The sequence below is a fragment of the Protopterus annectens genome, chromosome 7.part0 (assembly GCF_019279795.1).
Source record: "Protopterus annectens isolate FY-2018-M chromosome 7.part0, PAN1.0, whole genome shotgun sequence".
In the NCBI taxonomy this organism is placed as follows: domain Eukaryota; kingdom Metazoa; phylum Chordata; order Ceratodontiformes; family Protopteridae; genus Protopterus; species Protopterus annectens.
Window position 1 is genome coordinate 1,056,283,011 of NC_056739.1, and position 72,089 is coordinate 1,056,355,099.

Here is a 72,089-nt window from a genome sequence, read left to right on the forward strand (position 1 = left end):
TGGATTGACATCTGCCTTCAGCTGTTCCCAATTCATATGGTAAATACCACTATTTGAATGTATACTGTTCTAATGAATATACTCGTACGACTGTACTTTCTAAAACATAAGGCAAATAAACTTAGTGGTCTCATGACTGCTTGCAAAATTGTACACTATTAAACCCCTCTCCCCTGAAGAGATGTGTCAATTTTAACAGGTTGTGCTCCATACTGACACTCTGTTCATTTCTTTTGAAAGCATGCAGAAAGATGGTGATTCTAAGGGGTCCTGCCCCTCTTTTTTTTGACAGATGGTAAAACATTATGTGATATGTTTGCTAAAATAAAGTACACACTCTAGAACTCCTGGAACTCATCCTGTTATGTACTGAAAAAAGGGTCATGACAAGGGCAGAAGGATCTATTCTTATTGCCTTTTGATTACATGTCCTCCATTACTTAGGCATGTTGTAGACTGAGAGTTGAATTTGTCGATTAGTGAAATATATTTTGAGTACTGATACTCCTACACTTGAGAAAGGGATTTGTTTTGGCATGAAAGTTAACCTAACTAGATATCCATTTAACATTTCTTCCACATGACCTTTCATTTCCATATGCAAACTTACAGTACCCAGCAATGCTGTTTTGGCATCTCCCTAACATTATTTTTATGTGGTGGGTTGCATAACAGTAACTGCAGTGTCTGTTAGGTGGAATGCTTTTGTCTCTTCTAGATTTGCTTTCATAGATGTGAATATGACGCTTGCTTATTTTAGGAAGGAGAGCATGGTGTACTCTGACAGGTTGGCTCTGTCTATACGACCGTGTATGTGTGTAATAAGCAAGCAGCACTAGTCAAGGCTGTGGCATTTTGAAAGCAGAGAATCTTGCAGTATATTTATGCTAGTTGTAAATGAGCTGTATTTCAGCCAGAACCAGCCTTTGGTTGCTGGACCTTATGACCACATCAGCAGTCACTACACCTGTAGCCAGACTGCCTGTTAGAGCATCCCAGAGACCTTTCAAAATCCAACTGTTCACCACAGCACTAGCCTGAAACAAGTTCAATTCTTGTCACCTGCCAAAGTTTCAGTTTGGAGGGTGGAAATCAGTGGCTTCTTAAGAAAAGTTCTGTCAATTTCAGTGCAGCTTCCACACATCCAAACCATTGGTCAGCTTGAGATGAGCTGACTAAAAAGTCAGGTTTGGTTGCCAAGCCCTTAAAAGCTTTCCTGCTGCCAAGAAGAGCACTCCTCTGGAGCCTTTTGAAGATTGATTGTTTGCTAATGTTGTTCCATTGCTGGACAGATAAATTCCCTTCAGGTGAAAACCTTCCATATTACTTTTTTGTTCGTGAAAATAAAGTATTTTTAAGCTAGGAACAAGGTGTTTGTCTTGACTATTCATGACTTTTATGTACGTACTACTAAACAGAAATTACTTTTTTCTCAAAAAGTTGTTTAAAATTACTTTTCTGTGGATAAACTGTTTATTTTACATTTTGGGTCTTGGGAAAGTGTTTGAAGTTCTTTTTACTGTGTTTGGTTTAGGGAAAAGGTTACAATTTTTGCTGCTTTTAAACAACCCCCATTTTTGTCTTGACTTTGGAACAAAGTACCAGTTCCTCTGTTAGACCTTGATTATTAAGCAGCCTTTCCCACCACAGCAGACTGGTAATTTGCTTCACCTATAGGTGACTGGCTCTGATGTGACCAAAGCTGATTTCTCAGACCACTCATCTTTTTCCTTCAGATCCCTGAGGTGTAGTTCATATGGACCATGGGGTAGCTGCACCCTGTACGACTGTTGGGGTTCTCCTCAGTGGACAAGTAGAAACACTCTTGTCAGTCATGGGTGAAGGGGCTGGGAATATGTTCATGTTTAGTCAAAATATGCCCATTCCTGCTGAAACTGTTGCTGACAATACGGGGTCTGTTTTTCCACAATTGTCTGTCAAAAAGAGAAACATAAAAATGTATCTTCTGCTGTGTCAGTCTGGACAAGAGTACTTTATTGGGCTAGGTTCAGGGTCTTGTGCAGGCTCTTGATCTTTCTTGTAAGGTAGTGTATGGTAAAAGAAAAAGTGAATCCTCTTTCCCTGAAGAAGTTCAAGAAATAGAATCTGCAGGCATTTGTCAAGGGACAGATGCATTTTTTTTTCATAAGGTTTCTGATTCAGATTCTGGGGAGAGTGTGGTATCTGATTCTTCCTGTGAGGGATTTTCTTTCACTGAGACTATTTCCAGAATGAACCAATGTTTTCAGTTGGAGAACACTGAGGTTTTTCAGTCCCTTAGAATTTCCAGAACCTTCCCCTGTCTCTCCAGCTGGGTTTGTCTTGAAGGATGTTTTTTGTCACAGTATGTGTTTTTCCTGACAGTTATCCTGCTTGTCCGTAAGACAGCAGATAGGTTGTATAAAGTTCCCCAGTTTTTCAAGTTTTATTACACCAAATCCAGGTTCAATCCAGCAGCTTTAGCTTTAGTAAATCCAACTGCTAGTAATTTTTTGTTGATTCTAATCCTTCTCCTTTTCCTTTTGATAAAGATGGAAACGTTTTGATAAGTTTGGGAAAAATGCATGCTTCTGCAACTTTGATTTTTTTTGTAGAATTTAAATGTCAGGCTCATGTACTGAAGTTTATCCTGAGTCATTGTGAAAGTATGAGGAATGTTTGACATCAGTTTCCTCCTCCGAGGAAAAAATCTGCAGTGTGTAGTTTAATGTCTTCTATTTCTCAAGTCACTACCCAAAATTTTAAATGTATTTATGACTCTGTAGATACCACCTCAGGGCTGAAGTCATTGGTAATGTTTTAAGGATGTTTGCCTGACTCTGTTTTCAGAACCTCCCAGAATATGTAAAAAGCTAAATTTTGAATATTGTCTTGGATAGAGATTTAGTTTTTAGACCATTAGCTGCAGAGGTTATCCAAAAACAAAATAGTGATGAGAGTGTTAAGTTGATTCAGGGAATCTCTCCGATTTTTAAGCCCTCCTTCTCTAAATTCTACAAGGGATTCTCTGCTTTGGCAAAAAAAAAGAAATGCTGGTAGGCAGACTTTTAAAAAACAGAAGGAACTGCTAGAACAAAGGAGAGTCATATAAGTCAGAACGACTATATAAAGGACCTTGGCATCCGTGATTCCCATGATACCTCTTGCAAGACTCCACATAAGAAAGCTACAATGATATCTGAAATCGCCTTGGTCCCAGCTTCGACACCCGTTATTTCAAATTCCAGATCTGGAAATTGTGAAAAGAGGAATCAGTTGGTGGAGACAAAATTTCTGAGGATCTAGGTGTCTCATTCTCACCTTCTGCTCCAAACCTGCCAGTTACAGCAGATGCCTAAGATTATATTTGTGAAGCAGTCAATGGTTATAAAAGTGCCTGGTCTTTGGGACTAAAAAGATGGACTAAAACATGCAGACATAAGAGATGTTAGCTCTCTGAACTCTCCGAATCATCTGTGGTTTCCAAGACCTAGTCAAGTGTATACAGACAATACCACAGTGATGTGGTTTGTAAAAAAGCAGGGGGAACCAGATCTTACTCCCTATGCAGCCTAGCAAGGCTAGCATGAGATATAACTTTGCAGCACAATTTCACTTTACAGGCAACTTACATTCTGTTAGAACAAAATAATGTGGCAAGCCAACTGAGCAGTACCAGAGCAGACCCTCATAAATGGAAATTGAATCATGGGGTCTTCCAAAATTTGATCCATCTCTGGGGAATTACTCGGTAGAAGTTTTTGCCTCCTGTAAACAATCAACTAGTAAAATTCTCCTTCAGGACCCCATACAAGAAGGTCTGGCTTTTCCTTTGCTTGGACAGAAATGTTCCTGTATGCTTTTCCACCATTTCCACTGATATCCAAGGTACTTCTGAAGCTTTAGAAGGACTCCTGGCCTAGGCAACAGTGGTTCTCCCTTGTTTTGGAATTGGCCAGGAACAGTTTTGACAATCTTCCTTACAGACTAGATTTGCTAACACAAGATCAGGGATACTTGATACATCCCGATCCCAAACAACTACAACTGAATGCCTGAATGATAGGTTCTTAATACATGTTAGGCCCCTGTTTACTGAGGATGTGCAGCAGGTACTTATGAAGGCGAGAAATCCTGCTACTAGAAAATTATATATCGTCAAATAGAAAAGGTTTTTTAGTCGGTGTCATCAAAACAACCAGCACCCATTCAGGTACAGTGTTTCTCTGGGTTTACAGTATGTTTGTGAGTATCCTATGGCCTGCCTTATTCCTTTACTAAGGGTCATGTGTTGGCCATTTCAGCATGTCTGTCCATAGATCTCCCTCTTTCAATGCAGTCTGATGTAAACATTTTTGAAAGGGGTTTTACAGAAAAAGCCTCCCAGAAAGGCAGTGGTTCCTCCTCAGGGTCTTAAATTTGAGAAGTTAACACTTGCCTGTTTGAACCAGTTTGGCTGCTTTGAAGTTCTTAACATGGAAAACAGTTTTGCTGATTGCTGTCATCTGTACAAGAAGAATATCTAAGCTGCAAGCTCTTATGGTGGGTCAGCCTTATCTTGTCTTCCAGAGACATAGGGTTTCCTTTAGAACTAATCCTTCTTTTATTTCTTTTATGTCTAACATGGTACCTGGTGTCCGGGTTTTCCACAAGCCAATCTATTCATCTGTGTTTTTTTTTCCAGAACCCAAAGGTGAGATAGAAAGGATTCTTCATACCTTGGATGCCCACAGTCAGTTTGGGTACTATCTTGACAGAACAAAATATTTTATAAAATCTGATCAGTTTGTTCATTTCTTGTGAAGGGAAAAAGAAAGGACAACTTGTGTCAAAGCTGACTATTTCCAAATGGTTGTCTTAGGCTATTACCTTTTGTTATACTGACCATAACAAAACTATTCCAGACAGGGTCAAGGCCCAGTCTACCAGGACCTTGGCTTTGTCTATGGCTCTTTGGAAAGGGTTGGACTCTAGAAGCATTTTAGAAGTAGCAGCTTGATCCTTTGTACATACTTTTACAAAACACTATAAAGAGGATTCCTTCTCCAGGTCTAGTACAGACTTTGCAAGGACCATTCTCCAGTGGTTCCTGGACCCTTCCCCTTCCACCTCCTGGTTCTTTTAATCTATGGTAATCTATTTATATAGCTGAGGCTACTTCAGCAGTAATCCATATGAAGAACATTAGTACAGTTGTATAAGCAAACTTACCATCATAAAAGGTGTTTGAATGAATTCTGATGCAGTAGCCACTCCCTCCTTCCATCCCCATTGTTTTTGTGTGCTTTTTATGCCAGGCCATGTATTTTTCCTTTTCCTAGCAATGTTCTCTCAGGGCTTAGTCTCCCTCTCCAGTTGGCATGAAACCTCTGAAGGACTTGGAGCCCAACCTGACATTTTAGTGAACTCATCTCAAACTGACTAATGGTTTGGGTACGTGGAAGGTGCTCTAAAGTTTTGAAAGCTGTCTGAGTGTCCTGTGCAGGATAATAACCTATGTAGCTAAGGTTACTGCAGCAGTGACCTTTCAAACATCTGCTGTTACGGTCAACTTATACAAGTGTACTTCATGTCCCATGGGATACATCAACATTCTGGTAATGTGCAACATTGCTGTAATATTACACACATTGACATTCTGGTGATGTGTAAGTCTTCATCCCATGCAAGGGCTTTATTACCATTCTGGAAATTCACAGCATTTATCGTTTATCTTTTACACATCAGTATTCTGGCATTATGCAGCTTTTACATCCTTTCATACTTATCTGCATTCTGGCAATACATGTTTTTTGTGTCCTGCATGCTATATTAATATTCCGGTGATGAAAGAGTTTTTATGGCACATTGGACACACCGGTTTTCTGATGATGCATGGATTTTACGTAATGTGGGACACACCATATTTCTGATGCTGTGACTTTTATTTCATGTGAGACATACCAGCATTCTAGTTTCATGAATTTTATGTCACACAGGACCCACCACTATTCTGGGATGCATATGATTTATGTATAGTGGTTTCTAGTTATGGACTTGTTTTGTGGCATGTAGGGTCTATCAACATTCTAGTGCCATGTTTTTTTTCTATCCCATAGAATAGATTGACATTCTGGTGATGCACAGGTTTCATGTCCTTGTAGGTCCCAGTTAGGATAGTGTTTATATTATGGGTCAGTGTGATAGTTGCATGCTTCATGGCAGTGGAAAGCAGGGGGAACCTGATGTAGACCTGTGAGCTAGTGTGTATGTGAGCCTTCTATATTTGAGGTGTACTGTCAGAGCAGGGAGACCATAAGTCTGCTGCAGTCTTGTATAGGTAAATCAAAGGTAATGACCATGAAACTAAAATTTGGTGATGGATAAAGTCAGTCATACTTTGGCCTTTTTACATTCAAACTTATTTTTTATTTACACAATCTAAGAGCTTGATTTTTCTTGCTAGACACGCTTGTCTTTTTCTCTCTCTCTTGTTCTCTTAGATTTCCCATTTGTTTTCATCATCCTTATCTGAATAAGTATATTGTTATTTTTGGTTGCACCAGATATGTTTTCTTATTCTGCTATAACTGCCAATAGGTACCACACTAAATCATTTACAGCTCCTCAGTTCTATTTCTGAGATCACTATGCTTAGGTGCATTCAGAGGTCATTCCTCCATTTTCCTGCCTGTCCTTTTATTGTGGTTGCTAAAAAAAAAAAAAATACTTTGCTAGTAGATCAATTCTTACACTTTCAGCTGTGTGGAAAACCTACTTATATGTAACATTCATCATGTTTCTTGCCTTCAGCATATACTTATGTCTTCATTTTGACTGTGCTTGTCATGATAAGATGTCAGGTTCATAGCTGAGGGTTGTTTGAGCTGACTGGCTATATGTAACTGTGAGAATTAAAAAAAAAAAAAGTTGCTTCAGGTAAGATGCGTTTCTGTTCACTTCTTTTCCTACTTTCTTCCAATTTATGTTACTGAAGTGCTTTCCATAAAGGTAGCAGCTTTGACTTTTAGAATGCATCTTAATAATTCCTCCTTTAGACTGTTTCCTTGATACTCTGCTTGAAACATTTCAACAGATGCTGTTTAAAGACAATGGTGCTAGTTTATGATTTTAACTGAGTTTTATTATGTGGCCTGTAAAATTTGTTTACCGTGTAGTGAGTACAAATTGACCAAATAGGAAAAGTAAAATACCATGCCGAGGTGTACCCAAAGAAATGTAATGAAATTAAGTTAAAATCCACCCAATATAATAAAATACACTTAAACAAGATAAGCGCTTTTGTCTCTGAAGTCTCATTGTACGTTATATAGAAATGAAAGTGCTTATTTTGTTTGTGTATTTTATTATATCGAGTGGATTTTAACTTCATTTAATTAAATTTCTTTGGGCACACCTCAGCATGGCATTTTGGTTTGTTCTTTTGGAATTAGTATGTAACAAAAGCAGCCATTTTAGACCGACATGCAATAAATTACTGACTGAAAATAACATGACCTATGGCTGTAAAAAGGTTTGATAGTAACCTTTATGGTTTACACTTGTACAACTACACATTTTCATCAGGGTGTTCAAGAATAAATGTAATAATATAAACAAATACAAAGATATATAGCTGCCTAAAAAGGCAAAGCTCTTTGTAAAAGAAAATTTAATTTAAGGAGTGATCTTTTTTGCATTTACTGAGAGATGTGCCATTTGTAATTTCTCTGTCTTTAGAGCATCAATTAAAAACACCCATATTTATATGTCAAAAACTGTAATACCTACTTTTGTCAAATGTATAACATGTAGAACTGAAAACTGAAGATGTTTGACAATATTTACAAATTCCAGCTTGTAGGTATCTATCAGACTTTGTATCCCAACATTCAAACTTTTCAGAATATGATGTTTTGTATAATTTGTTTTTAGCTTTCATAGCTGAGGTACAGTGCTGTTGTTCATCTTATTTTTAGCTGCTTGTAACTTGGTACCAGTACAGATACCATTAAATAATTTCTATGACTGCTACACACTAGGGGTAAAAAAAATATGGTCTAATGCATGTTGGCATCTGGACAAAGCCTACAATAATGGGGGGACCAAGGCCCAAAAATAGGGACAGATTTTAAATATTATTCATAATACAAGTAATCTCCATGGTATCCCCGAAGTCTCAACCCACTAAACAAGTATAATGGGTCCAAAAACAAAACAGTGTAAGAAACTTCTGTGTGTGGAAGATTTTCAATCCATATATATCTAGTTAATTGCTGTATATTAATCAGATCAGATAATGGTAGTAGAAGCAGTGAATGTAAACTCGTCCTAAGTCAAATAATAATACAAAATATATAATTTTTGTTTAAAGTCATTTTCTAGTATGAAGTTATAGTAATGGTTTTGTAGGAGAAACATTAAGTAGTAATTGTTTTTTGTTTATATTTTGTAGTTTCTTCAGATTTCCACCAATATTATCTTGGTATTGATCAAAACTGATTTAAAATTGTAGTTATGGTCTAAGACATGAAGGATGTGGTGGGCTGTAACTTTCAAAGTTGAATTTGCAATCCGTTAAAACTAGATAAAAACATTTTTTAGTGATTACTCAGTGTGTAATGTTAACGGAAAAAGCATGAGTGTTTTATAATGTAGTTTATAATTGAAAACCAAGTCCATATAACAACATTTTTTTTACTTAAAATGCAAGTGGCTACCATGGGCATCATTTTTTTCCTCAGAGATTTGAACAGGCAGCAACATATTCAATGCTGTATAGACTCCACCATCCTTCTAGTGTGAGTCATCTGATTTTTAAACACGGACTTTTTCTTGTTTTAAGTATGGGTGGGACATTTTATTTGTTAACTACTAATTTCTTGCTGAATTTTAACCAGTCCTGATTTCATACTCCGTTTTACCATGCAAAGCTATAGCAAGGGAATTTAGTACTCTGGACAGCACATCTATATGGAACCCTTGCCCTACCATTCAAAAGTGATTATAATTGCAATTGCTTTATTACAGCTTGAAACTGTCAGTCATTTTACATAAAATTTTGACAGTTAACAAGCTGCCATTAAGTGATTACAGCAGCTTTTGAATTTCCCATCATTTCTGTGTTTTAAAGGTGGTGGAACTGTCTTTTGCCAGTTTAAAAAGTTTACAAGCTCTCTATTAAACAAGTGTGACTGCTTAATTGATACCATGTAAGCTATAATTTTTTTTAATGTTTGGTGCCACCTGCAAATTTGTATCAAAGGCAGATGCCCCTTTAGCCCTACTCTTACCACCGCACCATTATCTTGCCTCCCACTTTTGAACTTCATTGTCTCATGAATCCCAGCTGAAATCTGTAGAGCAATCAACACGTCTACATTTTGGAGGTCCAGTTTTCATCACAAGCTAGTTGAGTATCTGTACTGCTACATTTAAATTGAAAAATTGGTGAGTTTACAAGAAGTAATTGTATATCTTAAAGAAGAGTTTACAGTTATTTTTAATGTTGTCATCATTTTGTGTATTTATCCCATGTGGGAATAGGCTGTTTGCTTATATGCACATACGGTAAGACACAATAAACATTAAAGAACTGAAGAAAAACTTGGTTTCCTTTTTTAATTAACTTTCTTTAAACAAGATACTAGTTCAGAAAATATGGATCACAAGGCAGCCTTATGTTGGCATATACCACAGTTGTTGGTTATGACTGTAGACTAAGCACCTCATCTAGTAATACAGTCAGTAACTGCAAACTTTATCATGGTAAAGGTATACAGACTTTCTTTACTTCATTGTTTGAACAATTAAAAATTTAGTACCATGCAACATCTAAATTTACTTGAAGCTTATTTGTAAATGCAGACAACTGTGTATAATTGAATGGTGAAATCATCAGTGTGTTGATGACAACATTTTTACTTTCCAACTGATAAGAATGAAAATAAACCATTGTAATCTGTTTATAAACTGTTTACAAATGGTCATCCAAGAATTGTAGAAAGAGGTTGATTCTGACTGCTTAGATGCTCTTCTTCAAACAACATTAAAATGACATCAAATAGAAAAGTTCCAGATGAAATGCTTGTTGCAAAGGATGTTTATTAGAAAGCAGGTGGTTCTATTTCCAAAAATATGCATATTTAATTGTAGTTGAGAGTTGCAGAGTACTATCATTGATTGATGCAGTCATTTCTTCATTTAATTCATTTGTTTTCCATTTACCTGCTTAATCCATTTTGGGGTCACAGGAGAGGCCATGCCTATCCTAGCACTCACTAGGCACAAGGCAGAGAAACTAATTTTATTTTAGGACACACACCATACACTGTCTTATTCTCAGACAGCACATGCACCTATGGGTAGCTTGAAAGACTACTAGTTTCCCTACTGCATGTATTTGGGATGTGGGAGGAAACTGGAACAATCATTAAAAACTTATATGGACAAAGGGGGGACATGCAAGCATGCCGTATAAATCAGCCTTCACTCTGTCTGGTTTGGAAGCTACTTAAGATAGCATCTACATCCTTGTATGACAGAGTCATTGGAACTTTAGTACTGATGGCTTGCAATTAAATGCTTATCTGTAACATACATTGATTATGTTACTGAAGAGCTTGGAATAAAAAGTCAATTTTTGTTGCATCAGTGGGATATGTAAAGTATATTTTAAAGCTAAGACCCAATTTAACACTCTAACAGTGTGGTTTCACTGGCACAAACGTGGGCACATACCTGCTATTAGGCATATAGCAAGCTGTTCTATCTAAAAACATATTTACAGCTTGTAGTGTTGTCCTTTAGCTTTGCTTCTTGAATTAAGGACTTCAGAAATGCATCTGATTGTTTGATAAGTATGTACCTTACTTGACATTCACTTGGAAAAATTATGCATATTAGTTTTCATTTAATATGCCGCGGTGGTACGCCGGTAGCATTGTTACCTCACAGCAAGAGGTTCTCCCGTTCAATTCTCGGCTGGGCTTGGGAGTGCCTTCTGTGTGGAGTATGCATGTCCTTCCTGTGGTTGGGTAGCGTTCAAAAGACATGCGTACGTAAATGGGTGTGCCTTCGTTGAAGGTTGGGCGTCGAGCTGGCACCTCGGTGTTTCGTAAAAATCTACTGCCAATCATTAGCGGACCGGAGTTCCGCTGCGGCAATCCCTTACCGGGAAAAGCCGAAAGACAAACAAGTTTTCATTTATTTGTTAATCGAGTAACTAAACTCATCCATTGAGAAGCCCACTGAATATTTTTTGTAGCTTTGTTGGAACATTGTGAGTGTCATGAGCCACAACATTAAATATAACTGTCAGTACAAAATATTTAAGATAAAGACATTTTAAATAGTTTGAAGGTGATACCATTAAGAAGTGAGTTAGTTGATTCAACAATATTCTGCCATGACTCTGGACAAAGATACAACAAGAACAAGGATGTAAAATAGAAGAGAATTTTAAAATTTGAGTTACTTTTTCTCTTTTTGTTTATATTGTATTTACTCTAACAGCAGAAAAAAAAAATACAGCACAGCATAACTTCAGCATTAACTCACGGCAGCTAAGAACTTTACATACCATTTATCATTTTTGAGACAGGATAAAGGGTAAAGTGCAGGGCTTAGTTCTTAGGTGTAGGTTAGAGAGAAACTGAAAAAAGAGGGACATAAAATCTTGGTAGTTAGGAAGCGGCAAGTTATATAATGTGAGCAAACGTGTGGGGAACATGGCAGTCTGTGTGAACAGTGTATTTCTCCAGACAGAAGAATAAAATACATATTTCATACTACACAAACGAAAGAGAAACACTGACACTCTTGAAGCAAGAGCTAGCATTTCTTCCAAGACCAAGCCATAAATCAGGAACAAAAAAAAAAAAAAGTATTTTCATTACATGTTGAGGCAGTCGGGCCTAACCCTCAAACAGCTATGGCAAATGCATGTGTTCCTTATAGGTTCAACTTTACTCTTATTTACATATGAGCTGTTTTCGGATATATATATGTATGTATGTGTGTATATATATATATATATATATATATATATATATATATATATATATACATATACATATACATATAAATGAAACATGTTTTATAAAGAGGATTGATGTAAAAGGGTTCATGTATGAAAATGATAATAATCAAAGATATAAAGCTGAAATCAGTAGAATAACCTCATTGTCTTTTGTGTTACTCAAATCATATTTACTTTTAATCCAGCCCCATATCTTGTATTAGTTTTCCATGATGGATGTGAAGATCCAAAGGATGCATTTAGATACTATAAACTTGACATTTTTGACTGGTTTAGTTTAACATACTTTGTTCAATTTGTTTATTTAGGGTTGTACACTGGATGGGGGTGAGTTTGCTTAACCTTTTTCATTCAAGATCTAGTTTATATGGAAAAAACAGATGCTTTTAAAAATAAAATGCATAGTCAAAATTATAGCCAAAAATTAACAGATGATAAAAATATTACAAAATGTCTGTAGAGAAATAAAAACAACTACCAAAGTTCCCTGTCATGGAAAGATTCCCTGGTATCACCTATTCTAAAACAAGATAAGGATCCTACAAATTGCTCATCATAGAGACCCATTTCACCTTTAAATATGCACTATAAGATGTTCATGTCCATTTTAGCCAACAGACTTATTTAGTAATACCTAAACTAATCAGCAACAATCAAACAGGGTTTATTCTAAACAGGCAAGTACAGGATAATATAATAAGAATTTCTACACTAGTAGATTATGCAAATAAAAAAAATGTTCTGTCATTAGCCTTGATTTAGATAAAGCTTTTGGCTCAGTTAATTGGCCTTATCTGTTTAAAGCACTTAGTTTGTAACTTCTTTGCTGAGTTAATTGTGTTAATTTCACAGTTCTACATTATCTGTGGTGCTTATGTTAAAATAGGGTCTTTTCTTCTTTCGGATTTTCTCGGTCAGGGGTCGCCACAGCGGATCATCTGTTTGCTCATGATTGGCAGTGGAATTTTACGGTGTTGAGTTGCCAGCCCGGTGCCCAATCTTCCATAGAAGGCACACATATGCAGACACTCGCAAATAGGGCCAATTTAGTGTGTCCAATCCACCTACTGCATGTCTTTGGGATGTGGGAGGAAACCAGAGCACCCGGAGGAAACCCACATGACCACAGGGAGGATATGCAGACTCAGTACAAAAGGCACCGCAGCAGAGAATCGAACTGGAGAACCTCTTGCTGTGAGGTGGCAACGCTAACTGCTGCACCACTGAAGCTATTGATAATGAAAACAAAGGCTGCTTGAAAGTATAAACCATAGTCAACATCACTTGTACCCAAGCTAGAAATGTACCTTGAATCTAGGTAAAATGTAACACATATATATTAGAACTGCACAATTGAAGAATAGAAAGTCTGTAGTGGGCTAAAAATAAGCTCAAGGCCAGGTTGTTTTTCTCAAGTGTTTTTTGTAATCCAGTCATGTCAGCAGGAAATCTAAGTAACATTTTCTATGTAACACATAGTGAGTTTTAAATCTGAACATGTCAGCAGGAAATCTAAGTAACATTTTCTGTAGAACAATACAGAAAGCTGTGTCTAACTACGTCTGCAATAGAAGCAACATTTCTGTGTAACATGGAAAGAACTGTATAAAAGTAGCATACTGCTCACTAGTAATTTAGACAAATCCTGTATCTGCATGTTTTGTCTCCTTGCTGCAAGTAATAAAGGGTGCCATACTTGAACCTTACGTGAATTGGTCTTTGAAGTTTTTTCCTTTGACAGATTGGTCCTTCAGACCGGAACCCTCACTTCACCTCGGATCAGACGGGCCAGGTGGTTGAAACCGTACGGGGAAGAAACCAAATCGGTTCTTCTTATTTGAAAAGCACTCCGACTGAATTGTCGTGCAAAAGGGGCCAGCCACTTACTGATCTGTGACTGAATGTTTTTAGATGAGGAAGACAATAACTTAGTAATAGCATCGGCCCCTCCACCTCCCTTACCAGAATATGAAGCAAGTGAACAGGTTAGTCCACCCCCACGATATCCTGTTGTCACTGAAAATAGAGACATTGTAAAAATAAAACCGTATATTAGAGATCCCATCAGGACCAGGTCTCAAACACGGGCAGGTAACTCAAATGAAGGCATTGTTATATCAAATGGTTAAGAATTCCCGATCTATGAGTGAAGAAGAAATATGCCCACTTATAGAAGTACCTAATCCTCAGGCAGGACAAGACTGTCAGGACCCAACTATTTTAGTGTATAGACCCTGGACTCCGGAAGATATCCGGAAAGCCACTGAGGGAATTCCCCATCCAAAAGTTAATTTTAGAAAATTCTCAGAAGATTTACAAGGAATGAGGCTGAATTATAACTTAAACGAAGAAGAGGTAGAAAAAGTAGTTAGACAAATTGTGGGACCAGATTGGCACATGATTAGTGGCAACTGGAATCCCCTTGACGCTGCACACAGGCCCCTCCCACATAGCAGCACAGAACTAGACAACAGAGTAAAAGGTCTCTCAGACCGCATCTCTGAAAAATGGAAGCCTAGGGCAGACTGGACTTGCATTAATCAATGCATCCAACAGGAAGGTGAAACTATTGACCGGAATTATGCCAGATTATTAGAATGTTTTAATAACCATTGTGAAAAGCAGGTTCCTGAAGATCAAACACAAGATTCCCCATATGAACAGCAGTTAAAGAATGCATTCTTAAAAGGCAGTATTGCACCCATAAGCAGTTTTATTACAAAACACATGGTAGACCATCGTACAAGCAGGTTACAATCATTACTTGAATATGCTAGGCATGCCGAAAGGCATTTTAATAGCAAAAAGAAAAAGAAAGCTCAAGTATTTTCTGTAGAAGATGGAGCAGAAGTTTATGTAGTACAGTCTGGGAAAAAGGGCAAGAAAAATGCACAGGGAAACAATCTGATCAGGGATCAGAGGACTTTGAAGGGCGAAAGAAAAGGGGTGAATGTTTCAAATGCGGTAAAAAGGGACACTTGGCAAGGGATTGCAAGAAAAATAAGGCAACCACGGAAGACAAGGAGGGTAAGGACTGACTATATGGTAGTCAAGAATCACTAGAAGGGGATAGCAGAGAATGGACAAATGAGAATGTGATAGAGGGAGTAGAGGATGTGATAGAAGAAATAGAGGAAGTGCAAGAAGTTAGTGACAGTGAAGAAAATGAAATATTAGACCTAGCTTTATTGAGCCTGGAGCTCTATTTTAGCAGACATGAAACCGGAAGTTACACTCTTGATAGAAGGGAACGAAGTCAAATTCTTGTGTGACTCAGGGGCATCACGAACCCTGATACATCCCTCCAAACTGCCAGAAAAAAAGAGTCACCTGATTACATACTGGTAAAAGCAGCTAATGGACAGCTGTATCGGGAGCCTCTCTCCCGTAACATTGCAATAACTGATCCTGTTTCAGGATTGACTCAGAAAAGCAAAATTGTTGTTTCTGCAAAATGCCCAGTAAACCTCTTGGGCAGAGACCTCCTGCAGCTATTTGGTATAGCCGTAGTCCCAACCATGCAGGGTATGGAAGCACAGCGACAAATTGATACCTTTGCAGTGCAATCGGATGGTGAAATGTTTTATTGGTACAGCCAGGACTTGGTTACGACTGGTCCAGGGACTGTGACCAAAGAACTAATGAATGTAGCCATCAGCAAGTTCCCCTCCCTTGACATTGATAGGCAACACTTGTTGCACTGTACCCTGTATTATTGTAACACACCAGGACCTGATAAGGAATATGAGTAAGAATTGTTTAAAAATCATGCAAACAGACTGATATTACATAATCTGTACTGGGACACAAAAGGGAACAGTGTAGCCAGCTGTTCATTGCCCCAGGAGTTTTTTAGACTTTATAAATCTAATCGATTACCATACGTTAGCCTAATCAAGAACAAAAACATAGAATGGGCAGACCTAGGAGAAAAAGTCACGAAATGGGAGAAACAGACAGAATTAGAACTGTCAGAACAGGGAATACAAATACAGAAGTTGAATTGGATAACTCAGACCCACCCAGCCGTACACTTGCAGTCTAGCAAGGACAGCTGATTAGCACTCCTATTAAAGGAGGTAGAGAATGCCTGACAAAATATACCAGAAACTCTCTGGTCAACAGGAAAGTCAGATGTAGGACTTATTTGTACAGCGGGACCAGTTACTATCACACCAAAGTCAGCATTTAGACCACAGAAAAGACAGTATCCCTTAAGAAAAGATGCAGAGGCAGGAATCAAACCTATCATAGCAGCTTTACTTAAGGAAGGGGTGCTGGTGGAATCTCCTGATTCACTGTGTAACACCCTTATTTCCTGTTAAAAAAGCAAATAGAGAATGGCGTATGGTCCAATATTTACAAGCTGTAAATGATGCAGTAATACCAAAGGCACCTACAGTGCCAGACCCACACACCCTGTTGAATGATTTAAAACCTCAACAGAAGTATTTTTCTGTGGTAGACATTAGCAATGCGTTCTTTTCGATACCGATACACTCTGACAGCCAGTACTGGTTTGCATTCACATTTCAGGGGAAAAGGTATACATATACGCGACTACCACAGGGATATTGTGAAAGTCCAACAATATTCTCACAAGAAATGGCAAGCAACTTGGCAGGATTTACCCCACCAAGAGGCAGTCAAATTTTACTTTATGTTGATGACATCTTGATGGCGGCCCCCACCCAGCAAGATTGTAAAGAAGATACCATAGCGCTATTATGATTTTTAGCCGCTGAAGGACATAAGGTAAACAAAAATAAACTGCAGCTTTGGAAAAAAGCAAGTTACATACCTAGGATATGTGATATCCAAGGAAGGTAGAACACTAGATGAGGACAGAAAAGTAGCAATTTTGCAAGCACCAAAACCCACTACCAAGAAGGAAATGATGTCATTCCTGGGTACAACTAATTTTTGCCGGAGCTGGATTCCAAACTATGCCTTGGAATCTGCACCTCTGACTGACCTGATATATAAAAAGCCTATGGCAGCACAGGATTTGTTACAATGGACACCAGAGGCAGAATTTGCTTTCTGCAGACTGAAACAGTTAATAGCGTCCTCATTAGTTCTAGGATTACCAAAGTACCATAAACATTTTTTCCAAACTGTAGATTGTAAGCAAGGTTATATGACATCAGTATTAACACAACAGCATGGGGACAAGCAATGCCCCATTGCTTACTATTCATCACAACTAGACCCAATGGCACGGTCCTTACCCCACTGTGTACAAGCAGTAGTTGCAGCTACAATGGCAGTACAGGCTTCGGCCTCAGTAGTTTTATTCCACCCTCTCACTTTGAGAGTGCCTCATGCAGTCGGGATTATTTTACTGCAAGAGAAGGTAGCATATCTTTCCCCTGCTAGGCATCTTTCCTGTATGACTATATTGTTGAGCCAACCTCACATGACAATTGAACGATGCATGACTTTGAACCCCTCTACCTTGCTCCCAACCCCTGCAGATGGCACACCACACTGCTGCCTGCAGGTGATTGAGCAAAAGACACTACCTAGAAAAGATCTCACAGATGTCCCCTTGGATGATGCTGAGGTGACATATAGTTCGTGCAAAAGGGGTCCTGCAGGACAGAACCTAGTAGGATATGCAGTAGTTTCTGATACTGAGATTATAGAAGCAAAACCTTTACCACACAACTTATCTGCACAGGCAGCAGAATTGATTGCCTTGACACAGGCATGTACCTTAGCAAAGGGTAAATGTGTAAACATTTTTACTGACAGCCAATACGCTTTTTCTACTGTACATGTTTTTGCGCAATAGTGGAAAAACCGAGGAATGATAACATCTACTGGCAAACCTATCAATCATGCACAGTTTATTTTAGATCTTCTAGAATCTATTCAGTTACCTCAGGAAGTAGCTATTTGTAAATGCACAGCTCACACCAAGCAACAAGATAGGATTTCAAAAGGTAATGTGAGAGCTGATACAGCTGCTAAACAAGCAGCTTCAGAAGTATTTCTTTTAAATGAGGAACTACAACCCTCTGAGATTTTAGACTTAGAAATGTTAAAAACAATGCAGGCAACTCACTACCAAGCTGAAAAACAAAGGTGGGTAAAATGAGGAGCAATTCTTGAAAAGGGGCTGTACATCTCTAAAGAAGGGAAACCGATACTACCATTTAATTTGTTTAGATATGCAGCTTTGTTGAGCCATGTCTCAACAGGGGGGATGGTACAGCTGGTGAACCAGGTGTTCACAATGTACGGATTTACAAACTACTCTAAAAAATTTTGTTTGATGTGCCAAGTTTGTAACAAACATCATGCACAAGGGGCGTTAAAGCCCAAGCAAGGGAGTTTCCCTATACCACCATATCCATTTCACGCTATCGGTATGGATTTCATAGAATTGAACAAATGTGAAAATAAGAAGTATTGTCTTGTCATTGTAGATATGTTTTCCAGATGGGTGGAAGCCTTTCCAACCAAAAATCCAGGTGCAACTATGGTGGCAAAAGTTCTTGTCAAAGAAATCATCCCTAGATTCAGAATTCTGGAAAGGATCTACAGTGACAACGGTACACACTTTGTAAACCAAACCATACAGCAGTTAAGTAAGCATTTTGATATTTCTTTAAAAAATCATTGTGAATACCATCCGCAATCTGCAGGGCTAGTTGAGAGGCATAATGGAATATTAAAGAATAAATTAAGAAAATTGATAGCTGAGACAGGAAAGAATTGGCTGTATTGTTTATCCCTGGCACTGTTGAGCATGAGAACTGTTCCGACTGCAAAAGGATGGACTCCTTTCGAAAAACTGTTTGGAAGGGCTTATTATACACCCCAGTGGAAACTTCTCATGCCCGCAGACCAGGAAGCTGACTATACACTAGCCGAATATATGAGAAATTTGTTGAATTCTAAACATCTGTTGCAGTCAAATTCTGTTTCAGATAAAGAGCAAACTGAAACATCGGAAGTGGCAGTGATCCCAGGGGACTGGGTTTGGGTGAAAAATATTAAAAAGAAAAACTGGACATCACCAAGGTGGGAAGGTCCATACCAGGTGCTTCTTTCGACACCCACTGCAGTCAAGATAGCAGAGCGAGCTTCGTGGATCCACCTGACGCACTGCAAACTAGTTAAGAACTTTGAACTGGACAAAAATCTTACCTCTCCACACAAAGTCTGGCTACAAAGGGAGGTCAGATCAATAGGACTGATCCGTCTCAACCCCAGTGAAGAAACCATCGGTACTGAAGATCCTATTAGGGCAGAGAGTAAGAACGCATGTCTGAAATAAAGATGACAGGATCCAGTAAGATCCAAATGTACCTATTCGGAAGAGTCGGAGAAAACAGAAATGCAGAACAACCATTTCTACAGAAGTATTGCATAACCATCCTGTTAACTATACTAGTGACAATAATCTTTTTGTTGTGGCCATTCCTCTTCTCAGCCACACAAATTGGACTGAACATGTGCAGAGTGGCACTTGAACTTTAACACTTACCAGGCAATCAAATATGTGTATGCTGAGACCTTCAATGTTTTGAATTGCTGGATTTGCACAACTTTGCCAACAGCATACGGGTGGGGGGGGTTACTGTTAACTTCAGTCCCCCTAGGAGTTAGAGACCTGGGAAAACCTGATTCATGATACATCAAATATTACATCACAAGATAAAATAGCATTGCACTTGTCTGTTTGACAAAAGGGAACTGTGTTTCTACAAGAATGATACGGTTCAGGTGGGTTGGAGCAATTGCAATGTGACTGTTCGTTATTAGATGCTACACTAAATCTGATAATACCGGATCTTATTGCAATACAAACTGATTCATTTTTTGAACTGATGCACAAAACAATTGAGGAAGTAAAACACAATTCTGTTCTCTACAAACAACTGTCTATAATTGACAGAAAAATGTTTCACGCAGGACAAGCGTATGTTTATAGACTGTTACTTTATATGTGGTAGAAAAGCATACAAATGGTTACCTGAGAATTGGTCCAGCAGTTGTTTTTTGGGCTACCTGGTTCTGGCCATACGACACACAGCAGTTTTACCTCAAGGGAAAATTTGGAATGTTCAAGAAATCAAGAAACCTGTCAATCCAGTGGAGCAAATTGATGCATGCTGGAAAAACCATCATGCTGTGGGCGATGGACTGACACACATGGACTTGAGTGATACTGTTATATCATGGGCAGGCATATTACCAGCATATGGAGCAACAAAATCGATCTGATCTAAACTTCTCGAAGCAATGAGTAATGTGACCTTTTCCACCCTAGAATTGGTGACTGATGAACTGAATGCCATGAGAACAGTGGTGCTTCAAAATCGCATGGCTCTTGACTTCACCCTAGCAGCAAGAGGAGGTACTTGCACTTTAATCCAGGAGGAGTGCTGTTCGTATATTCCTGACCACAAACATGAGATAGACAATCACCTTGAGGTAATTCAGCAGGTGTCGGCTATGACCAAACCAGGACCAAATCCATTGATGGATTTTTCCAGAGATTGTTTGGGGGGGTGGGGCAGTATCCTGATGAACATCCTGATCGCCATCTGTGTAGGAATGATCCTACTTGATGGTATGTGTTTGCTGCTGCATCCCCTGCATGAAAAGACTGATTAAAGACTTTATAGACATGTCAGTTTCAGAAACCTTATACCAAGGTGCTGAACTTGAAGAATTGTTGAAAAATTGAAAATGCTTTCCTAAGTTTAAACTGAATGACTCTCTTAACTGAAAATCCTGAGTAGGAAGAGGTTAGGGGAAGAAAAAACTGTTTATGCTTATTTTGAAAGTAGAATAAAAGTATTAAAAGGGGGGAAATGTTAGAAAAATATGTATTAGTAATATGCATACTTAGTGCATTCGAGGTTCAAGAGGGTTAATACATTTATTCTGTTCACACTGCATGAATCTGCACACGCTACTAGAGACATTCCAATCCTGTTATGTCATGAAAATAATAAGTGTTTAATTTCTACTAGTGTCATGAGACTTAACAAAGAGTTATTGATTTTTCTGCTTATGCCATGAGAAAGTGCACAGCTGCTGAAGCTATTGATAATGAAAACAAAGGCTGCTTGAAAGTATAAACCGTAGTCAGCATTACTTGTACCTAAGCTAGAAATGTACCTTGAATCTAGATAAAATGTAATACATATATATTAGAACTGCACAATTGAAGAATAGAAAGTCTGTAGTGGGCTAAAAATAAGCCCCAAGGCCAGGTTGTTTTTCTCAAATGTTTTTTGTAATCCAGTCATGTCAGCAGGAAATCTAAGTAACATTTTCTATGCAACACATAGTGAGTTTTAAATCTGAACATGGCAGCAGGAAATCTAAGTAACATTTTCTGTAGAACAATACAGAAATCTGTGTCTGACTACATCAGCAATAGAAGCCATATTTCTGTGTAACATGGAAAGAACTGTATAAAAGTAGCATACTGCTCACTAGTAATTTAGACAAATCCTGTATCTGCATGTTTTGTCTCCTTGCTGCAAGTAATAAAGGGTGCCATACTTGAACCTTACGTGAATCGGTCTTTGAAGTTTTTTCCTTTGACAGCCTAAGGCACATGGATTTATCAAGAGACACATCTGCATATCAATGTCCTAGAGATGAGAGCAGTACTTCCAGGACTCTCTTCCTCTGGGTACAATTGCTATTCAGATGGACAACATGTCAGTGGTCTGGTATTTGAACAAACAAGGAGGAACCAGCTCTTACCCCCTTTGTTGCGAGGCCCTCAGAGTATGGCAGTGGGCTTTGTCCACCCAGCACTTTCTGTTAGCAATGCACATCCCAGGGAAATCCAACATGATAGCAGACAAGTTGAGCAGAGCAATTTTATTGCCCCACACAAGTGGCCCTCAAGACGGAAATAGCGGAAAGGATATTCTGCAGGTGGGGCCAGCCTTGCTGCGACCTTTTTGCCAGTCACATGAACACCAAATGCAGAATCTACTTTGCCCTGATTCCTCCTCTGGAAGAAGCCCTAAAGGACGCACTTGTTCACAATTGGCCCTTGGGGTCTCCTCTATGCATTCCCACCAATCCTGTTGATACCCAAGGTATTACAGAAAGCCAAACCCCTGGGAATGACCATCATTTTAATAGCCCCCTATTGGCCTAGTCAGATTTGGTTCCCATTCCTTTGACTTCATCTTTTGAAGGAACCCTGTATTCTGGACCCAGTTCCAGACCTTCTGACGGATTCGTTGGGGGAACTTCATCCCTCTCTGCAGCCCCTGAAGCTAACAGCTTAGCTGCTTCAATTCCCATCATAGCCAGGTTCCATAACCTTTCCAAGGAGACAAAGCAAATTCTCATATCATCTCATAAATCCTCTACAAGGAAGCTATACCTCAGCAAATGGAAAAAATGTTCTATATGGGCCTCTAAAAACAATATTGATCCTTACCAAGCCCCTATGGCCTCTATTCTAGATTTCCTAACCATCATTTTCAATAAAGTAGCTGCAGCAGCAACAGTCCGCGTTCAACTAGCTGCCATTTCTAACTTTCATATGGGATTTGAAGGATTGAATATTATGTCACACAAATTATCCAAAGCCTTCCTCAAAGGGACCTTTCATATTAGACCACCTGTGAAATCTCCCTATTCCCCATGGAATCTAAATTTTATGCTTTCCCACATAATTCTTCTGCCATTTGAACCAGCTTTCTCATGTGACCTCAGACTTTTGTCGTGGAAAAACATCTTTTTAGTGGCTATTACTTCTGCCCACAGAGTGTCAGAGCTTCAGGCCTTATCCATTAAGCCTCCTTATTTGATTTTCCATGCTGACAGAGTCCAACGTTTACACTGAATCTAATCTCAACCAAATTATTGATTTGCCAGTTTTTTCCCCAACCATTCCAACAATTTAGAGTACATGCTGCACAAACTTGATGTTCACAGACAGTTCAGATTTTATTTGGATAGAACAAAAGATTTCAGGAAATCAGACCAGCTTTTTGTTTAATTCTCAGATTCCAGGAAGGCTATGCCAGTGGCTAAAACAACTGTGTCTAAATGGTTATCTGATTGTATCACCTTTGCTTATTCAGCTGCCAATATGCCCTTGCAGCATAAAATTAAATCTCATTTAACCAGAGCAGTTTCTACATCATCTGCCTTTTCTGCCAGACTTCCTATTGATAACGTTTGCACAGCAGCCACTTGGTGAAAACCTCATACCTTTATCACTCATTACAAAGTTGACAGGGCCCCCTTTGGATCCATGGTCCTAAGAAATATACTCCCGTGAGCCACCCGAGGTTGATGGTACTTGGGACTCTACCCATCAGTAAAGAATGAACGGCGAGATAGAACAACTTCACATAAAGAAGTTATGTACTTACCATAACGTTCCATGTGAGTTGTTCATCTCGCCTTCATTCTTACGTCCCTTCCTCCTACCTTCTCCTGGGCTTTCCAAAGACCGAGATGCTAGATCCTCCCTGGTCACTCAACCTTTCTATACTTTCTCTCTTATGGAGATATACAATGGCACATGGTATTATTTTACGCAGCAAACAAGATCTGAGGTAACTCAGGGTGCATCATGGGATAGGGACTTGGCCTCAAGCTACTTGAAATCCTCGAGCTTTGCAGTAAGTGCCGACTCGGATTTGAGGGATCAGCTCCGAACCCATCAGTAAAGAATGAAGGTGAGATGAACAACTCACATGGAACGTTATGGTAAGTATATAACTTTTTTACAAGTGTAGCAGAGTGAAGTATCTAATATCTTTTAAAAGCTGTTTTACTTCTACAGGTATTCTTCTCCAGCCAGCATTGTCAGCTGTTAATCCCTAGAATGAGACCTAACCACAACAGTGTATAAGGGTGCTTAACAAAAGCTTGTTAAACACCTTTCTGACATTAGAAATGTGCTTAACAAGCATGATATCAGAGCATAATTGCTATGCTCCCTGTACAACATTTTTATTTATTTATTGGCATTTGTTAACCGGGTTAGTCCAGCTGGGTTTGTGGCCCATTTTCAGTGGAGACCCGAGGAGAAAAGCTCAGAGAAGAAAAATGCAATTTAAGAATAAACAGTTTAAAAATAAATGCAAGGACAGTTTTACAATTCCATAAGTAATAGTTGATATATGGAAATATTATAGAGAAAAAAAAATACTTAAGTCAAGGGAAGACACTAATTCTAATACTATAGAGTACCAAAGCATATACAATATGTACAAAAAAAAAGCATTTGGGCAGAATATATTTAGACCTACCATCTGTAATAACTGACATATGTAGATATGAGACACACTTGTTCTAGTACTGTAAAGTACCTGAAATATATACAATATGTACAACAGAGAAAGATTCAACAGATATGTTTAGATGAACTTTGTGCAAGTAGGCATATAATAAGCTGAGGAGAGCCTGTATAGAAGGAAAGAAATGAAAGAGTAGGAGTTGAGTTAAGTTGGGGTTTGAAAGGGGCATGTTTTGTAGTTAAGTAAATGAAGTTTAAGTTTCTCCTTGAAGTGAGATGGGTGTACAATGCTACAAATGTCTCTAGGAAGGTTGTTCCAAGCTTGGGCCACAGAGTACTTGTAAAGGAGTTTACCTACTGCTTTTTTGGGATATTTATATCTGTCTATATCTATCTATTTTTATATCTATATCTATGTATATTTATGTTATGCATACTCAACATATTTATTCCATTAACAAAACAATTCTAAAACCAGTTGACAAGTGATGGGTGGATGGGGTGGGGTTGGCAGTGGTGGTCTTTTTGCTCAACACCAGTATGTAAAACAGCTGGTCATTCAGCTTAATGGCTGTCTATTATACTTTAAAGTTTTGTTCTTGACGATATAAATTGTTTTTAACTCAGATTTTGTAGCATGTGCAACATCAGCAAATGCTAAAGGTTTGATTACCAAAAAAAGAATTGCTTATTTTAAGGCACTCAATTCTCAACTTTTTGATTAAAAGACAGATTAGACATGATCTCTGAAGACTATACAAAGAGTTTTGCTTACACCAGGGAGCTCAGTAATCTTCGAAACTGTGTGTATGTTAATGACTGTGCCTCCAGTTTTCATACCCATTTCTTTGCCTATTTAGTAGAAAATGTGAGAGAAATAATGAAACAAATTGTTCTAACTCATAGTTTGCAGCTGTAGGTTATGTTCTGGTTATTCATGCTCATTGCTGAGTGTTTTATACTAATAATCTAGACAAATGTGGCCGCTTGTAGAGTACTAGTTAGAAATACAGAAGAATTTGTAAATGATGTTATTTGACTTTGCTAGATATGTCAGAAAAAATGGTTATTTGTGATTATATTTGCAAATAATAAAATGATGAGGACAGGTTTTACACTAGTGTGTCAATTTCCTTTATGGGATATTAAAAACTCTGCATGAGGCTTGTTATAAATATGTAATAAGGTGGCAGTAGTATTTAAATGGGACTTGTGCTGATTGAAAAAAGAAAAGTTGAAGTTTACCTGTGCAATACATACAGTCTTTTGTATATGGAATAAAATGTACTGCTCAACACAGATTTATTAAAAAAAAAAAAAAAAAAAAATATATATATATATATATATATATATATATATATATATATATATATATAGGTCTAAGCTATTTCACTGAAAGTCAAATTAGTGTGTACTTTTCACTGAAAGCTCAATTCACTGAAAACTCGATTCACTGAAACACATTTCACTGAAAGTTATATATGGCCTTTTCCCCACTGTAGTGCGACCCTGGAATTAGTATATATAGTAAGGGGGGTGGGGGGCAATCCCCCACATATTTTAAATATTTTTAACTATATACATGGATACTTGCAATTCCAATATATTACTCTTTTCCAAACATATTATATACTTAAAATATGTGGGGGGCAGTGCCCCCCTCCCTTACTATATATATATATATATATACTAACTCCAGGGTCACACAACAGTGGAGAAAAGGCCATATATAACTTTCAGTGAAATGCGTTTCAGTGAATTGAGCTTTCAGTGATTTGTGTTCAGTCATTTGAGCTTCAGTGAAATGTGCATTCAGTGAAGTGTCCTTGACCTATATATATATATATATATATATATATATATATATATATATATATACTGAAATCTTAGTGAATGGAATCCTAGTCTGTACTTCTGACTGTGATGCACCTAATAAAAGCTTTCATTCATAATACTAATCTAGAAGCAAAATATGTTCATATTGACAATGCTGCTCACTTTTTCAGTACCCAGAAGCTGTTCTGATGATCAGGCCAGATGTGAACCAGTCTCCAAAGGTATTTTGAACATTTGGGATATAGCAAGGATTATGTTTTTCATATAGCTGTGATGTGAAACACTAAAGAGGTCAGGCAAATATAGCTACCTACATGTTGTTTAATTGAGAATGCAAGAAGTTCTAGTAAAGTGGGTGGAATTCAAGAAAGCATTAAGATTGTATTTATTTTTTGCCAGTGTTCTGGAGAGTGTAGTTTTGAAATTTTTGGTTAATAATTTGTGTTTTGTTAGCCATTGAAGCTTTACTTAAGAATGTAATTCATTTTCCTCTCTTTGTGCATCAGTATGGGCAAATGAATGAAGTTAATTATTTATTTTTTCATTTTACTGAGTAGGCAAATTCACTGGATTAGACGATGTGCATGTCTGATATCAGAAGAGACCTAGACGACACACAACCATAGCAAAAATTGAAGTCATTTCTATATATAGTGCAGGTTTTCTTCAATTTTATGCAGAATATAAGATCAGTATTTGATTTTATCTTGAGAGTCTGTTTATATTGGATAACAGCTGGAGCTGTCTTTCTGGATGAAGGATTGTTATGGAATCACTTAAAATGTTCTGCCAGGATACACGAGATGCAGTTAACAAAACTAGTCACCAGAGGGAGCAAAAGACCTGAAGATGTTTACAATACTGTTATAAAATCTGCTGCTTCTCTTTAAATGCTTGTAGGCGATGCTTAATCATCTAATTTTTTTTATTTCTGGAGCCTGGATAATAGTGCAAGGAATGAACGAGAGTTACATATCAGTGACATATTAAGCAATAAAATAAGTGCTCTTACAGATGTAGACTGTGGATTTTGGAAATCATGAATAATTGTTAGAAGTTATCAGAGGTTAATTCTGTGTAAAATTCATTTTGCTTCTACTTTAACTGCCAGTTTTATTTGGTATAGATTAATACCCCTTTATTGGAGAAGACCCATTGAGTAATATTGAGTTGACTTAGTGTTTAATAAATGAAGGAATACAGCATGTGTGAAATGAACCTGCATATGAACAAGTAAATCTGATAACAGAAGCAGCAAATAACATTAATACGTGCAGAGAGGTATTGCCACACATCATATAACTGTGGTTAATATAAAGTAACAGTAAAGTTCATGAATAACTTAGGGAAGATCAGTTCTGCTTTTCAGCAGATTCTATATATTAAGTTATTTCCTGATGAAAAATGGTAAAATCAGCAGTCAACTCATTGAGACAGTGGTGCCAAATCAGGGAGCTGTGACAGTGGCCTCAATGATCCAGTTTTAAAATGCAATTAAAAAATGCAATAAAGATTACTTAGTCAAGATAGTAACAAAGCAACATAGTGGTTATTGTAGCTGATTTATGGTGCTTGGATTACCAGCTTGATTCTTGACAAGGGTGCCTGCCATTGCTAATGTTTTTCAAGACAAGATCTCTTGTTTTCTCCCACATTCCACTGCCATACTCACAAGTTGAGTGACTATAGTACATTGTCCCTAAATGGTGCAAGTGATTACAGTTGTGTGTTGCTTGTGCTATTTGATGGACTGGCAACCCATTTGAGGCTGGTTCCTACTGCCTGACATTTGCAGATATGGATTTCTACTCACTTGACCCTCACCTGGATGAAAGTGGGTATAGAAAATGAATGCATGGATGAATGATGATTGGATGGGTGGATGAATTACAGATGGCTGGGTGAATGGATTAGTATTGGATGGATGAATGGATTGGTGGGTCTGTGGATGACTGATATCTGGCTGGATAAATTGATGGGCAGATGGAGAGATGGGTAGATAGATGGACGTTAGATGCAAAAACAAGTAGATGAATCAAATACAGTGACCATATAATAACTGCCAGTTATAGTGACATCTCAAGCAGCAAGTAGTACTAAAAAATAAAAGGAATTATGAGGTAGTCAGCCATACCACATAAAAGTGCAAACTAGCAAAATATGTATTTCATAAAATAAGTGTTATATTAGTAACCATTGCATGATGAGTAGCAGGTGAGATTAGATGCCACCATATGCAATATGTTTAACTACACTGTAGGGTGCAAACTTGTGAGGTGCCCTAGAAATTTTGGGATGGGGAGGCTTTGTAGAATGACTGGAAGAAACACAAGAATCCCACCTCCTTATGCTTCAAGTCTTTAAATCTCACTAGTGAGGAAGAATGCCTCCAACAAGTTCTTATTGTGTTAGAGGACAACTGTCATGGCATGCTGCTTTGCATGCCACAACCTGTGTGATACAAGGCTAGTTATATTAAAAATAAAACAATAGAGCAGTGTGACCTAGGGTCTGAAGCACAGGACAACACAATATGAGCTACTGAGAGGAGGTTAGTACACAGTATTAAGAGTTTACATTCTATAGTCTAAGAAAGCTCATATATTGTTAAGCAGGTCTTCCCACTAACTTTTCTTACCAAAATGATGAAGAGAGGGGTGCACATCAGAAGGGGCTCCTTGCAGTACCAAGGAAGCCTGGATGAAGCTATGTTGCCTGACTGAACAGAGGACAGAAGAGTGGCCCAGAATGGTTTGGGTTTGCCTGTTTCAAGATGCTCTCCTTGTCTTATTTATATACAATGTTTTGCCTAAAAAACAGGTAGGAGTCCCATGTATAGAGGCCAAAGTGATGCTGAAACAGTAACACTATCTGCCCTTAGAGCATCATTTAAGAATACCTTTAAAGGCTATTCAACATCTGCTAATGGAATACATTGTCAAGCCATGCCAAGCAGAAAGTGATGCAGTGAAAAGAAGCAGAGGAACAATGGAGGGACAACCCAGAGTGAAGCCACAGATCAGTAGTGTTTATCTGAGCTAGCTGTGTGGTGTAGAGAAAGAAAGCCCTCAATATTCTGCAGATGCAGCAAGTTTGAATAGCAACTTTGGCACCTATAGGAGCTGGCTGGCTGGGGAGGACCGGAGTGATTGGCAACCACTGGAGAGGGAGGCCCTCTAGCTTGCTACAAGGGTGACACCTAGTGGCAGCACTGGTGTTACAAAGTGGAATCAAGCCTGCATTGTCATGGTGCATTTGCATTAGTAGCTCAGGGGAATTTGGCATGTGGAAACATGCTTCCCCTCAGAGGACAGCAGTGGCATAGCTTAGAGGAGCTGCTGAGGGGCAAGGGGTGCTCCAAAGGGGAAGACAGTAAGCTGACCCATGAGATCAGCAAGCTGGGCCGCTCCCTACCAATCAGCTTTCACCAGAGAATGGATGGCTGATTGGAGTGCCTAGACAAGAAAGACTTGGCTGCAGGGCTCTTGCCTAACCTAGGAATATGTGTCTTCGGTGTCCTGGAATGAGCTGATAAACTGGGTGCCAGCAGTGGAGTCATCAGGTGAAGTCCTGGCAAAGCAGAAAAACTAGTACTTGTCTGCACTCAGACAGCATTTGTTCACAAACCCTGCCCAGGCTAAGGCAGAAATGAGCTTCAAGGACTCTTCTAAATGGATGATGGGTTAACAGGGAGCAAGCAGATACACAGTAGAAATGCATCCTTGGTGGCAGATAGCATGTTGATGAAGACAAAACAGTAGCCAACAGGCAAGGACAACACCAGAGACATCAGCACACTTCAAAGAACAGGGTTATAAACAGCCCCCCTGCGGGCTGTCTGTAGCAGAGTGAATAGTAGGCAGTGCAGTGAAGAACCAAGGATCTGTGCACATTGTGACTTGATTACAGATCAACAGTGTGAGGTCTGTTAATCAAGACTGGTTTAGCAAATGGGCAAATCATTAATGCAGACTGTAACTTACCCTGATGATTAGTGATCCCAGAGTATTAATCTTGTGGATGGGGTATGAGGTAGTCTCCCATTGCATGGGGATGTAATGGTGAAGCCATCCCACAAATATTTAACAAGTTGCCTGTTTTGTAACTCATACTCTAAAAATGCTTAAGTCAACTGGATCATATTTAAGCAACCGCATATATGACCTGTAGCCACCAGTATGTATTAGTTGTCATATAGTAGGAAATTGGTACATTAATGTACTACAACTCTACTTCATTATGCTGATACCATCTATAAAAACAAAAATACAAGTAACCCAGTCTCTTCCCTATTTCTATATTTGTTAAATGGCTTTTGACATAGTCTTTCACCAAACTCTGTTACAAAATCTTTTCTCCCAAGACCTCTCTCCCACCTCTGTCTCCTGGATTGACAGCTATTTAACTGATGGTTATAAGTCAGTCATATGGAAGCAAGAATACGCCTCATTTCTTCCTGTTACTGTAGGAGTATCACAGGGAGCCATATCTGGATCACTCTTTAACATTTTTATAAATGACCTATGCACCACTGCCATGCTTGCCTCACTGATACAATATGCAGATGATTCTATTTTTATCTACACTGTGCCCGACCTAGAAAAATTGTAAGAAATATCCCAAGAATTCTTTGTTTATTGAAGCCTTGTTAGACAAATCACACCCCTTACTGAAACCTAAAAACCTAAACCGTTGTTCACTCCAAAAACATTCACCTAAAATAAAATTGTCTTTATGATCAAAACATCAAACAAAAACAGATTGAACAGGTTCTTCAACCAAAACCTTTAGGAGTCATAATTGACCATAACATAAAGTTCTCTCCTCGCACACACATCCAACCAGTTGTTAAAAAAGAAAAAAAAACTACCTCCTACCAGCCCCATTGTATGTCTTCCCCATTTTCAAAAACTTACAATCAAAACTTGAGCAATATTATAATCAAATAGCTAGATTTGCTTCAAATACCACCTATGGAATCCACTATTGAGTAGCCTTTACACAACTCAGCTGGACCAAGCTGCCTCATCATCTTTATCGCCACCTCTTAGTTGTTCATATTCTATATCCTGCCCTAAAATGCATGTTTCAGTACTACTACCCAAACAGAGCTCTCTGCTCGAAAGACAAATGCTGCTTTCCATAACTAAATCTTAGAATGCAGCCAGAGATGCAGTATACTTCAGTTGTATAAATAATCACTGAAATGCCCTCCTACTAACTCTCAACCATCTTGAAAATCAACAAACTTTTAAGGTAAATTTAAGGGAACACCTTACAACATCCTGGTTATGTAAATGTGCATCTCTAGGATAATACATCATACACATCCACTTACATTCTTCCATGATACTAATTCTGTCCCATTTCTTCATTCACTCAGTTATTTCTTACCTGTCACCTAATCCATATCCTACCAGTCACTACCACTATTCCTTTAACCCCTATGTATTAACCCTACCCACACCTCCCTTAATAATAATCGCCTCCATATTACCTACTTTAATAACTAAGTAACATGGGTTTAATACCATTTCCACTGGAGTAGCTGCAGTCTTCATTCTGCTCTGTACCACCACTGCTACTACTTCTGTTATCGTTGTTAATGTCTGACTATTGCAGTTTGTTTGTAGATTTTGTAGTATTGTAAATTCTTTGGAGCTTTTCTCCCTGTCTTTGCTGAAATGGGGTTCTTGTGGCCAGTCTGACTTCCCCAATAAACAATTGGTAAAATAATAAAATAAATAAAAGCACTAAAGCAAATAGTTAGGTAAAGATGAAGTGCAGACAATAAGTCAGAGGCAGTAGCAGAGTAAAAAAGATAGGAAAGACTAAAAAGAAAGGCACAGCAATGGCGGGGGGTGGGGTGGAATAAAAAAATAGTTTGGAAGTGTGAGAAAACTGAAGGCAGTTTCAGAACCAAGGAAGGGAAGAAATATGCTAGGGAGGAAGAGGTCAAATGGAAAAGTTGGGTTTGCAAGAAAGGAGGAAGGTGTGTAGGGTGTGGGGAAAAGGTCTGACTTTTGAGACTCATGGTGAGGTGAGAGGATGCAGGATGTATCCAGAGAGGTATATTTGGAAGCTCAGAGGGGTTTAGGATGGGTGCCAAGACAAATAAGGGAAAAGAATCTAAAGTACACAAGAAATGCTATAGAATGGGAGAGGATGATGTAGACAACGAAAGTCACTGTACATGGAAAATTTAGAGGAGAAGAAGGCAGAGGAGAACATGGATAGATACAGTATCCTGTGGACTGAGAGTGACAGAACATGATGGGAGGGGCAGCAAGGAGAAAATAAAGAACCTAAATGGCAGGTGGAGGAGATTTCATTGAAGGATGCATCATTAGAAACATAAAAGCTCTGAAGAGGTTAGACATGTAGAAATAGGAGAGGAGTTATGACAGGAGCAAAACTATGGAGAACTGCAAAGAAGAGGCAGGGGATACAAGTAAATCAGAGAAGAAATGAGGAATAAGGAAGATAGTTATGGAGAACTTAGCAGGAAGACGTAGGCTAGACTGGCAAGGATGTCGGTCAGACTTGGTGAAGATCCATGATATTAAGTCATGAAATGCCAAGAAAGGGCTATGGGTAAAATGAAAGTCATTTAAACAGAGAGTCAGCTTGACAGCAGAAGGGAAGGAGGCATGGAGTGTAGTAGCTGCAAATATAAGGCTGATGATATACATCTATCTATATCTGTCTATATATACATACATGTGCATGTGTGTGTGTATATGTGCAGAGCTGGATTAGAGTCAAATGGGGCCCTAAGCAGGGTGACAGATCACCCCCCCTCCCAACAGCAGCACTGCCCACAGCCATTCCAGTGTCCCATTACTTGGCTATTTCTCCCTAGTTACCATAAACACTGTTCAAGCCTGTCAGTGTGCATACTAATTTCTTTAATTCTTCAGTGATTATAGATATTTGGATTTAATTTAAAACTTTTTTTTTTTAAATTTGATAGCGGAAACACTGATAGCCATTTGCTAAACAAACAATACAATCTCAACAATGAAAACAGCATTCGCAGTAAACTTCTCTGCCCTTGAAATGGCATTGAAAACCACATTCAAAGAAAATGCATCTGGCCAGTGGTGGATTAAGTTTATCTTTGGGCTGTTTTCAAACCATAGGCCCATTGCACACATTTTTTGGACCATACATTCATTTATTCTTTGATTCACTTTCCTGATTGTATTAAATTATAGTCCTTGTATAATACAGCACAACTTTTTAGAAAGTGTTTTAAATTTGTAGATTTTAATATTTCTCCAGTAAGCATTGAAACAAAACACATGAACCAATAATTATAAAACTACCCATTTCAAAACATTTCAACCACAAAAGGCCACGCAAACATCTGTCATTGCAATCCACCAATATCAGTCAATATGCACAATCCCTACAAAAGTAAAAGTCACCGGAATAATTCCACATTAAAGAGATCTGCAAATTAATGAAGAGGTTGCTACTGGCAGCAAATTTAAATTTCTGTGTTTCACCAATAAATTCAGTGCCTGCTTCCCTTGTAGAATTACTTGCCTATGTTACATTAAAAAAAAAAAGTTGATAAGCTGGTAATACTGCAATAGGGAATGACTGGCAAACTGACAAATTCAGAGTTACAAGGTATGTTATCCAAGGAGGACAGACACAGGAGTGCAAGTACCCCATGATCTCATGAGAAGGGACTCTTTTGAATGGGCTTATCTGCTTAACATATAACTAAATTAATAAAAAAAAAAAAAAAAAAAAAAAACGCTAACAAACCTTCACGTGTAATTAGCTTGAACACAACTTTTGACAGCGTCAAGTCAGAAATGAGCAATAATCAGAAATGTCAGTTCTGCTTTCATGCAGCACATTTTTACAACGTCTTTGAAGAGCATTGTTTCAAAAGCATAACACAATTGCCTATTATAAAATAGAAAAATGGATCCTTCCTTGTGAATAACATCTACAGTTAGAGTAGCTTTATCCTATTTAATCATTGGAGTTAAAGCTGTTCAAGTAGTAGAAAAGTTGTCTTTCTCACTAAAGGTAAAATATCACAATGTGCATTTGAAGAGTAACATTTATGTGCTCAGGCATTTAAAAACTGCAGTCTATTTGCACACTATAAACATCAGTTTGGTCCCTTCCAGCAGGAACCCTAAAAATAACATATTTCTAGGAGACATTAGAGCACATCACCACATTAGGACCCTCCCTCTGTAATGGATTAAAGTGTTGCAGTGCATTTGGTCAACTTGACTCAGTCTTTCTATTAATTTCCCTTCCCATTCATGTAATTAAACAGCATCTCTCTTCCAACTGCATGCTTCTGAGTGAGCACATTACAACTGATTCATATTTGTCTAAGCATTAATTTCTTTTATCGTATTTCACTGCAATCAGTTGCTCATTTATATGATTCAATAATTATGATAGTCATTATAACCTATTCATGACCAACTGACCTGAAGTGAAAAATCTGCATTCCTGTTGGAAAAAAAAATCTTTAAAAATGCTGAAAGTCAAACCACATACCTTCTTTTATGCCATTGACACTCTTTTATTGCACCCAAAACCTATGCCTACTTCTGCATGGTCATTTCTAAGAAATTGTGATCGACATACGAAGGATCATCCATCAACAATTATAGTCTTAAAAGGCCATTAGAGCTGTGACAATACCTAATGCAAAGTCACAAATTGAACCAGCATCACTCTCAGTTGACCATATGCTCTATCAGCTACTGAGGATAGCAGTCTGTAGGCCTTCTCAATGCCCAGAGATCTTTTAAAAAACCCAGTCCATTGTGCTATCCTGGTTTTTACAAACTCACAGTCAAACCCTTAATTACCTTCTAGAAGACCACCCTAGTGCAATGTTTTTTTTTTGTTTGCTTTGTTCTTTATTGGAACCAACTGTTGCAAAATATATGCTATTTGACTACTTAGTTCCACTGGCTAGTTTGCATTCCCACCACTCCCTGCTGAAATGACATAATTACATTATTTTGGTCTTCACAAAGCTCACTTGAATCATCCTCTAAGGACTTCACATAGCAATTCAAAAGACAACACCACCTTATGCTGTTGTCTAACCCCTACCAATAGACCTTCCATATATGCTTTCCAAAACTTCGTAACCATTCACTGATTATTTTCCCCAAAAGGCTAAGGTTCAACAAAGGTGCCCTTCACTTATTCTGTTCCTCATAAAACACCTATTCACTTTTCACAATCTCTGAACCCATGCATTTCAGAACGACAAGTTACTACACTGCTGGTCCCCAAATCTTAGCAAAAATTGCACTTTAAATGCCCCAATACAGTTTTAATCAGTATACTTGTCAGAACAGGTTAAAGGAATGACCTGCATTAAAATGCACTGGGATATCTCTCAATTTTATTTAATTTTTGAAATATTATCAAGAATACAACAGACCCATTCTCATCATAGCATTCACATATACTCCCTTCATCCCTCAGATAACCACTCACAATTTTAACCATAGCTTTTTCCATGTTCATTCTCTTCTTTCCACCTCTTAAGCTGTCATTTATTTGAGCTTATATTTCTTTCCTCTCCTCTTTCTATCATCCTTTTAAGCTCATACTTCTTAAGAGATGACTCCTCTATTTTTTCCAATCTTTGCTGGGCACTCCCACAATAACCTGAAAAGCAATTAATTTTATCCTTAATTTTTTCCTGTCTGCAAGAATTTTGTATTCCACTGACTTTCTGTAGAATCTTTGGATTCTCTTATTTTCCCACAAATTACTCCCATTTCTTCACTTTTTTTTAGTTCTTGGCAACGGACCTGTTAACCTACTTTGTAAAGATCAAAGCCATGTATTTTGCATCTTTCATACTTTGTTTCCTGCTACCACCTAGAAGCACAGCGTTTCCAATAATTATTTAATTTTCCTCATGAACATCTCTTCATCCTTTCAGCACTGTTGTCAATGGCATTTTTTTAAACATCCTTATGAAATCACATTTTAAACAATGGCATAGTTCTACAAACATTAATAGAAAACAAACTATCATAACATTTTTTCATTATTTTCATGCAGTATATGTGATCTCTTTTTCAAAATTATCACTCTCTCCAAAATTGCATAAGTTAAAGAATTCATGCCTTTACTTAAAACTTACCTTCATCTTGAACAATATTCTGCATGTATCATTCCCACAAATCCCATTTATTTTTATATAATTTGCTTTGTCCCTTTTCCAAAGATCCTACCTCTAGTTTTTTTATCTCCTTTACAATCTTCGGTACTTCAATTACAGTGAGATCCCACCTCCAGTTCTTTTCTGCCAGTCATCAGTCCACTGACCAACCGGCCAATTTGTTCCTACTCAGGGGTGGTCTATATTAAATCATCGAAATGGCAGAATTTCAAATGATCTAATATTGAACCCAATATCGCGAATGCTGAAAACAGCGAAGCTGCACAAAAACAAATTCTTTCCTATGGAAAGAATTTAGTTGGGCGTTGTTGTGGCTTCGTTATTTTCAGCGATGCAGTGGAAAGGTACGGTTTGGGTTAAGGTAAGTGTGTGATTGTGCGGACGTTCGGGTTAGGGCGCGGGTCAGGTAAGTGTGCAATTGTGATAGAATTTGGGGTTAGGGGCAGGTTAAGTGAGTTATTGTTAGGGCGTGGGTGAGGTGAGTGTGCAATAGTGAGAATTTGGGGTTAGGGGTGGGTTAAGTGAGTTAGGGTTAGGGCGCGGTTGAGGTGAGTGTACAATAGTGAGAATTTGGGGTTAGGGGCGGGTTAAGTGAGTTAGGGTTAGGGTGCAGGTGAGGTGTGTACGATAGTAATGGACCTTACGGTTAGGGTCTGAGTTAAGGTAAGTGGATAGATAGTAGTGTATGTGCAATGTAGTGTAGGGTTAGATGTAACTTTTAAATGTATGTGTGTGGATTGCTGCTTTTTAGTGTGCTTGTGGTGTGTGCGTGTTTCTCGGAACAGCAAATTTTTCCCCTGGGAAAAAATTTGCTGTTTTGAGGTTTTGATATTGTTAAGGTTTGGGTTTTGCAGTTCGACATTACAGCATTTGATAATGAGCCGTTTTGATGATTTGATATAGACCCCTCAGGGGCATAGGCTTAATCAGACCTAGTGTCTCTGTAAGGTGAGAGTCAGCCATGGATGTCATCTGTGTGAACTTTGGGGTTTTCCCTCCCAACCCCAGGAGTTTCTAACTCCACTGTGGCAGCTCTGAAGAATGCTTAAGCTGACAGTCCTTTGAGGAAGGAGCGTGTAAGCTTCCCTGTGTGACGTCCCATACCTTCTAATCAAACATGGATCATCTGGGTCACAGTAATGGGTTTATCCCTCTATACCATGAGAAGAGGCCACATCTATATAGTTATTTTATCTCCTTTACAATATTCAGTGCTTCAGTTACAGCTGGTTTATAGTTTGATTTCCATTTTAAAGTAATTGCTTTTTTGTCAGCCAATATCAATGAACATAGTAAGACCTTACTATATCTAGAAAATTCTGATCCTGTGTCCCAGCTCAAAAGAATTATTTCCATAGTTACAATGATTTGCTGCTTAAGCATTCCTCACAAAGTACTCTATTGGAAAATTTTTTAAATGTTGCCATAATTACATTCCCCAAAACATGTTCCCAAGTACTTCTCTCTTTCTTATTACACTTCCAGCATTTGCATTTTAATTGAGAAAACATTCTCTGAAGTCTGTGTGGGGTATAAAATATATATGCAAACACTTCCAAGAAAAAATTCTAAACCTTCTGGACTTGTATACTTGGGAAACATACAGATATCTTCCCACTGACCTCCTTCCATAGATTCTTATCTCATATGAAGTTTCAAATGTATGTACGATTTGTATCCTTCATTTCCCTTATCTCTAGCATTCATGCACAACTGTCTGACTTTTCTTATTTAGCCTACTTTTTGTGATGAGATCTGTGTAATGTTCTCACTTTCTGATCACCTACTTGGTCAATATTTTAAATCATTGTTATGTGACAAAAGAACCCTTCCATGCCCCATCCTTTAATTTACAGACTTTTATTGGTTTCCAGCAACATTTTAGGAGCTTTTTTTTTTGCTTCTTTCATCCCTTCTGTACAAATAACTCTCTGAAACCTAATGATTTACAACACTGTTAACTCATTGCATCTCCCTAACTATTAAAAACACTGATGTGCAGTAAATTGTATTTCTCCCACTTTCCCTAAGTTTTGCAATCATACAGTATTTTTAAATGTGATGGGGGGTGTGGGGTTGTAGCACTCTATTACACCCAGAACCAATTTTCCTATTTTTTTTTAAAAACAAAAATTAATTATTTTGATGCATACCAGTGGCAATGACTTTGCTTTCAAGAAGTCATAGGGAAACCATAAATTTCACTGCTCTTCCTCTGTCCCATTTTTCTATGGATGTAAATCTTATGTCTACTTTTTTTATTCTCTTCCTCAGCCTATGCATATTTCTGTGACTCCTCTCTTTATGTTTCATATCATTATTGCAACTCCCTTAATTCCTTCATTCCAGTCTTCTCTCCTTTTACACTTACTGTGCATTGTAGTGTCTTTATACTTGTCTTTTTTTGATCCTTGTAGTTCTGTACATTTTCAGCCACTGTCTGTCATTCCTCATAATTTTATATCAATTATCTCTTTTCATGTCATATTTTCTACCACTTCCTCCATCTGTTTAAGATAAATATTTTGGTTTTCCTCTGTTTCCTGTACAAATTCCTTTCTCAAATCTTGTTCTAGTCCCTTTCACGCCCATATCTTGTATCTTATATCAGTTCCCTCAGTCATCAGTGAAAGCTAAATGATGTAAAGCATAACATTCCCCATCGTTTTACTTCTTAATTCCTGCTTAGTCCTCTCTTGCCATGGTCATTTATCTTTCATTACAAAACTATCACACATCTTTTGCTGCATTCCCATGTTGTGTGTTTTTAACTCTGAACTATATCTAAAGAAGCATTTCACCATTCTGTACATAGATATATACTGATTATTGACTTTGGAATAAGTTTTCTTAATTTTTTTAAACAAAAATGGGGCTCACTTGTCTAATGAAGTTTCTTATAAAAACAAAATAGAAATGAAAGCACTTATTTTATGTGTATTTTACCTGTTTTAATTGTGTAAATTAATATTAGTCATTGAGTTTTTCTAATAAATTGGTGGAATTCCTATAATCCATATTCTGGACTGGATTTTGAATATTTGGCATGTTTGGTTTGTAAGTTAAACAAGAAACATCTTTATTAAATTATCAGGTATGACATAGGCAATGTTAAATTTATATAATGAAAACAAACCACTTTAACACAATTTTAGTTTCAAACAGTATTAATTGTAAACCATGTTGACATAATTGTGGTTGGAAAAATTATACATCACTTATAATCTATCCAGTCATTGTCAGTCAAACATTGCAGAGCTCATTCAAATTTTGCCTTCTTTTAAACCTCGCTCCTTCTTTGCACATATTGTTCCCACAATTCATAGGTTCATAGGTAGGTACTAGGCTATCGGCCCTAGGGCCCATACAAGCCTAGCCAAAAAATGTACCCTGGCTTTTGCCACCCAAGAAAATTATTTTCCTGTGCCCCTGTCGATTCCCACTTTTTCCTATGTAATTTGCTCCTACCCTTTTCTAACGATCCTAATTCTAGTTGTTTTATTTCGGTTACTTTATGTGCTACTTCTAGTAAAGTTGGTTTAGACTTTGATTTCCATTTTCTAGTAATTACTTTTTTGGCACCCACCATAATTAGATACAGCAAGGCCTTACCATGTTTAGGCAATTCCAGTTCTGTATCATAGCTCATAAAAATAATTTCCTTAGTTACATCAATTTGCTCTCCCGCTATCTCTGACAGAGACATCTGCAAGGAATCTTTAAAATTTGACAACTCTTTACACTCCCAGAAAATATGTTCTCAGTTATCTCTTTCTCCCCCATCACACCTACAACATTTGCTGTCTCCCCGAGGAAAAACAACTTTGGAGTCTGCTTAGGGTATAAACACATGTAAACACTTCCAAGCAAAGATCCTAAATTTTCTAGGCTTTGTTGCATATTTGAGAGACATACATATATCTCCCCATTGTTTCTTTGTGAACTGCTTATCCAAACTCTCTTCCCAATCCTTTCTAACTTCCTGTGATTGATTCCTATAGTTATCATGCAATATTTTGTATGCTTTACTAATTATTCCTTTTTAACAGCAGCTTCTGTTCTAGAGTCTACCAAAAACTCTACCAGTGCTGGTCTTTCATTTAGGATTCCCCCATTTCTTTCTCTTTGCCTATACTCTGATACAAATCCTTGATAGGGAAGGCGATTGCTAACCTGCAGTCCAAATAAATTGTTGGTGTTTTCCGATTCTATTACCTTTCCCTCTCTAGTTATTTGCTCCCAATACCTTGGTTCTTTGGCCAGTTTTCTCCAGTAACTTACAGCCCTCTCTTGCCTATTGTCTGCATCCCTAATTGCAGTCATCCCTATTGGCAGACTCTCATTTTTCCATTCCCATGTTGGCTTAATTCTTAGAATACTTTCTTCTACTTTATGAATATAATATTCTGTATGCATTGTGTCTTTGTGGATTTGGAGAAAGCATATGACAGGGTGCCTAGAGAGGAGTTGTGGTATTGTATGAGGAAGTCGGGAGTGTCAGAGAAGTATGTAAGAGTGGTACAAGATATGTACGAGGGTAGTGTGACTGCGGTGAGGTCTGCGGTGGGAGTGACGGATGCGTTTAAGGTGGAGGTGGGATTACATGAAGGATCAGCTCTGAGCCCTTTCTTATTTGCAATGGTGATGGACAGGTTGACAGACGAGATCAGACAGGAGTCCCCATGGACTATGGTGTTTGCAGATGACATTGTGGTATGTAGTGAGAGTAGGGAACAGGTGGAGGAGACCCTGGAGAGGATGGAGATATGCTCTAGAGAGAAGAGGAATGAAGGTCAGCAGGACTAAGACAGAATATATGTGTGTGAATGAGAGGGAGGATAGAGGAATGGTGAGAATGCAGAGAGTAGAGGTGGCGAAGGTGAATGAGTTTAAGTACTTGGGATCAACAGTTCAGAGTAATAGTGAGTGTGGAAGAGAGGTGAAGAAGAAAGTACAGGCAGGATGGAGTGGGTGGAGAAGAGTGTCAGGAGTGATTTGTGACAGATGAGTACCAGTAAGAGTGAAAGGGTAGGTCTACAAGAGGGTAGTGAGACCAGCTATGTTATATGGGTTGGAGACAGTGGCATTGACAGAAAGGCAGGAGTCAGAGCTTGACGTGGCAGAGTTGAAGATGTTAAGATTTGCACTGGGTGTGACAAGGATGGACAGGATTAGGAATAAGTATATCATCATCATCTTTGAATTATAGGGTTCTGGTTGTGCTGTGTATAGGAGCCTTAACTGTGTTGCTCTGAAATACCCCTTCAGATCTGGTAATCCCAAGCTGCCCTATCGTATTGGAAGAATCAGTGTATCCCACTTGACTCTTGCCATATTCCCCTCCCAGATAAAAATTCTTCAGCTCCTTATTAGTTGCTATCTACAACCTCTCTGGTTGATAAAAAATATGCCTGACCTGTGTATAAAGACTAAAGGGACTAAAACCATTTTAGCTGTTTGCATCTTACTATCCATATCCATATTACAGCGCTTTCATTTTTTCAGTTTTTGTATTATTTTTATTTTTTTATTTTATTTATTTTACATTTGTTGACCGGGCTAGTCTAACTGGATACATGTCTATTTTCAGTAGAGGCCCGGGGAGAAAAGCTCCACTTTAAACTAACTAAATCAAGACAATCGAAAGTCCATGTAATATATACAGTACATAAACCTGAAGAATTATTTCATTAAATTGAGTTGTACAGAACTACAAATATACAGATTGTGACTACTAAGTTTAATAAGGTAAAATACAGTATTATTATCAAGGGAAAGAGATAGATATTCTTGATTAGAAAATTGGATATGAATGTGCCTTTGTAAAGCTATAAAATGGCTATGATAAAGTGTGTAACACTGAGAAGTAAGAGAATTATTGAATGTATGTACATGGGGAAGTAGTTACATTCATAGGGAAAGAAATAGATTGGTTTATATATACAAGGTGGAAAGATAAGAGCTCTCTGAAGAAAGCAAGGTTGTTAGGAGCATATTCAGTGTAAGCAGCTTGGGAATAAGATGCTAAGAAGGGGGGGCGGGATGAAATTGCTAATACTGCAAAGAGGGTTATTGGAAGAGAATTATAGAATAATGTTATATTGGGGGGGGGGGTTAGTCAGGGTTAGTACAAGGACAAAGCCATTGTGTTTTTAGTTGAATCTTTAGTTGCTTTTTAAAGAGTGGTAATGATGAGAGAGATGCAAGTTTTGTGGGAAGCTTGTTCCAAATCTTCCCCACTGTATTAGAGAAAAGAGAATCACCAGCCTTGTTGTGGGATTTCTGGATGGTAACCAGTAGTTTATTTGCTGAGCGAACGTTAGTAAGGTTTGTGTAGGGGGAGATGATGCTACTGAGAATAGGAGTATTACTGGGCTAGTACAGAATTTTATGGGTAATGGAGAGTTGTTGAAATTCTAGCTGGTTATTTAGTTCAAGCCATCCAAGAAGTTTGAGATTTAGGCAGTGATGAGTTCTAAATGAGGACCCAGTAGCAAACCTGGCACTATTGTTATAAGAAGTGGACAATTTGTTTAGGTTGCTTTTGGAAAGATTAGTATAAACTGGTGAGGCATAGAGGAGGGTGGAGATCAGATGGGTCTGGGCAATAGTAGTTCTGGCTTCTGGGGTGAGAAAAGGTTTTATCCTATATAAGGATCCAAGTTTTCTGTTTACAGTTTTAATAGTGGCATTAATATGTGAGTCAAAGTTGAGGTTATGGTCAATCAATACACCTAATAGTTTTGTAGTTGGGTCAGGAGCTATGATTGTACCGTCGATGGATATAATAGAGAAATCCATTGGGGTGGATTTAAAAGTTGGAGAAAATAGTAATAGTTTAGTTTTTTTTGCATTAAGGAGGAGGCGACGTTGTTGGAACCAGTTTTCTACTTGGTTAAATACTGTTTAGGTGATGGACTGGAGTTCAGATGAGGTGGTTCCTTTACAAATCAAAGTGGAGTCATCTGTGAATTGTATGCTGGTAGGTAGAGGTAAATTAGTAGAAAGGTCGTTAATGAATATGGAGAAGAGTAGAGGTCCCAGGATAGAGCCCTGAGGGACACCAAGGGTAATAGGGAGAAGTTTGGATAGGTTATTATCCCAAAGGACAGCCTGCTGTCTATTGTGCATATAGGATTTGAACCATTGTAATGCCTGTGTGTCAAGTGAGAAAGAGTTGAGTATGTTGAGTAGTATTTGATGGTTGACCATATCAAAAGCTTTAGAGAGGTCAATGAGCAGAGCAGAGGAGTGCGTGTTATTGTTGCAATGTTTATTAATGCAGTCTGTAAAGGATAGGAGAGCAGTGGTGGTACTGTGGAATGGTCTAAAACCATGTTGACAGTCAGCTAGTAGGTTATATTGGAGAATGTGGTCAAGGAATTGTTGATGGATACATTTTTCCATTATTTTGGCTAGTGGTGATAATAGGGCTATGGGCCGAAAGTTAGAGAGTTCAGTTGAGTTCCCTCCTTTGTGAAGTGGGATTATGTGAGAGATTTTCCAGAGTGAGGGAATGGAGCCTTCAGTTATGGTTCTATTGATTAGAATTGAAATGGGATAGGCAAGAGCTTTTGCAGCAGTTTGAAGGTATTCAGGTGGTAGGAGATCAGCTGAGGGAGTACAAGGTTTAAGTTTATGAAGTAGAGTGTAGATGAGAGTTGTAGGAATAGGTTTTAAGTGAAAGGTAGCTGCTAAGGTAGTTGGGGGGGGGGATGAGAGAGTAGGGTTAACAGGTGGTAAGGTGTTAGCTAGAGATTGTACAGTTTCAGTAAAAAAGGTATTGAAAGCATCAGCAATCTGCGTAGGAGAGTTTAGGGGAAAGACCAGATGGGGTAGATGTTTTGGAGTGACCTGGATGTAAAAGTTTATTTATGCCTGACCAGAAGCTTTGAGGTTGATTATGGTGATTTTGTTGGAGTTTAAAGAAATAGTTTTTTTTATCCTGAATTATTGATTTTTTGGTGGCATTTCTTAGCTGTCTAAAGTACTGCTGATCAATTGGGTCTTTAGTGTTTCTCCATTTGGACCAGACTTTATTTCCTTGTAGGATTTGTTGTCTGGTTTCTTTAGTGAGCCGTGGGGCTGTTTTGTATCTAGTTCTTATAGAGCGTGAGGTGGCATGGAATTCTAAAATTTGTAGGAATTTGGAGTTAAAATCGGATACTGCATCATCATTTGGCAGGTATCTTTTGTTTAGTCTCTCCTCATATATCCTTAGCTGTCACACCAGAATAATTTTTAATCCATATTCCTAAATACTTCATTTTATCGTGTCCCCATAAATATGGATATTGCTGAACCAGTTTGTGTGTGGGTACATAATTTACTGCTATTACCTTTGTTTTAACTTCATTACTTCTGTATCCTGAAATGATTTGAAACTGTCTCAAAATGTTCCACAACAATGTATTGACCCTTTCTGGTTTTGTCAGGTATAATATCATTTGCAAATACAATTAGCTTTTCTTGACTACAATACCAATTATATCCTTGAATTTTTTAGTTCCTTATTTTCTTTGCCAATGGTTCTAAATATAATGCAAATAAAGTAGAAAGAGGACACTCCTACCTGGTTCCTCTGCTCAAGCAGAAATTATCTGAGAGGACCCCCACATGCTTTAATTTTCACCTTTGATCCCTTGTATATCCTGCTAATCAACCTTATATTTTTTTCAGGGAATACAAATGTTTCCATTGCCCTGCTCATAAAGTCCTAGCTTACTTTGTCAAATACTTCCTCTGCATCCAGATCCACCAAGAGCAATGGTATTTTCTTACATTCTGCTTCCCTCTGGATTATCACTGTTACTGTCGTCAAATGTTTGCCTCCCCACCACATAACCACATTGATCCATATCTATCAATTTTGCCATCACTTTTGCCATTATTTTAGCTATTATAGACATAAACACTTTATAATCATGGTTTAGTATTGAAATGGGCTTGTATAAACCTGGATCTGATATGATGGATCTTCACCCTCTTTTGGTATTATAGTTTTCTTCCTGGATGTTGGGACTTCTCCTCCTCTTAAAATACTGTTAAAACCTTACAGTTCTTTATCAGTTTTTCACTCCTAGCTTCAAACTTCCACATGAATGCCATCTGTTTCTGGAAACTTTCCTGTAGATTAGTTGTCTTATCTCCTCCTATCCTGTTAGTAATTGAGCCTCATCTACCTCTAACCTTGGCATATTTAATTCTTACTTAAACATTTTCATTTCTATCTTTTCTTGATATCCATATTTATCTGCATATACAGACTTTCATAGAATTTTCAAAATATTTCTAATACTTCTACAGGATCTCTTATTACCCTCCTTGTTAAAGGCTCCCTAAGCTTGGTGACAACCCTTTCTACTGTCTGTGGCTCGAGTTGTTTTGCTAAAAGTTTAGTGCTCTAGAGTTATCAAAAACATCTGTTTAACAGTAATCTTTCTAAACTCATGCATATTATCGAGGTGATCCCTTATTTTCTGTTTAGCATTCTGCCATTGCTCCTCCTCTTGTTCTGTGGGATTCCCCCTAGTTTGCAATACTTTAATATTTATCAGTCCCTCTAAATAATTCTTGTTACTTCTTAACCATATTACCCTTTCTTGTATTTCCACCCTATTTTTAAACTCTACTTTACTTTTATCCCAATCCCCTACCTATATCTTCAGAAGAAAATTCTATGTTCTGTAATATCTCCTGAATAATTTCCACTTCCTATTCCTTAAAATTCCTGTCTTTTGAACAGATAGTTGGGAAAGCACCTGTGTCACCTTTTTATTCAATTACCTTGTTTTTATTTTAGTTATTATTGGTGCATGATCTGAAATAATCAGTGGGTACGTATCAAGATCTTCAATAAAATGCACTCCTATGAAATGTAAACCCTGTGTAGCCTTGCCCAGTTTTTGTATCTTGTGGAAATTACTTTCACTGTTAATGGTTTAAATACTGGCCAGAGAAGATGTTGTCTTATAAAATATTTAAAATAAACCACGAGACCTCCTTTGATAAGAAACCAAAATTATGCACTCAGAAGAAGAAAAAACGAACCTAGGTCAATATGAAATGTTGATGCAGTCATCTTTTAAGAGAAAAAGGAGTTTCTGTTTTGTAAGGAAAAAGTATAGCAATGCTAACATATTTTTATTAGTACAATGACAACGAGGAGATATTTGCAACTGTAATTTTAGAACATTGTAACAGAGTATTGGACTCTGGCAAATACATACTGAATCCCAAGTATGGGAGCAGTTAAAGCTAAAACATCTAGCAATCCTTTTAAATAATATAAAAGGTAATATAATTCTAAGTGAATATTTTAATTGTATTTTAGAAAAGAAAAATAAAGTGCAGTGAAAGAGCCCAGAATATTATCATCAGCTTAAAGCTTTGAGAAACTTGACTGATCTTTTGAATCTGAAAGATACATTCCAAAAAGAAGATAAGAGTATCTGTCATATTTGCATTAGTTATACATTTTGGGACAAAATTAAATATAGATAATTATTTATAGCAAATGATTTAGTGTCTAAATCTGAAAGTTAAAACTTTTCCTATGCCTGTTTTCAATAATCTCAGCTTAAACTTTAACAGTAAACAGTTATTCATGAATAATAAGATTCCAACTTACATGCAATACCAGATGAATTCTATAGGTTACTAAATAATTAAATAGGTCTGCTACCAAAAAAAGTTTTGTCATTATTGGTGCATGCATTTTGTTTCATTGTTTACTGGAAAAATGTTCAAAACAATAAATTTAAAACATCCTCCAACTGTACTGTATTATACAAGGAATATAATTTAATGCAATCAGGAAGGTGCATCACAGAACATATGAATGTTTTGTGTGCAAGGAACCTATCATTTGAAAATAGCCCACAGTTAATATTTATCTGCCACTAGCCAAATGTATTTTCTTTGAATGGGTTTCAATGAATGTGAGTTTCAAGGGCAGAGAAGTTTTAATGCTAAGTCTGCTTTCATTGTGAGACTGCATTGCTTTGTTTAGCAGATGTCTTAGTGTTTGTGCTGTAAAATGCAAAACAAAACTTTCAAATGAAGTCCAAATCATCGTAGAAGTAAAGCATTATGCACATTAGTGTTTATGGTAAATGGAGTGAAATAGCTAAGTAATGGTTGGTTGGAATGGCTGCAGGGGGGAGGGTCTATTCGACCATGATTTTGTGAGTGGAAAGGCCAGTGGCCAGCAAACTCAAAGACAGTGCCGGCTGAAATATACCTCTCAACTGTCCAGATTTTCACAGAATTAATATATTTTTGCTTCTTATTTTTGGTTTGTTCCTCATAAAAGTTCTGGCAAATCATTTAGGAATTAAGTCACTAAATAATGACAGACACTGAGTTTCAGACTTCACAACCTAGAGAAAAATGCATGCTAAAGCAAGACCTGTTATTCTATCAACTGTCTCAGTTTATACAAGAGCAAATTTTAGTACTGTTTGTGCTCCCCCAATATATTTGGCCTTGTCCAGATTTCCTGCATTAACAGGTTGAGAGGTACGTGCAAATAAATTGCTTTATAGAATTAGACGTATCCAAACCTCTCAACTGTCCCCGATTTTGGCTCACAATGTTGCTCTTCCCCTAATAATCCCTCCGCAAAATGGCAATTTTGGAAGAAACCGTGGAGGGTTTATAATTAATAAATAACTGTAATAATCAGAGTTATAGATTACTTTTATTTCAGAAATGCATGTCGATTCTTTTATTTTGCCAGCTGCTCAAGTTAGCAGTACTAATATTAAAAAAGTGTCCCTTTGACAGGTTCCCAGCTGTATTGTGTGGATGTTTTATCTTTTTGCATCACAATTTTGGTCCATTTTTCATAAAATTGTGTTTTTTGGCAAATTAGTGGCAAATCATTAAAGACTGAAGTTAGAAAATAATGACAGAAATTTGAGTTTCAGATTTCATACCCTTCAGAAAATTCATATTAATGCAAGACCTACTATTCTATCATCTTTCTAAGTTTATAAGAGCAATATTTAAAAATTGTCCTTATTTTTAGGCCTTTGTCCCACTTCTATGTATCGCTTTGTCCAGATTTCTTGCCCTGAAGTTGAGAGGTATGACAAATGTGTCAGGGCCATCACAGTCAGCCAGACATTTCAAATTGTGACATATTTGTTGCACCCCACTCCCCCATGTAGTGACTCTGGATGTGTCCAAGCAAGGCAAGGAACAGTTATACAGTGTAAATGTGCAGAATATCCCCCCATCCAAGGTAGACACAAGTACTACAGTGGCTTTCCATCTGTCCTTGATGTTGCAGAATGTTCTGGTTTCTGTCATATTTTTATACTGTTGATTTATGCTTATTATTATTCAGAAAGTGTCTGTTGCTCTGTATTTAAGTAGCAATGATTTAATGACCAGCAGGTAAGCTTGTCTGAGATTGTAAGATGCAAGTAAGCTTTAATAAGCATGCTGTTAAAGAATTGCCAACATTGAAAGCCTTTCTGTTGTTGCCATGCAAAGAATACTTACATAACTAAATAATGCATAAGCCTTGAGTATTGAAATGCATATGACAGTATTTGTAATAAAGGACAGGATTACATTATTTTAAGAAGTTCATTCATTACATTTGTTGGAGACTTGCAGTAATCTTTGCAGGCTTTACCTGTAAACTAAACAGAATGCCAATATATCACGTGTGGTCCATAACCTGTGCAGTAATCCTTTAAGCAATGTGTCTTGAGCTTGTTTCTTGTTTGCTTTTCAATTTTTACTTTGATCATGTTTTCCCCATGAAACAAGTAGATAGTTGTTGTCAGGCAGCAGGTCTTTTTTGGATAAAAACATTTTTACAAGTGGGGATATCACAGAGATTTTATTTTTTAAAATGAACTTGTGTAATAACATTTTTTAATAAGAATTTTCTAATAAGAGTGTTTAATATGAACACTTAATGGAACAACAATGAACCTTTAGCTCAGTATTTTATAAGTATTATAAACTTTATACATATTTAAGGTTGACATATCTCATTTACAAGATTGTGTACAATATTTTTTCTACTGTTTTTTAACAAAACAAGTTTCTGATGGAAGTCCTGTTTTTCCTATTGTACTGTTTTGGATGAGTTTTAAACAATGTATCTTTTTTATAACTTTTTTAACAACCTCTTTTTTGGAAAGGTTTCATGCAAGAAAGAGTTAAAATTTGTATTAATTTATGGCTAGCCTATAGGATTTCAAACTAATTAACTAATTAAACAATTGGAACCATTATTTAAAATGAGAGTGAGTGGAAAATGTAGATTCTGATGAAGTCTCCATGGAGGACATGAAAGCACTCAATCTGGTTGCTTTTTACTGTCTTTTATTGTTTTTTCATTAAAATTTGTAATTTTTGCTGAACTGCGGTGGATTATTGAAGGAATTACATTTCTACTACAGAGGAAAGCCTTTATTGATACTGGACTGCGCATTGGAGTTTTTGTTTTGTGTGATTTTGGGTTACTAGTATCACAGAAATTGCTACTTTCAGCATGTTACTTGGTACTTTAATAAAGCTGAATATAAATTATAATTAGAACTGCAGTGCAAGGAGAAGTGGTTTGAGCTGAGTGCTGCTTGTTTTTCTTATACTTGATTTTGACTGGCATTCCAGTAATGTATTTAAAAAGTAATTTATTTTTTCATGCCTCACAACCTTTTTGTTTCCATCTAGATATTAAGTAAGCTGTCATGCAGCCAATGCATTGAAATATTTTTTTTCTTCTACACTTCATTTGGTCTTGATTGGACTCTCATAATGACGGTTTGGCACCCAGGGCAGCATATTTAATTAAAGTTACAGTTTTTGTGGTTTTGAACATAGCTCCTCCCCTTTCTAGTTGGCCGCACCCCTTCCCATTGATCGCACCCATTCAGCTGTCTCCTGCAGCCCCCCTTTGATTTGAAGTCACTAGCCACCACTGATACTAACACTATTAAATGTGAATATTTTGTTTAGTAATTGAAATAAGAAATATCTTAATTATGATGAAAGGCTACAATTAAAATTGTAATGCTCTTTCATTTTTTTTAAATAACTGAGATGACTGAATTAATTCTTAACAAGTCTCATTTAAAATTAATCTCGGAGTTGGTATATTTAAAGAGAGGGGGTGTGAGGGGTGCAGGGGTGCTTACCCCCCTGCTTAAAATGTTCAGATAGGTTATTTGTGTAGTTTATTTTTTTTTATTAGATTTTCTAACTTTTAACAGTTCGATCATATGGTGTTAACCATATGACAGTCGAACTTTTGAAAGTTCGATTATCTAATATAGATCTTACATAAAGATGAACAATATCCTGGTATGTAATCTAGCATTTATAAAATTCTTATTGAATACAAGGAGGATATGACTAGTAGATATTGCTATTTTATCTTTCAGAATAAAGACTGTAATATTTCTAAGAATGATAATTTTATTTTAAAATCAAGAGGAAACACCTCTCAGGTGCACTATTGGAAAAAAATATATGGAAATGTATTCATAGAGATTTATTTACTCCTTGTAGGACTGGGAAAACAACTAAGAATTTATAAACTTTATGCTGGATATGTAAGACTGAACTGAAAAAAACTGGAAACAACACAATCTGTTTAATGCAACTCTGTTAAATGATATTGGGATAGTGTGAATTGATTTGTTCAATCTTTATGGACAGATAATCTCACAAGTGATAGGTTCATAGTTATGTACTAGGCTAACAACCACAAGAGCCTTTTTAAGCCTAGCAATACATCCCAAATGCATCCAACAAGTTTGATGCCCTAGAGGTTATTTTTCAGGGTATGCATAAGCTAGGGCATGTGTTGTCAAGCATTTACAAGTTGTCTCTATCCATTAGTGATATAGATGACAGACTGGGGTGAATGTCTGATTTCCCTCCCAGTGATCCAAATTATACTTGAATAGGGTCATGGAAGAACTGTGCTTCATATGGACAGGAAGCCTGTTCCATCAAAGGGGTATTCTCTGAAATACATATGTGTCCCTCCAAAATGCCCTATGTATGTCACAAGCAAGGTTTAAGCTGTTGGATCAAGTAGCTGTGATGCTGTTTGATTTGCAGATATGCAAGATCTCCATAAGAGCATTAACCTGGGATTCCTTGTATGGCCGACATAAGTCACCCCTCTACAGTCTGTAGGAGACAGAGCATAGAGTTATGGCCTTGAGATGATCTTCATAGGACTTGTTAATGCTTTTTCTAAGGAATTTCTGTGGATGTTCTAATTGTTGCATATGCCTGGTCAGGTACATCATGAAGGGGGCATTGTACTCAGTGATGAGGCAGATGAGGGCTGCGTACAGTGAAACAGTGACTTCCTTGGACATAGATGCTATAACCTTGCTTATAAGCAAAATAGAATGATTTCCTTACTACCTTAGACATATATTGGTCAAAAGCCAGGTTACTGTCTACATACATCCCATAATCTCCAAATACTCTGTCTACTGTTAGGGTTGTGTTATCAGTGTGGTAGTTTTCTGGTGTAGCTGACTACCCAAAAGGTGCATTTATTGGCATTGAGTTTTAGACCATGTCTATGGCACCAATTAGTTGCCTGTATTAACCCTTCTTGGAGGATACTAATGTACTGGGGGATTCCATGACTGCTTCCAATTTGCAGTCATCTACAAACTTGGTCAATCTGAGGCACTTGCGGTTGACCTTGACTTTTCAGAAGAAGATGCCATAAAGGACAGGACCCAACACTGAACCCTAAGGTAGTCCACTAGTGGCTAGCCTGTTTGTGGAGATGAAGTCCCCTAACATCTTGGGTCCTATCTGAGACCCAGCTGGCAGTCTACCATGTAGCATAAGGGTTTATGCCTAATTTCATGAGTTTGTTAACAATGCTTGACTGGGTATTGTATCAAATGACTTGGCCAGTATAAGGTAGGCAGTATGCACCATTTTACTCTCATAAATTGCCTTGGTGACCTTTGCAAAAGAAGTCTACCAGATTGAGTAGGCATGATCTTCCCTTGGCAAAACCAAACTGGGTTGGTTTCAGCATCTCATGGTTTCCATTGTGATTATTTAATCATTTCCATGATGATTCTTTCCATGACTTTGCATAAATGGATATCAGTGTGCACTCCTCAAAAGTTTTTTTTTTTTGCTAAAATACTTAAAATGATGGAAATTCATGAGTTCCCAAGATGAAAAGCACTATCAAGAGTTCCCAGAGTGAAAACTGAGAAGATGTGAAAAAAGCTAGTAAACGTTGTACATTTGGGAAACAGTTCACTGTTGGCTAACATATACTCTGGATGTCAGCAAAGAAAACAATATAGGAAAATAAAAAAAGTCAACAACAAAAAAAAGAGTAAAAATATGTGGACGAAAAGAATCTCAAGGCTGATCATCTGAAAGCAAACTTATATGCTGCATAAATGCAGGAGATAGCTTTGAGTAACCTAAAAGGGAAAATAGACTAGGTACACTCAGAAGTGTTTACGATAAGTGTGACTTTGGAAAACTATATAAGAACAAAAGAAATACAGTTAGAAAAAAAATAGAAACAGTATTAAGCAATCTTACAAACTGCTGAGATTGAATACGTCAGAAATAGAAATGAAGAAAAGAATGAGAAAAGATTGAGGCATCAAATGAAATCTTTCAGAAAATTGTATATCTAGATGATAAATCACAAAGAACACAAACAGAAAAATTAAGGTTTTCTGTATTACCAGAAAAGTTAAAGCCAGTAGTCTATATTAATCTTAAGAAGGTACAAATAAGTAACTGGACTTGCATTCCATAGGTGGAAGAGTTGATTGAGAGGGTGTATTGTGATGCTGTACTGGCACTGCTTCCACCAATTGTGAAGCTGAGATGTAACCACCACCTCTCAATATGATACCCAGATGACTGGATGCCAGCTACTAATATCAAGATCACTGGCATTGTTGAGGTTTCAGTCCTACTGCTGCCATCCAAGGGTGATGTAATAGCAAGAAAGTGCACATATCTGCTTCAATAACTAGTTTACAAAGTACAACCTGGCTTCAACAGCATAAAGGGAATATGCACTGCTACCCTGCATATGACTTCCAACCTCCACACCCAAATTGGACTGTATATAAGGAAATGACATATCTGAGGCTTTGTCTGAGCACTCCTACAGACCCCTACAGTGACCCAATGCCTTCTAGTGCTCCTTTATCTACAGTAACTGCTTTTCACACAAAGTATTTTTTCACACACACACACTCATTCCCAGGAAAGGCTGGCAGAATTCTCCAGTCCCCCCAGATTATTTGGCATGGTTGTACTGCTACCATGGTGGAGGAAACCAGAGGCTTCAATTTTGCTACTTCTGTTAAATCAAACCAAATATGAAATGCACTGATTAATATTTGTTTCACTAATAGTGGGTTTTATGCAGTGTGGATAATAAAACTGATGTAAAGGAAATATGTTGAACATTGGCGATGCCAGGGTATTTATGGAAAATCAATACTCACTTTATACTAAACAACAGAGGAGTAAGTTTATTTGAGTCATTAAGTGGTGTCATGAGACAGGGTGATTATATTCAAGTGGGTCTAAATGTAAATAGAAGTGGATATAGCTTTAGAGTTGATAACAAAAAGTTCAGGCAACAGAATTTCAGTCAGTAAGGTGAAAGGGACTCATTTTCTAGATTCCATACAAGTTATAGAGGCCTAATAAAGATTTTTGTTATCCACAAAAAAAAAAAAAAACGTTTAAGTGACAGAGAGAACCAGACAGCCACAGAAGAAACTTGGTTTAAAAACCAGATGACAGTACTGTAAGAAGACGAGGAATGGGAAAAATGCTAACAGTATTAGTTCCACTGTGAGTTGCTTGAACTAGTGGGGCATCCAATGAAAAATGTGAGTCTCGTTTTGTGCCAGTCAGGAGAAGAAGGGATTTCAACCAGCAGATTGTTTGTTGAGAGAGCAAGCACTGTGTAGAAGAATAATAATAAAGTGAACTTGGTAAATAGTGAAGGAACTTGCCTTCACTATGTGCTATTTATTTTAATATAGGCAGGGAGTTAAAACATGTGGATCTCTTTCAGTTGTGTTTGCCCAAAAGGAACAACAGTAGGGAAAATGTAAATGTAAGTAAAATAACTTTTTCTTTATTTATGTTGCATGAAGTAATGTACATATTATTTTAAAATGCAATATAGTAGTAGATGGTATGTGTCAAAATGCAAAGGTTAAAAGCAAGTCCTTCAAATACTCTTCACCACTCTCTTATAACCAGGTTCAATGTCAGTAAATACCCTAGTGTTCTTTCCTCCTCTATTCCCAGCTCATCAGCTATACAATCTCTCTCTCTCCCTCTCTTCTAGTTTAACTACTATCTACCTGTTGTTTCATACTCCTTACCTTGATTTTATTTATTCCTGGCATCTATTCTGTAACCCTCCTTACCAGTCTTTTATAAGTCTTATGTCTGCATGTTACAAATATTGCAACTGAACTGTTTGCTTACTCAGTAGTGTAGCAATGGTGGGATGAAGGAGGCATGTGCCCTGGGTGCAACCTGTTAGAGGGTGCAGTCTGAGTGTTGTTTTTCTTTTTTCTGTACTAGTATTTCTGAATGGTATGGAGAGGGCATGTGCATCAGATTGCTGTGGTCATTCTATCAGCCTATTTCTTTTTTTTTCTTTTCCAGTGAAGAGCTGGTAGTGAGGGGGTATGTAATTCAGACTGTTTGTGAGCTATTCACAGTGAGTAAGAGGCTGGGGCACTAGTTCATGGACTGGCACAGGATGCTGGGTGACCCAGCTACTCTTCTCTGTATACTAAATGTTTATACTAGGGATTTAATTTAATGTAAATTGTCACTACAGAAGAAATATCTGTTTTATCTTTGTATGGTGTCACAGCAGAACTATTACCTGTTTATACCTAGATGTCTTAAGAACAATCTTTGTAATACAGATTTGCAAAGAAATTTCTTTTGTTATGATTATCTTAATTGTGTCTTCTGGAGCTTTCCTGCCCAGGCCTCTGCTGAAAATGGGCTTTGCCCACTCTGACTTTTTCAGTAAAAAAGGGCAAAATAAATATTAAAAATAAAAAAGTACAGTCGTGCATAATGTTCATGGAGAAATAATTGACTTTTTGAGATGTGGCTGACTTCATTATTAATAGTAAGCCATTCTAAAAGGGCAAGGTATCTTATTACTTGCATTTTTACACTGCAGTATGATACAGAAAGTGTAGAATTAGAAGGGTAAAGTTAAACAAAGTTGATATGCACAAAATATGTCATACAAGAATAGACTAAGAGAATGTGGATTTAGTTAAGGGCAGTATTTCATTTCTGTAAACATTTTCAGTAATGATAACATAGTGAATATTTGGGGGATTTTCCATAAGCAGATGTCTTGGCAGAGTACAGGTGTCTGACTTTTCTAAATGGAAATTGACACAAGCTGAACTGAGGAACTTGAGATGTGGGAAATGTCAATTAAGAGACGTTCATTGCCTGCACTGTGTGGCATCTTTAGTGTATCCATGAGAGGGAAAACAATTTACTCTTGGAAGGACAGTAAAATCAAGTTTTGAGTGAACTGTGGTTAAAAAAGGGAAATAAATGCAGGGGATAGATAGTGTTGAAACTGAATATCTATCTCTCAAGCAGCTTTAGTTTTAGAATGTACTAAGCATAAAGTAAAAACAAAAAAAACTATTTCGACTCAGTGAATTTTTTTTCATAGAGGTAATTTTTAGTTAAAACTAATTTACGATATACATTTTCTAACTCATGGGAAGAGAAAAACATTTCAATTGAAGAGATAATGGTGTGTTTTTACAAGCTGTAGCAAAATGCACCTTATCATGAATGCCCCTATTTAGGGTGGGAGTCAGTGCATGTTGCCACCATGCTGAAGCTTCTTGATTTTTGTTCTTTCAATTGTACATGGTTATTTTCTTGTGTTTTTAAAGGTATTTGGAATGATATAACATGAGCTCAAACAAATTAGTAAAATTATAACTATGTAAAAGTTTATATTAGTCAAGTATTACAAAGTATGCATAATCTGTTAGTAAGAACACTATATATATATATATATATATATATATACACACACACACACACACACACACACACACACACACACACACACACACACACACACACACACACACACACACAGATAAATACGGGAAATAACGTATTGTAAGTGATTGTAACTTAAAAAAAAAATAAAATTGCTGGTTTATCAATTTTAACATGAAATGTAAATGGCCTTACAGGAACCAGAAAATAAGCAGAAAGTCGAGAAGTATATTAAGAAAAATAGCTTGCAAATTGTCAGGTAGGAGCAGATTGATTAGGACAGAAATGAAGATATGATTTTGATAAAAAGAGTATTCCAGTGCTGATATTTGGCAGAAAATTATGATGTTATATTTACAGGAAGATATGCTGCAGCTGTGGTAGAAAAAGAAAAAAATCCAAAAATAGAAGATTTTTGGAAGTGAAGGGATACTTACGAGGAAGGAGAATTACCTTGAAGTGTATGACTACTCTCTGTAAAACTGCAGTTGTAGAGCTTAAATGGATTATTAGGATGGCAAATCAGCCTTCAGCAGAGCATATTATTTCTAGGTGGTGACTTGAATTTTGTTTGATCATTAAAGATGTATCAGGGGAACCTAGAAGGGGAACTATAATAAGAGGTGTTTAAAGATTTATATAAATCTATTTGATATAAAGGGTATTATTTCAGGAGCAGCAGTTGAGAGAGAGTTTAAATATATTTTCTAAGACACAGTCATTGGACTATGATGGGCAGAAGCTATATATAACATTAGCATATGCATTTGGTTGAATGTATTGAGACCCATCATACGATAACAGGTAAAGGCCAAAAAAAATTATATATAATCAAGCAAGAGGGAGTTTTCCAGGAACGGATGGAATTCTCATAGAAATCTGAAATTTAGCAGAAAGGAGGCTTTTGAAGATTTGGAAGGCACTGTCTAATAATGTTTTGAAAGAGAAGAAATGTCTGCACCATGAAAGATGGCAGTGTATGTGGGAGGTAGTATTACGAAAAATGGCAAGGATCTTGCCTACTCTGTATCATATTAATCAATTTTAATTCTAAATCATAATTACAAAGTGTTATATCTATATTAGCTAAGACAATGGCAAAAAATATTTTATTCAAATACTTATTTTATTTATTTTACATTTGTTGACTGGGTTTGTCTGTCTGAGGTTGATAGCCCTTTTTCAGTGGAGACCTAAGGAGAAAAGCTCCAAAATAATACATGTTAGTATTTATACAGGCATTAGCAGTATTAAAGTATATAGCATTAAGGATATTTACAGTAAAACTTTCAGATATGTACATCAAAATGCATTTTTGTAATTAGAAACATTCATAATATAATATGTACAAATAGTATGAGGTTTTGAATGCTGATAAATCAGAAAAAAACACACTCAATATAGGCACTGTATTACAATAATTGCAGTGTTTAAACTGTACATGGCCTAGGTAATTGTTTAGTAGATGCTTAGTTAGGGATTGTTGTAATGCTGGAAGATACTGAAGGAAGGGTAATAGAAGTGTGCTGAGAGTTGGTATATGGGTGGATTAAGAGAAGAGTGAGAGATATGCATATTGGTTATATGGAATTTGACATTAATACGGCCACGTATAAGGACAATACTTAGGATAGGTTGACAGATTATGGTGGATGGGTACAGTGGCAGGTCCATTGACATTTCAGGTATTCTTTTGTGGCAGACTTGAATTCCTTAGCTTTACTGAGGACCCTTATTTCCTGTGGAAGCTTATACCAAGATTTGGGCAGATTATAGCTATAAAGGTTGCATCCTATTTTGTTTTTAGGTTTATGTATTTGTAGTATGTCTAGATCAGAGCTTTGGAGAGTCCTAGGTGGAGTATAGTAGGAGCTTAGTGTAGATAAGTAGGGGCAGAATGATGGTTGATATAATATGCTATGGATAATTAGAAGCTGGGAGAGGAGAAGATGAGGAAATTCAAGCCAGTTCATGTTTTTTAGAGAGGGACAATGGTGATAATGTAGGTCTGCTGCAAATCAGGCCATCTTGTTATAGGTAGATTCTAGTTTAGTTAGTAGTGATAAGTTGATGCTAGTGAGAATTTGGAAGTAGGTAAGCATGAGCAAGGGATGTTTTAGATTTGTTGGTGAGGAACTTTTTGTTTCTGTATAGAAGGCCGAGTTTTTGATGGGTTTTACTAATGGAATTGTTTACATGAAGATCAAATTTTAGTTGGTCATCAAGTATGACACCTAAAAGTTTAGTGGAAGGTTCAACTGTGATAGGAGTGCTGTTTAAAGAGATTATGGAAAAAGTGGATTTAAAGTTGTTTAAGTTTTTAGGAAGAAAAAGTAATAGTTTGTTTTTTTAGGGTTTAGTATAAGCTGGTTTTTGGAGAGCCAAGTTTCTATGGAGTTAAAGGAAGACTGAGCGAGAGACAAGAGTTATGTGGGAGTGTCCGCAACAGAGATTACTAATATATAGAAACACTTTGCTTAGTCACCTGACTCATTATACTATAATTCTTGAACCATGCTGCCAGCTGCTATAATATAGTGGCTGTTTAAGGTTTTTGCCCAGGACTCCTTGAATTTTCCTATTTTCATCTTGATCAAAACTATGTATTCCTTTTTAATGATTTGTCTATTAGTCTCTTGGTTGTATATTTGCCTGAATATAGTTTCCTATAATGCTGTACTAGATAACTACAAGTTTCATCATCCTCACTGTTCAACCCATATTCATCTCTTGCTTTCCCCAATTCTGTAGTTTTCTCTGCATCATTAAATTGATGCATATACTGAATCCTCATGATTTTGGGTCTATGTCCAAAGATATTCTTTCTCTATGTATCTCTCTTTTTATCTGTTGAGATAAATAAAGCTTTCCAGTTTTTATATTGTTTTAATTGTAACCAGATCATGAAGAGTCTAACTGGAATTGCAGTTAGACACTGCATGACCTGGTTATGACCTGGTTAAAATATGGTTAAATTGATGCCCATACTGAATCTTCTTGCTTTTGGATCTGCCTTTATAATATTCTTAGGAGGAGGTTCAAGAATGGACTGTCTCATGTACAAAAATAGTGGAGCACAGATATTTGGAGGGCCTGAACTTTCAGTCTTAATCCAGTATTAATGTTTTCCAGATGTTTCAAATGAGCTACTCATTTCATCTTTACAACATTCCCATGATTTCCTAATTAAGATGCCTAAATATTTAATTTTACATGACTATTAAAAAAGAAACTCCTCTTTTAGAGTGTCCAGTAGGGTTATATTCATTATAATCAGTTGTGTTTTATTTGAATTAATTTTATAGCCCCATAAAATTTCAGAGCTGTCCAATGCTTTGAGGAACTTTTGCAGATATTTCTAGGGATTAGATAACCTAGTTAGTATACTCCATTCAAATAATGCTGCACTTTACTCTCTTTTACATATCAATTCCCTTCTGTTATTTCTGTTTGCCTAATAAATTGAGCCATTGGTCCAAAGTAAAATGCAAAAAAGTAACAAGGACAATTGGGCACTCCTGCCAAGTGCCTCTCAACAATCAAAATTGCCTGGAGTTCTGGCTTGTATTTTGACACTTTTCTCAGATCCCTGATAAACTTCCTTAAATAAACATATGAATTATCTGGAAATTTCAGTATGTTCATTTGTTTAAGTAAATAGTTCCACTCAACTCTGTCAAATGCTTTTTTTGCATCTAAACTGAGCAAAACCAGAGGAGGCTTTTCCACTCAACGTCTTGACCATCAACAGTCTTCTTTTATTATTTTGTCTAAGGTACTCTGCCCCTCCTCCCAACCACATCGGTCACTGTGTACTAGTTTGCAAATATTTTGTAATCATAATTAAATACTGAAATCTGTCTATAGGAGGGGGTAGCAATGGGGTCTTGCCTTGCTTAAAAAGAAGTATTACTCATTTCCTCCAAAATCTTGGTATTACTCTGTCCTCTAAAATATTATTAAATAGGTTTCACCAACATTTATTTGGAGAGTAAAGAACGTTGGTTAACTAGTAAGGGATATTTTAACTGTGACTCCAGAGGTTTGGTATATTTTGCCATTTGTGTACAATGTTTTTCCTTTTATGTGGGCAAGACTGAGAGAACTTTAAAGAAAAGAATATATAAACACATATACGACATAAAAAAGGGGAAAGAGACAAATGCACTGTTTAGACATTCCAAGGTATGTGAGGGATAGAAATTTTGTTTCTTTGTCCTGGATCAGGTTAAATGTGACATTAGAGGAGGCCCCTGGGAGGAAATAGTAGGTTATAGGGAATTATGGTGGCAGCTAACCCTGGAAGCGAATAAAGCCCCTGGATTAAATGAATATATATCCATCTTACCCCTATTAAAATTAAGAGCAACTAGAATGTGAAAAGAAGAAAGGAAAAAATAAAAAATAAAATAAGTGCAATATAAAATAAAAACAGAAGATGGCACTGTTGCTATGAAATGTTGGGACATTTTTATTTTATTTTATTTTATTGTGTAGAATGCATCATTGAAATGAAATAATAATAACATTTTTAAAGTATATACATAACATATCATATCACATATTGTTTTTAAAGAAATGTTTTAAATGAAAGGTATTAAAATGTATGAAAGATTTAATGAACTAGTGATTTTAAATGAAAAATGAATTGTTTTATCATTAATTATTAATGAATTAGGTGGAACTTGATTTGCTCAATGAATTTGAAATAAAAGGTTTTTATTGGGTTTCATTTAGGGAAGTTGTATAAAAGACAAATGAAATGAAATGCCATTTATCTGATGAAGTCCATGTTTATAGGGATGAAAACGCACGTGTAATTGAAAGCGTTCATAACGTTTTGGTACTATGTGTTTGGTGTGTGGAAACAAATAAAAAGTAGTGGCAGTACTTTTTTTCTCCTTGGTTCTCTTTTTGTTTGTTCATCAGTCGAGTGGAGAGATTTCGCTTGTGGATTATTCAGGTTTCACCAGCAGCCAACACGTTTTCTTTATTGTCATCCATACTTCTATAGAGATTACATCCCCCCAAGATTTATCCTTTCTTTTGTCTCCCTATTGCTTTTAATATCTCTTCCTCTGTTATTCAAGCTTGCTGTTCATTGGTCCGTATGACTGTTAATTTTGGAAGATCTGTTCCCTCTAAGAACTTACTAATATCATCATGATCGTCACCAAAGTTTTTTTTCTCTAATGCCTACAAAGTCATATAGTATTCCTTTAAAACGTTTAAGATTTTCAGTGGATCCCTTGTTAAGCCTCTCTGACTAATCTTCATTTTAAATATCACATCTTCTATTTTCGTAGACTCAGTTTCACCAAAAGTTGTTTTATACTCCTTGTACTGTTATCAGAGCAATTTGTTTAAAAGGTACTTCTGGAGCTAGAACTCTCTACTAAAATATTCCCATATTTCCTTTCTGATATTTTTAATTTCCTGTTTCTCATCTTCAGCTAACCCTGGTCCCTTATCCAATAAAAATCTTAAATTCTTCACTGTCATCCAACATTTCTTTCAATTTTCCTTAAATGTGTCCAACAAATGGCTTCTCACTCTCATCCTAATATTTTGCTTGATCCCATTCTCCAAATTAACTACCTCATTAATGGTGCCCCTGATATCCCTTGTCACATCTCCTGTAGGCATATAATGCATTTCTTGCATATATACCAGAAATTGTCAATGTTTTCCCCTTGGGATAATTCTAATGGCTTATTAACTTGTGGAGTTAAAGATGCATGGCCTAACATGCCTATAGGAGTCACCTTGGAGTATATTACTATATGTCAGTGCTCTTCGCTAAGTGCCTTGGGTAGGAAAAGGTAAAGCCTTTTTGATGCTCATTTGTAGTGAGCTGGCAAAGGGAGTCTATTAAACCTGCCCTTTTATAATATTGCTTAAAGACTCTCTGTAAGTACACTTCCTTTCATTGTATATAAGTCATGCTAGCTGTCTACAAATGAAAGGTATGATGTGGTATGTTTTACACATTGCCTAACATCAGTTAGATAGACAGAAGCACACTGTTTGTCATTTTTACTTTCATTCCTTATTGTATCACCCCACAGGCAGTTTATAGTATTACATGACTGTTACAATATTATCTGTGACTACTCAACCATTCAGACCAAATGTATTACTTTCCCACTGAAAGCTGACATTGATAGGTTAGCATTTATATCTCAGTCTATCTGTCTCTCTATCTTTCTACCTACCTGCTTACCCAACTGTCCATTGGCCACTACTTGGTTTTCTACCAGGGATACCTGAGCTATAAGCTCCCTTTCAGTGGGGTGCTTGGGAGAAAAGCTGTACTGTTAGAAGTAGCATGCATGTATACAGCATATAATATTGCAGATAGTTTTGTAACGTAGTGGTAACGTACATAACTGACTGCAAGTTCAGCTAGTAACTATTGACAGTGACAGCTCATTGTGAAGAAAAGTACATCACAAACAAGTTCATCTACTGGTTTATACAAAGCTAATGACAGACTGATGCAAGCCATCAATAGTATATACAGCTGGATACTATACCGCACGTGCAAACAATATAATATGTTCAGTAAGGTGTAAATTATGGTATCATGCAGGCAGTTGAATTTAATAGGGGAAATTCTAAGATTAATTACCTTATGACATAATCTGACAAAGGTTAGTGCATTATTAGAAAAATGCAATAAGATAGATGACTGCAGTAAAACAGACAACTGGTCAAAGCATAGACCAAGCCACTTAATCAAATAATCACTGGCCTCTCCAAAATACAGCCAGTGAAGCAGGGCACATTAGCTGGATTAATCACTCCTGCAGTCATTTTTTCTGCACAGCAGAATAAGCCATGTCCTTGAGGTACATGACACTGGAATAATCTAGAATTATTTTAATAATTTTATCCTCAACTTGTCCTGTCCTTCCTCTTCTCACTTCTACAACTGCCATGAATGAATACAAGCAGCAAAAGGAGCGTCGATCTTTCCATGGTTTTGCATGTCCTTCCATCCATCCTTCCTCAACCCCTTTTTCCCAGTTTTGCATATGGGGTTGGGGTGTCACTTCATCAGTGACAATTGTCTAGAGACAAGGTGGCTAGCCCTGCTGCTGTAGTTCTTCCACACCACACATTCACATGCATGCTCACACCTATGGGCAATTTAGAGTATCCAGTCCACCTACTGCATGTCTTTGGAATGTGGGAGGAAACCCATGTGAACACATGGAGAACATGCAGACTCTACACAGAAGGCATCCCAGCAGAGAATCGAACCATGAACCTCTTGCTGTGAGGCAAAAACACTATCTGCTACATCTCTGTGCTGCTTGCATGTTCTTCCAACCTTGTGAATTCCAGTTACCTGGAGATGTATCCCATGTGGATCTCCTGGCCATGTCTTGATTTCCATTAGAAATAAGTCTCTTAGACCACTGATCATTACTCTGCCTGACAAATCCTCAGTTGAGGGGCTTGCTGTCCATTAGCAGTACTATAGCTCTTTTGCTTTAGCTTTAATTTTAATCAGCTCCTCCTCTAATTCATCAGTTTTGTTCACTGTTGTAAATTTCCTACGTTCTGTTTCTCCATTTTCTTCACTTCCCCTTGGACTTCCATAAGCTAAGTCTGTTGGCCAGATAGCATTTGTCTCAATGGCCATATACCCTGGCTGACCTCTGATAGCACTGAGATTACCAGGCGTACTTCTCAGGTATAGGTTCATAGGTGTGCACTAGGCTAATGGCCCTGGAACCTTTACAAGCCTAGCCCATAGGATTACCCTGGCATCGTGCTACCCAACATTAGTTCCCAGTGCGTCTGATGAGCACAGCCACTGGAGTGATCCCTGGGGTGAATTTTCTATTTCCCATCCACTCATCAAGATTTCTCTTGAAGAGGGCCAGTGAGGTGCACTGTTTGACATGTATGGGAAGTCTATTCCATAGCATGGGCAGTCTCTGGGTTATGAACCTGTCCCTCCAGCATGTTCTCTGGAGCGTGTGGTGTGGAGGGATTGGGATTTCTTAAGATGTAGCATTTCTAACAGAGCTGGGTCAGACATGGCTTTGTAAGTCAAGCAGAGATCGCCTCTAAGTAGGCAATATGAGACAGAAAATAGTTGGAGTTTTTTGAGTCTGTCCATATAGGACAAGTGTTTAAGGCCTAGGATCCTCTTTGTGAGGTACTTTTGCTGCCTCTCCAGTTGTTGCAGGTGTATGTCAAATAGGGCATTGTACTTGATGACTGGCCTAATGAGGGAAGAGTGGAGGGAGACAATGACCTCTTTCCTCCTGGATGCAAAACCCTTAGTAGTGAGATGTGCCATATAGAAGGACTTTCTGACCACAGTGGCAATGTGGTGGTCAAAAGAGTGGTTGCTGTCAGCCTGTGTTCCCAGATCTTTTATAACTCCTGTGTTCAGTGGACTACCATCGATGTGGTAATTCATGGGGACCGGGATGACACATTTTTGGCATTGAGTTTAAAGTTGTTCGTCTCAGTGAGGCCTTTCCATAGGATGTCAACATCACTTGGACAGTTAATAATAGTCCCGACTTGCAACCGTCTGTGAACTTTGTCAGCCAGAGACCCTTTGTGTAGACCTGGACTTCAGAGAAGGAGATACCAAACAGGAGAGGACCCAGGACCGAACTCTGTGGGACTCCATTTGTGACTGGTCGGCAGTCTGACTTGGAGTCAGCTACTTTCATACTGTGGGTTCTATCTGTGAGCCAGTTTGCAACCCACCTAGTGATATAGGGGTTGATGCCTAGCTTAGTGAGTTTTTCTATGATTCCTGAGTGGGAAATGGTATCAAGGCCTTGGCCAGATCAAGGTAGGCAGTATGAACCACCTTGCCATCATCCACAGGTCTGGTGACTGACTCAAAGAAGTCGACCAAGTTGAACAGGCATGATCTACTGGAGTTTGGAGATTCAGTATATCCTTGTTTATTAGGACCATGATGATGCGTTCCATAGCTTTGCATATCAGACTCGTCAGGCTAATGGGGCGATAGTTCCCAGGGTCTGTAGTCGCTCCTCCTTTGTGGAGAGGGATGACTGTAGCAGTGCGCCATTTGGTAGGGACAAAGCCTGAGGTGAGGCTGTGATTGTGATAATATCCCTCACTGTATTCTGAGGCCTCTTCCTCACCACAATTCTCACACTATTTCTAGCCTGTCCCAGTCCTTCTTGCCATCATGTCATCCACTTCTAAGCTCCGACCTGTCAGAGAGCCTACATTAAATGTAGCAATTCTTAGTTCAGGGTTTGCAGGTTGATTGGTTTTACATTCAGCTTTTTCTCAACAGTGCTATCCCAGATAACCCACACTGGACAACTGGACACCAGACAGCCAGTAGCTTATTGACCCAGGACTGCTGGGATTTATGGCAGGTACACAATGTACACAGAACACAGAACACATACACCCCTCCCACCATTAGCATGGGTCCCTGGCATAGGTCACAGGTCCTCAACCCATTTATCACCGGCAAATACCCATGCCCATTTGGTGACATTAGTCAACACAACTGACTCACCTAGAGGCATATTTTTACACCATTGCCTGGCTAGCCCTGCCATGGTCTCATGTTATTACATAATGTGCATGTCTGTGGGGCTACGCTGCAATACTGTTAGATAATGGGACTGTCTGCTGGGCTGATATTTATACCCTGTGGAGTTGAAATCAGACTAGTTTGGGTGTTGTAATGTGCAACACTAGATTACTAATGGTAGTTTACCATGTTACGTTACATGAGTGAAATTTGTGTTATTGCTCTTTTGCCTTTGTTACAAAGACTGTGTACTCCTGGGACTGGTTATTACCTTACTGCATGGGTTACATATTGACTGCTAGGTTACAGTTCCTACTTTACAACAGTGACTTGGTGTTCATGTTCTGCTGACGTATTACATGCCGTTCTTACTCATGTGGATGATGGTTTGCTCTGTTGCACTAGCTGCATACTGACTCTGAATACCAAGTGCAACTTGCTTGCTGTCTAAACAGCAACATGTTGTCTAAGGATCTTCTGTTCTTCTATTTTGCACTATTTTGTTGGTTTTCTAAATATCAACATTGCTGTTTTATCTTGTTGTGGCAGCTTTATTCACTGACACTAATAGCTATATTTTCTCATTGTTATACAACACATACATACATATTTTTGGCCACCACAGTGTAGCATTATAATAACTGCAAGTACTTATCTTTCCTTGCACCTAGCTCTAATTTCTACATTTCAGTTCTCAGCCCCCAGCAGCCGCCTCATGTGTTCTAACAATCCTTTGCCACTTGATGCTGAATCTATTTGTGAGAGATACAAATACCTTTTCAAACTGAAAGGTCACTTCTCACCCACTATGGTTGTAAGCAAATAACATGCACACCAGCATAATCCAACACAAACACTAAGCACACATACACTGAAGTACTGAAAAAAATCCCTCCTACTCCTCCTAGGCAATGTGCCAGTAGAAACATAAGAAATCCATTGCAATGATGGTCCAGGTACCAATCACTTTATTTACAAGAGTTGAGCACTTTCATCCGCATTAAGACTTCATCAGAACTAAATGTATACAATGGGACAGGAATTGTAAGTGATGTAAGACACTGGTCTCTTCAAGGGTATCTTCCAGGCAGTACTCATATAGCTGTTCCCTTGCTTTTTTTGATCAAGCGAGAACTGACTGAAGCTGGGAAGCAGCTAATTTTGGGCAGCATCTTGCCATCACTGTGAGTGATGGATACACATCAACAACTGTCTCCATGATTTGGTGTCATTTCAGGGGGAATACAAAATGGGTCAGCTCAGGAGGAGTTGGTTGACAGCCCTGCCTGGTTTGACAGGGATGGCCTGCACATCTCCCCTCAGACCTTCCACATATTGGCTCAGAGATTTTTTATACCCACACTGCCTTTTTTAGGTACAGCCAGAGTTCTAAAAATTTCACCATAAACTCCAAATCAATTAGTGCTAGAAATCCGAACAAGAAAATCCTGAGGCCTTCCTGACCCTTAAACACATACAGATCTCTATTATTGCAGAAATTTGGTTCTAGTATAGTAACAGCACTCCCACTTTACCTGGACTTAGCACATATCATTTGTTCTGATCCCTGGTGATGGTAGTGTTATATCTGTTTTCAATCAAAATGCTACTACCCCATGGCAAATCAAGCATGATTATGACCTTTAACGCATCAATATCCTAGTGTCAATAAACAACTTCAATTGTCACATAACTGCAAACTATAAAACCCATCTATGTCTCCAGCCACTTATTTATTAAATGGAAAACCTACCTTACCAATAGCAAATATGAGCAGAGTTCCTTATCATTGTATTTGCCAGGTCCCTTGATCAAATAGTGCTGCCTCACAATATGAGCTCTAGTCTCTTTGACTTTGTCCTTTCTAATATTACATCTGATTTCTCTATACCTAAATTTTCCCCTTCCATGATCACATCAGATCATCATATTTTCCCTAAGAATCCAACTGAAGACTATATCAATCCCCAGTGTGTTCAGGGATTTTTCTAAGGTCAGCCTCCCTGCACTTTCAGGCCACCTAAGTGAATTTAAAAGATGTTCACCCCCTAGGGACCTATAACACAGACTCATACAACCAAATTTTACTCCCATCTTAACTCCTGCAATGAAACATCTATTCCCATCTGCTAGAAATATAACATTATAAAGTCAAGAATTAACCTCTATAAAGGAGCCCCAGTATCAACAAATGGCTACAATAAAAGAAAAAAAAAGTATAGCATTAAAGAATAAACTCAAATTGCCAGACTCTGTAAGTGATCTCTAAAAGGCCTAGTTTGAACTGAATAAGCAACCTTTTAAAAAGACAAAATCTTCTTTAACTATGTTAGGACTCTCAGAAGTAATACTCAATACTGCACTGAGCGGATCTAAAAAAGTACCACCTTCTCTGACACCAAGGACAATACCAATAAACACATGAATAAATATTGAGCCAAACATCTGGTAGACATAAGGAAGTATTATTTCAGAATGACAGTGGCAACTAAATGGAAAGGGTAGTAGAAAGCAAATTAGTTGAGCAGATTAAAAGGACTGGGAGAATAGGAGGGAAGAGGAAGTAGTCACAGGATGCTAATACTAATCAAAGTGAAGTCTTCTGCACTTTTCATATTTACAGCTGTGTGAAGGCTGCCAGCCTAGCCAGATAGAATTTTATAGATAATTCTGTCATTTGTAAATATTAATGTAAGCCACAGGCTTGTTATCTTAAATGGAAAAATGCTGTTATATGTGGAACGGCAAAAATGTAACAACAGTGCACTCTGCTGACCAAGTAAAGCATGTTGTGACCCTTTGATGTAAACATGGCTCCGGACGGCCTAGATGAAGGAATTCTTGCTTTGTTTTAATACGAGAGTTAATGGCCAGAATTTGCATGCATAAATGTCCTTTATTGCTCTGGTTTCTGCCCAGAGGTGAACAATGTAAATGTAGTTTCTGTGAAGAATGATGTAATGTGATGCAGGATTGTGATTTTAAAAACAGAGAGAATCAGAGAGCATTAAGCATTTTTGTCTTGACCATCCAACTAACCAGCACTATTTTGCTCTATATGTAAGTTTATCTTAGATTTGTGTTTTCTCTTAGAAATAGCTAGAAACTAGAAAGATTAGACTAAACATTTTTCTGTGATGTCAGAACTGTACTACTGAATTATTTTAAGTATTTATCCATGATCTCTGAACTCTTGACTAGCACTGTGTAGTAAAAAGTGCTGTCTTGTGTTTTGACTATTTGTTATTAAATATTTTTAAACCATTTCAACTGTGGCTGTTTTTGTAGAGATATTTTAAGCTCTTTAGAGTACTTGCATGCCTTTGGTAAAATTGTACAAAGTCACTCTAATAGCTTTAGCCCTGGGCTATACTACCAATTGGATAATAATTTCGCACAGTAATAATTGGACATCCTTTTAAGGGCCTTTGAGTAGCTGATAAATATTAGTGGGTGGTGGCAGCTGTACTACTGTATAGTCTGGGAAAAAGGGGCACAGCTAGAGAACCTGTGCCAGCCTTCCCTAGGAGTGTCTGTGCAGTTATATAAACTCTTCTCAAAGTGTGTGTGTGTGTGTGTGTGTGTGTGTGTGTGTGTGTGCGTGTGTGTGTGTGTGTGAGCTACTTGGGCAGGGACACAAAGCATTGGTTGGACAGAGAGGGTGCTGGAGGCTTTAGCTTTCCCACTAGGCTGAGATCTGGACCCTATAGTTGTGCCAGTGGGGAGTCTTATTGGGGACCTGGAGAGCAAGGGAGTGAACAGGCCCAGACTGACTGTGATCTCTGTGTGTTCTTAAGGGAAATTGCACTTTACTGTGTGTATTTTTTATCCTTTGCTCCTATATGAGACACCCCTCACTGGTGTTAGTGGTGAGGATTGAGGCTCCTTGATTGCTGGGCCAGGGCACGGGCATCACATATTAATTGTTTGGCAGTGGTGTGATATCCACACCATATATTAATTGATTGACAAATACTAATTGGCTTGTAGTGGTGTGGGTAGAGTGAATTCCTGTAGCTGGTGTACAGTCAGATCTGAAGGTGTTTTGTACTCTAAATCAGCCACGCAGTGAATACTCAGAGTTCAGATCACAATTGTTTTATTTCTTTTGTTAGCTTATTTAGTCAGAGTGGGCAGGCAGCATGTCAGCAGAGAAGTATGGTAAGCTGACAAGGAGCCAGCTGGCGGATATGTGCCAGGCTAGGGGACTGGTGCATGGAAACCTAAGGCAGACCTGATTACATATGATTGCATCAGAAAACAGCAACCAGGAGGACAATCAGACTGGCAGTGGAGATATAATACCATTGGAGAATGGACAGCTCAACCTTTCTGCAGAGGGCTTAAAAATCCATCTGGAGCTAAAGAGATTTGAGTTGAAGGCCAGGTGTGTGGAAATAGAAGCAACTGAGAGACTGAAGCATCTAGAGAGTAAGGACAATGAGAGACTGCAACGTTTGCAGGCTGAGGAGAATGAGAAACTGTTACACCTGGAATCTGAGGAAAAGGAGAGGCAGAGGCAGCATGAGAAGGAGATGCTGACTCTTCGCTAGAGTCATGGAGGTAATGGGGAAGGGAGTAACTGGACCCCAGAAGCACAACAGGTCAGTAAATTTCTTCTGCAGTTTAAAGAGGGGGATAATTTTGATAGTTTCATTCATATGTTTGAGAGGGTATGCAACTCCTGAACCAGTAAAGCATTCCATCAACAAAATACCAAAAAATATGGCAAGTGAAGAACGCTGACTCCACAGACTCCAGCAACACTCGCTGCCCACAAACAATATCCAAACCACTAGCAATGATGCAAATACTGTTTAAAAACACACCAACCACTTGAATGGTTAAAAAAATCTTCATTTAATATTCCATGAGTTAAGCGTTTTCACTCACACAACTGTGAGCTTCATCAGAACAATGCATAGGCACCTATCAGAAATGCAGCATTTGCTTGCTTTCGTTGTTCAAAGCTGGTATAGTGGACAATCTTCTTTCTTGACAACGTGAATGATTTTAGCTTCTTGTTTAATTTGCAACAGTATCTGTACAACAGTGCCAAATTCAAAGGTCCAAAATCTGCATAGAAGTTTTCATATACAAATGTGTCGTCCGTGCAAAAATAATGGGTGTTTACTGTACTTTTAGGCTTGTTTCTCAATGTAGCAAAATATAATCGATTGACATATCAGCAGATACATAATTATCCGATTCATTTCATGCTAGCCTTGAAGACTTTTTATCCTGGTGTTCTTCCACATACTCACAAGAAACCCTTATTCTCGGGGACTTCAACCTAGATTGGTTCACCTGTATATCAGAACCACCAAGTAATCTAATAAATCAAGAAAAAATAAAAGGAACTGCTGAAAATACTCCAAACACGTAAAACTTTACCAGCAGATAAAAAACGGATGTAGCCCGCACCACAGTGTAATCCAATGCTCGAGACCAGGTTCAGCACAAACGTGTTTATTCAAAAGCAGATAATCCTCCAAACATTAACGCCTTTGTTAAAAACAACACATTGTTCCCAATAGACTTCATCAGAAAAAGACCAGTGCATCCAATAATTAACTTATATATATACCCATCTATTAGTCTTAATTACATTCAATTAATCATTCATATTTAAACTTAAAGCAGAATTACCAAGTACTGAACACTAAAACACAGTAAATTCATTCATATAAAGCAAATTCATTCATACAAACATACAAAATGCAGTATGATTAGCTTACTATAGTTAAGAAATAAATATAATAAATATGTATGCAATTAATTTAAATATCTATATTATAATTTACTGTGTTTTAGTGTTCAGTACTTGGTAATTCTGCGTTAAGTTTAAATATGAATGATTAATTGAATGTAATTAAGACTAATAGATGGGTATATATATAAGTTAATTATTGGATGCACTGGTCTTTTTCTGATGAAGTCTATTGGGAACGAAAACGCAATGTGTTGTTTTTAACAAAGGCGTTAATGTTTGGAGGATTATCTGCTTTTGAATAAACACGTTTGTGCTGAACCTGGTCTCGAGCATTGGATTACACTGTGGTGTGGGCTACATCCGTTTTTTATCTGCTGGTAAAGTTTTAATCTAATAAATCTCCATAGCTACCAGCAGCTAGTCCAAATTCCAACTAGATGTGATAAAAAATCTAAAAGGGAATCCATC